Genomic DNA, 70,583 nt, shown 5'->3' on the forward strand with positions numbered 1-70,583 from the left:
GGAGAACTCACCATAAAATGGGGTGCATATGCCAGTCGCCCAGGACAGTGTAAGAGCCGCACAAGATAGAGGATATGAAACCGTTCCGTAAGGTTTACACTGGGCAGAGTTTTTTAAAAGTGCAGATTGTGAGCCCTCAGAAATCAGTTTTGCAGATCATGGATCGTGACCAAGATTTAAAAGGTATGAACAGGAAGAGAATTGAAAGGAAAATATCAGAATGTACATAAGGCTAGGTATTGTTTTGTGAAGTTGTTGCCTCGGATACCTATACTTAAGTGCGTGTGTGAGAGTGGGAAACGTTTTTCTAAACCGTGGCTCGTGATCAAAAAAGGTCTGCACAATTCTATGTAAAGTGTAAGCAACAGGCGTAAATGCAGGTTTTCCTGCCCTCTGAAAGAAGTGTTCTTTCTGGAAACTTCCATAAGCAGAAAGGACGTAGAGTGACGACGGTTTCATTTCATCATTAATTTATATGGAGAGTGCTTTCAGTGTTCCCAGACCCAGAAAGTAACCTGTCCTGGGCTTTTCTGCTACGTTAGGACACACCCTGCTAACACACGAACAAGGGGAGGCAGAGCGCTGATGTTCCCCGACAGCCCATAGAGCCGTGGGGGCTGGGATGCCGAGCGCCCCAGGAAGGAGCACGGGCTTCCATCTGCGGCTCGATGCCGAACAGACGCTGAACTAGCTATTTTCATTTTTTGCCTTTTTTTTTCCCCCCAGAACAGCAAAAACCTTGTTGGGATTTGTTTTGGTCCATGAAAACAGGGACTCGCGTAGGTCTTTTGTAAAAGTGAAGCGGCCTAACGACGAGCTTTCGCAAGTGGGGAGATCTGCCTGCAGTTAGAGCACCGCCCTTCACACGCAGAGAAGGAATGGCACCGGCATTTGGCACCGGCATTTGCCTGTGTCAGTCCCCTCGACTGCATCACAGCCTCTTTTCGGAGGAGTTGGTGCCCTCCTCCCTCACCGCACGTGTTCGAACAAACTCAGGAGAGGCCTGGCTTTGACTTTCCCCAGAAGGGAAAAGGGGGTTCCAGGGTGCAGAGACTTGCCCACACCAGCCGGGACCTCCGGGCGCCTGCCCAGCAGTACCCCACACACTCCCACTTTCCCCGGGGCTCGGCCCCTGGGCCCTGGCCCAGCAACCCCTCCAGTCCTGGCTCTGCCCTCTGGGTCGTCACAATCACCCGCAGGCTTTTTCTCCTCCTCCTCCAGGTACTAGTTACAATTTAACTGGCTTTCCGCAGAGGTGTTATCAAATCCTAAAAGTGATTGTGTCTAATCTTCCTGGGCCCCGCCCTTGGAGACTGATTCAGTGGGGCCTCAAACCCACATTTTAAACTGGCAGAAACACGGCCTTCAGGAAAAAAACCCAGAGAAGGGAAGGCGCAGGAGACCAGGTTGCTTTCCTCTTCCCTTCCCCAGGGGTATGAGCAGGAGTGTAAGGGGCTTTCACGCAGGGCAGAGGCTGCTTTGCTCACCATGTGGCCTGGTTCACAGTGGCACAGGGTGACACAAGCCACTGTTGGCCGTACCCATCTGGGCCACCCCACCCAATTTCTCGTCCCCCCCCCCCGCCCACCTCTGCCTTGGCATAGCCGCCTACATCTGCAGTGCCCCTTCTTTATTCAAGGCCTAGGCGTCACCTCGGTGAGGACAGTGACTCGAACAATGAGCTATCCCAGCATCCAAAAAGTGCTCAGCAAGTGCAGAGTGAACCAGAGCCATCCCCAGGATGCTCATTCCGGACCGGGAGCTGCCGACAGCAACAACAGAGGGTGTGTGCTTGCCGATGGAAGAGTCTGGGCTCTGCCTTCTCTGCTGCAGACATCCCCGGCCCAGCAGCATTACGGCTCCCCTGCGGGAAGGGGCTGGGGCACAGGGGCTCAGAGCTGAGGGGCTCTAGAGGCTACCATTCCAAGGGACACCTGTGAAAATGAGGCCGTGTCTGCGTTTCTCGATGGGCTTGAGGGCACCCTCAGGTGACCTGGTTGATCGTCCCTCCCCCAGCCCAGGGAACCATCCCTCTTCTGGATGAGAAGGAGCCAGCGGAGAAAAGCAGAGAAGAAACAGATTTTACAGATTTATTTTTAAAAAAACAAAAACAAAAGGTTAAAAAAGTCCTTCATTTCCAACCCTGCCTGGGGGTGTGAGTGGGGAATAGAACAAGCTGAGAACGGTGCCCCCCCCCCTTCCTGGGGAGAGCCCTGCTCTTCCCCCAGGAGCCTCCGAGGACAGGGCAAGTCAGAGGCAGGCCCTCGCCCTTCCTGCCCTGCCTCCTCCGCAGGTAGCTCAAACTGCTAGCAAGTTCAAGAGGCAAAGAAGTGTGGAAGCGGGAGGCCCAAGGCTGCCTTCTTCAAGGGAACGTCACCCCAGCTCTTCTCTGCCCTCAGACGTTCTCTGGGCCCCCACTCTGGGGCTCCCAGGGCGGCGGGCGGGTGGGCAGGCAGGCCAGGAGGCCCAGCCCGCAGCAGCTCCCATAATGCCATCGGTGGCACAGCAGGCCAGTCGGGGGGACTTCACAGTGTGGGAAGGACTTCGGAGACAGCATGCCCACTCTGGAAAGGAAAACCTCCTGATCTTCGTCGCTTTCTGATCTCGCCTCTCTGCACAGAGGCTGCCCTTCTTTTCTATTCCCCATCCTGAGGCTGAGTGGAGTCCAGGACAAAGCACTAAGTGGCTGTTTGCTACAGAACACCTGGAGATGCCAGAGGGTGGCTCTGGGCCCATCTGCCAGTCCAGGCTCCTACACAGTCATCCAGTCACACACACAGCGTTAAGGCGTCTGTGCCAGCAGGCGTGGCCAAACCGGGCCCAGCTTCTCTCTCTCCACCTGTGGAGGGTGAAGGGGGAGAACCCCTGGCTGCTTCAGAAACGGGCTGAAGGGGGAGAAGCCGGCAACGGAAGAGTTAGCCAGGCCCGGAGAGAGAAGTGGGAGAAAGGCAGGCAAGGGCTTGCAAGGCCTCGATCCAGGCCTGACAGCTGCCCTTGAAAGTAACCCAACTCAGGTTGGGAGCCCTGACCATATACCCCCTGGAAAATGGGGGACAGAGAGAGGGGAAGAGAGCGGGGCTAGAGTATTGGGACTTTGGAGGAAGCCAGTGCTATCAATATTTACAAGCATAAAGCCCCATCTTCCATGCCACCTACCTCTCTGCCCCTCCCACAGAAAGAAAGGCCCCTGAGAGCCATTGAGGGGGGGCCAAGACCTCCTCACCAGCCACGCCCCATAGGGAGAGCCCTTCCCTCCGACTGGCCCCATTTCTGGGCCCCTCAGGAATGTCTGTCTGGCTCTGCTCAGTCGGGAGGAGGAGCCCCGGGCCAGAACCCTGGCTGCACCGGCGGGCCCTAGGAGTCCTTGAGCATGCTGATGCGGGCGTAGATCTTCAGGGCAGGCCCCAGCTTGATGTTCATAGCGCTCATCAGGTGGTCCTCCTTGAGCAGCAGCAGGGCCTGCCCATCGATCTCCTGGGCACGGAACTCCTCTGCTATCTCCTGGCAGCCTGAGGGGAACACCAGCACAGACAGCGTCAGTCAGAGCTACTGCTGTTCACACTTGGCACTCGCGCGTTTGAGACACAGGATCTCCTCGAACCCTCCTAACCATGCCCTGAGGAAGGTTGTCTCATTTGATAGCTCGAGACAAGCTAAGTGACTTACCCAAGTGATCTGCACCTCTTAGTCACTCATATCCTGGTCAGAGCCCCACTTAATGAACAGGCCCGACCTGGCAAAGCAACGAGGTGCTGCGGGAGTGACAGCTTGTGATCTCTGAGGCCCAGGTTGCAAAGGGCATGGCAGCTGCCACCTTGCTCTTCCGGGGAGTTTACTTTGGAGGAAGCCAGTGACTATGTCATGAGGACACTCAAGCAGCACTCAGAAGAGTCCCACATGGAGAGGAACGGAGGCCGCTTGGCACTCTGTGCCACCTGAATGGGGCACCCCGGAACTGGGTCCTCTGCTCCAAACCTTCAGAAAACCCCAATTCTGGCTGCCGTCTTGACTGAGATCTCATGAGATCCCAAGCCAGCGCTGCACAGCTAAGCAGCGTTTCTGACCCACAGAACCTGAGGTAAAGCCACGACACTCTAGGGTGACAAGTGCAGATTCTGGTTTCTGGAAGAGGGGCGCTGCCGTGGCCTGGGGAGCGGCAGTGGGCAGGAGCTGGAAGGACCCTGAGGAGAGTGTCAGTGACGTGTCTGAGATACTCTGAGGGACTGGATAGAAGTCTGATGGCCTGTGAGGAGACTGGGTGAGGCTTCAGGAAAAACAAACTATTTCTGGAAATTGGGAGAAATGGATCCTTGCTGGGAAACGGAGAAAATGTCACGACCCCGCTGCAGGTGTAACACAGCTAGTGTAATGTGCCTCACAGATGGCACGATCTAGCAGAGGACGTTTCTAGCAGAACAGTGACGGTGGCGCCTGGCTTCTGACTGCTGCTCGCAGGAAAACGAGGACAGATGACGTAAAGGCGAAACTGTTAGACGTCAAGGAGCCAGGATTTGCTCAACTGAAAATCCTTGGCCTCTCCAGATAGCAAATGATGTCAAAACTAAGAAGTCATTTCTAGACAAAGATCAAATCCAGGACACAGATGAGAAAACATGGCCTAGAGAAGGAACTGAGGGGAGGACAGATCTTGCACCAAGACCTTAGAAGCTCGAAGGTGCTGCCTCAGAGAACTCTAAGGATTTTATGGGTGTGCCTCACAGATCCTGGCCACCTGACAGTAGACCTTCAAAGACATTAAGGGCATGTCCCTCAGCTTCAGAAGAAACCAACATAGAGAAGGGCTTCTCCTGGAGCAATTCTGGGTATGGTTTTTGTTTAATGGAGTAAACCCCACAAGAAGCATTGGAAGCCCACGGCAATTTTAAGACAATTGTACTGTCATAAACGCTGCTTGAACCGAAAGAGTCTGAGGTCACAGAAAATGAAGAGCAGCAGGACCAGGCTGAGAAAACTGGTCCTCTCAAAGCTCAGGTTACCTTTCATGGGAAAAAGAGGAGGACTCAGAGGCTGGAAGAAGAAAAGATGATCACTCCCAGGCATGGAGTCCTGATCAGGGAAACACCAACACGTGCCCGACTAGATTTCAGAACGGGGATGATGGGTAACTCCTGTATCCTCCTGCACTGTTCTCCCCTTTTTGAAGAGCATGCCTACCACAGTGATCCTACACCCATCCCACATCTTGGGTTTGTGGATGGAATGGGTAATGTCTCTAGTTCTCAGGTGTTCAGATCGAGAGGAATGCGGCTTGAGTTGCTCATCCACGCCCGGACCAGAGTGCGCTGGTGAGATCCCAGGCTTTGAATTACTGCTGCAAGGGGCCGAGACTTGTGGGGGCTATGGCAGGGGGTGAGGGTGGTCTGCTCGAGGGAGAAACATGAATCATGGGAGCCAGTGCCTGGTGAACTATGGTAACCAGCTCCAAATAAACCCGGCTTCCCTTTCATGTCCCTGTGGGCATGACCTGTGTGATACAGTGACACCATGTAGTTTCTGTGTTTAGATCAAAAGGACCACAGTGACTTCCACCATGTTCTCCTGGATCGCCCCCCTGTGGGGACAAGTGCCCACCATATCCTAAGAACATGCAAACACAAGTGTCCTGAAGAGGCCCGTAGGGGGAGGAAGGGAGGTCTCCCGTGGGCAGCCATGCCCTCCTTGAGAATCAGGGGCATGGGGCACCTTACAATAGGATCCTACAGCCCCAGGGAAGCCCTGGGCCACATCTTCATCAAAACCTCATAAGAGACCCTGTGGCAGAAATGTCCAGCCAAGCCACTCCCACATTCCTGAACAACCGTTAACTGTGTGGTGATTAATTCCAGAACGCGGCAAGAGATGACTAACACCCTGAAGTGAGGGGCAGAGCCAGGATGTGAGCCCAGTTTTGTCAGACAGAGCTCTTGACCTCTGCTCCTACTCTGGTCTGAGTAACAGTTGTGCGCTGCCGTCCACACCCGACGTGGCCAGCAGCACGGGGCCACTGGCAGAAACAAGAGCCGAGAAGCTCTGGGATCCCCCGAGAGCACCTGTGAATGGTGGGAGGTAGGTCTTTCAAGGTTCACTTCTAAATTCTAGGCCTCAGAACCATGTGCGCCCCCTGGCAGGGTCTGTGCGGTTCCCTCCATTGCGTCCTTCCACATTGGTGAGCCTCCGCTCCAGCCTCTCCGGGGGGTTGTGTCTCCGACTGGCCGAGCCCTGCCTGCCTTACCTTTCCCAACTCTGACGTCCTCCTTGACCACTTCCCTACACTCCCACCAGACTCCTCTGGCACCCCGTCCCAGGAGAGTGACAGGCCGGGCACACGGTCACCCCTGCAGCTCACGCAGACCCCCGCTGTGCCAGGAATGGCCATGCATCACGGCCATGGGTATTTTTTACAGCTGCGTCCTGTAGCAGCACATATGCTCTTGCAGGCAGGGATCTCACTGAGTCATGTCTGCATGGCTGTTCCCAAACCCGAGTCACTAACTGAGTCATTTCCTGGTGGTGGCAGGGTGGGCTCTCCCTCTGTCCCGGGTGGAGGTCGCTCTCCCAGTCTGGCACGGGACCCCCGGGGCCTTACCTGGCAGGGAGCGGATGAATTCGTAGACGTCTTCCACATTCCACTTGGTGGGCTCACTTGGCAGGAAGTGGTGTCCCATGCCCACCAGGTCCCGCACGTGCATGTCTGGGAGCTCCAGGTCCCGCTGGCCTTGTCGCCGGCGGGAAGTGGACGAGCTGGCTGAGATGGGCGACAAGGGCTCCTCGTAGCTTGAGTTATCGGAACATCGGCTGGAGTCCTCCTGGCTGTGCGTCAGCTGCAGTGCAGCTGTGACTGAGAGGGGCACGGCGCCCGTCGGCTGCGAGCAGAGAGAAACCGCTGGCTTCAGGAGGAGGAATAAACCCACCAGGTCTCCAGCAGGAAGATGGGCAAAGGCAGGTAGTCTCCCCCTCCTACCTGGTCTACGACCACCTACCTCTGAATGCTTAGATCAAAACACGCCCTCTGGGCTCTCCCCTCTGGCGTGATGCAGAGCCAGCCCCTCCCAGCACCCACGCAAGCCCTGTACCATTCTGATCTGATTCGATCTACGCCTATTGTTTCTCCTACATGTGGGGTTTTACACCAGGACTCTGGAGGTTTCAGGTTTAGGTGCTATGAAACAGCACGTAAAATTTCTGTGCACGTACGTGCTGGGTCTCAGCCTTGGTCAGATTCTTAAAGAGCTTTACAACCCAGGTGATGACAAGCAGCCAAAGCCATCAGGCTCTGACACGTCCCACGAGACTGTGGGTTCCCACCGCGCAACTTAGAGCCAGTACAGCATCTGTAAGGACCGCCCGTGTTTCCGGGAGAGGCTGCAAGAACTCGGTGCTCAGGATTCCAGGAGGCAGCGGGGAGCAGGGCTTCTGAAGGGGGTGGGCTGCCTCCTCACCTGGCACTCCGTGTAAGACCCAAGGGAACGGGGACAGTCTGTCTCTTCACGGGACTGGGCGGCAGAGGTCCCATTTCCACGGCCCCAGAAGGACGGAGGCAAACCGGGAAGGGGAGAGGTGAGGAAGGGCAAGGTCACTGATGCAGACAATCACCTCACAGGCATCCGTGGGTCTGAATGCAGGGGCCTACTGTGGGGCCTGGGAAGGGCTTGTGAGAAATGAGAACACAACGGAGCAGACTTAAGTCAGCCACGGAAAAGGAATGTGGGTATCCCCGGTCTGTTAGGGAGGGAAGCCGGTGGGGACTTGTGACAACGGCGCTTCGGGCCCTGCCAGCCGCTCACCTGCTTCTTGGTGTCCTTTGTAAGTGTCGGCAGGCCGGCTTTGCTGGCCCGACGGCGGTTGTGGGTCGTGGCTCCTGCCTTCTGCAGCTTGCTCCGGTCCGAGTGGAAAAGCCCCACTCGCTTGGTGCACCCCACGTTGTACCTGCCAGGGTCAGGGAGACGGGGGAGTCAGAACAGTCACGGGGTGTGCGGCCAGCAACAGCGGAGTCCGTCCGCAAGCTCTGCTCCCAGGTCCATCAGTGACTACTAGCTCGGTGACTTTGGGCAAGCCACTGGACCTCTGAGCCTCAGTTTCCTCATCTGGAGCTGGGGATGACGCAGCTCACTTTCCAAACCTGGTCTGACAAGTGTATGAGCTAATGTGTGGAGAGTGCTGGACACAAGGACTTGGGAGCACGTAAGAACTCACGGCTGACATGTTCTACACTGAACATGACCTGTGCCAGAAAACAACTGTCCTGCTGGCAAGGACAGGTGCACCTCAGAGACACCGTGGGTTTCGTTCCAGGTCAAAGCCAGTCAGATGACTGTTTCCCAGTTCACATAAAAGTAATGTTTACGTGACACTGCAGCTCATTAAGACGACAGTGGGGGTGCCTGGGTGGCTCAGTCCGTTAGGCTCTGACTCTCGATTTCAGCTCAGGTCACGATCTCAGGGTCATGGGATTGAACTCTGTAGCAAGGTCCGCGCTCAGTGGGGAGTCCGCTTCTCTCCCTCCCCTTTTGCCTCTCCCCTGCTTGTGTGAACACCCATGTGCGCTCTCTCTCAATAAATAAATCTTTTTAAAAAAATTATAAGAAAGGGGCGCCTGGGTGGCTCAGTGGGTTGGGCCGCTGCCTTCGGCTCGGGTCGTGATCTCGGGGTCCTGGGATCGAGTCCCGCGTCGGGCTCTCTGCTCAGCGGGGAGCCTGCTTCCCTTCCTCTCTCTCTTGCCTCTCTGCCTACTTGTGATCTCTGTCTGTCAAATAAATAAATAAAATCTTTAAAAAAAAATTATAAGAAAAAAAGACAATGAAGTTTGCTGCTCGATGGGCTCTTCTTTTAAGGAAGGATTTCTCTGAAGCCTGTGATGCCGTTTGATAGCATTGTGCCCACAGGAGAACTTCTTTCAAGACTGGAGTCAATTCTCTCAAGCTCTGCTTCATCAGCTCAGTTCATTTGATTTCTAAATCCTTCACTGTCATTTCAACAGTCTTCACAGCATCTTCACCAGGAGGAGACGCGTCCTTAAGAAACCACCTGTCGGGGCGCCTGGGTGGACAGTGGGTTGGGCCGCTGCTTTTGGCTCGGGTCACGGTCTCGGGGTCCTGGGGTCGGGTCCCGAGTCAGGCTCTCTGCTCAGCAGGGAGCCTGCTTCCCTCTCTCTCTGCCTACTTGTGATCTCTGTCAAATAAATAAAATCTTAAAAAAGAAAAAAAAAAAAGAAACCACATGTCTTGCTCATTCCTAAGAAGAAACCGCTCATCCATTCCGGTTTTATCAAGAGACTGCAGCCGTTCAGTCACACCTTCAGGCTCCACTTCTAATTCCAGCTCTCAGGCTGTTTCCACCGCATCTGCAGCCACTCCCTGCCCCACCCCCGCTAAAGTCTTGAACCCCTCACAATCATCAACTTCTTCCAAACTCCTACTAATGCTGGCATTTTGAGCACTCTCCCTGAATCCTGAATGTTCCTAATGGCATCTAGAATGGTGAAGCCTTTCTAGAAAGTTTTTAATGGATTCAGAACCATGTGCTCCCCTGGCAGGGTCTGTGCGGTTCCCTCCAACACGTCCTTCCACATCAGTCTGCACAGATCCACCAGTGGAATCTCTATTTACGGCAACGTTACAAATAGCATTTTTTGAAAAAGACTCGAAAGTCAAAACTACTCTTTGATCCATGGGCTGCACAATGGATGACATATTAGCAGCACGAACGCAGCATGACTGTCATCGAGCGTCTCCACCAGAGCTCGTGGGTGGCCAGGTGCACGGTCAGTGAGCAGTAATATTCTGAAAGAAAGCTTTTTTTCCTGAGCAGTAGGTCTCAACACTGGACATAAAATACTTACTAAACCATGTTATAATGGCTGTGCAGTCACCCAGGCTTCCACTGTCAGAGCACAGGCAGAGCAGACTTTGCACAATTCTTAAGGGCCCTAGGATTTTCAGAACAGTAGATGAGCACTGGCTTCAACCTGAGTCACCAGCTGCGCCAGCCCCTAAACAGAGCGTCAGTCTGTACTCCGAAGCCAGGTACTGACTTCTCCTCTCTGGCTAGGAAAGTCCTGGATGGCATCTTCTTTCTAGAAGGCTGTTTCGTCTGCACTAAAAATCTGTTGCTTAGCGTAGCCACCTTTGTCAGTGATCTGAGCCGGATGTTCTGGAAGGGCTCCCTGCGGCCTCTCCATCAGCCCCTGCTGCTTCCCCTTCCGCTTTCACACTATGGACACGGCTTCTTTCCTTAAACCTCATGGATCCACCACTGCTGGCTTCACTCTTCTTCCAGCAGCTTCCTCCCCTCTCTCCGCATTCAAAGAACTGAAGAGAGTTAGGTCTTGCTCTGGACTGGGCTTTGGCTTAAGGGAATGTCGTGGCCGGCTGGATCGCCGATCCAGACCAAACTCCCTCTATATCGACAATGAGGCTGTTTTTGCTTTCTTACCACTGCTGTGTTTGCTGGAGTAGCAGTTTTTATTTCCTTCAAGAACTTTTCCTCTGCAGTCACAACTTGGCTGTTTGGTGCAAGAGGCCTCGCTTTCAGGCTGTCTCGGCTTTCAATGAGTGTTCCTCACGAAGCCTCATCATTTCTAGCTTTTGATTTAAAGTGAGAGGCGTACCACACTTTCACTTGCAACACTCAGAGGTCACCGTAGGGTTATTAATGGGCTGAATTTCAATCCTCTTGTGTCTCCAGGAACCAGGAGGCCGGAGGAGAGGGAGAGAGATGGGGGAAAGAGTCCGTTGGTGGAGCCGTCAGGACACAGATGACATTTACTGATGAAATTCACTATCTTATGTGGGTGTAGTTCGTGGCACCCAAAACACTTACTATAGCAACATCAAAGACCACTGATCACAGATCACATAATATAGTAATAATGAAAAAGTCTGAAATGTTATGAGAGAATGACCAAAATGTGACACAGAGACACAAAATGAGCCATTGCCTTTGGGGAATGGGGGCCAACAGACTCGCCTGACACCTTTGATCTGTAAAAACAGCACCATCTGCGAAGCCCAGTAACATGAGGGCCGCCCGGAGCTCGGCAAAGCTTCAGAGGCACCGATGCCCTCCAGCACAGGGCTGAGAGGGGCTCGATTCCGGCCAAGGCAGAGCACCTCTGTGTGGGGCTCGAGAGGCTGATATTCTCCTGAGGGCTCAGGGCTTTGGCGTCCATGCCTCTTCACCTTGGTACGAAGAGCACTCAGGGCTTTACAGTCCCATGAGTCTAACTCCCCAACCCTATGACGCTGGGCACAGTTACCTACCCATTGTGCCTCAGTTTCCCAGTGGGTGTGAAGGGGCTGGTGGTAATCCCTGCCTCGTGGTTACCCTGAAGACTAGAGGACACCAGGCATACCCTCTCCCTGGTGTAGAGCCTGGCATGCGGCAGGCACTGAGGACCTGATGCTGCGCCTGACCTGGGCCTCTGGCCTACGCTGGGTGCAAGCTCACAGACGGGACATCTGTACCTAGAGCAGGGGCTCTGGACAAAGGGGCAGTAGCTGCCAAGGGCAGGACCAGACTACGGGGTCAGTGGGTGGGGCCCAGGAGGGACAGCCACACTAAAGCCTGCTTCCCTTCCTGCTCCCTTGAGTTCTGGGTACCAGGACCAGGCGGATTAGGGACACAGTGCGGCTTCCAGGCAGGTGGAGGGGACTGGAACGCTGCTAAGCTACACCTGGGCGCTCCTGGGATGGACTGTCACCAAAGGGGGTAGGACCCGAGGTGCAATCCTGACGAGAGGGAGGGGCTGGCAGAGCCATGGGGCTGAGGCCACTTACCTCTTGGCACATGCCATGGAACAGAAGCGCTTGGAACGCTTGAACTTGTAGGCAAAGTCCACCCGGCCACAGAGCTCACACTTGAGCTTGAGGGGAGTACCCTCCTCTTTGGATTCTGGAAAGTATGGAAATTAGAGGAAGTGTAAAGAGAAGAAATTTCCACGAGACCCTGGACAGCCCCCCATGAGGCCTGTCTTCTCTGCTCACATCCCCGTAGCTGTGGCCCGCAGTGGCGGACGAGCTTGGAAAATGACCACCCGCTTTTGCCACTGGCTTGGGAAGGGCCGTTTCCCCCGCCCTAGAAAGTACCCAGGGATGTCTGCTGGTGACCCCTGGACACCTGACAGGACTTTTTCCCCAAGCGCTAAGAGCCCGAGGCAAATGCAGGTGGTCAAGAATCAGCAGCCCTCTTTATGACCCTGGGAGGCTCACAGGGAACACTCCGGGTACGCTCACATCTGGTTTGGAATACCTTGATCTGTCTAGTGGGCTGAGGACCTGGATCCCAGAACCCAGGAGCTCTGTACCCTCCGCAGCGACCACTGGTCAGTGGCTCAGGCTGCAAGCGCCGTCCTGGCCTGGTCACTGTGCTGCCCGGGAGCTGGGCCCTCAGGCAGCGAGAGGACCACACCCTTGCCTGCGTCACTCCCACCTCTTACTAATGACTCCCACAGGAGAAGTGACTCTTGGGATCCAGTGGCTGGCTGGCGTAGGGCTGGAGGAGAGGCCGGGGACGAACAGCTCCCCAAAGGAAGCGACCTTCCCCCTTCCCTGTTTCCTAGGGATAGTGGCTGAGATGGGACCTGGAGAAACGTTTAGCAGATGGACATGCTCCTCCATGGACATCGAGAGAGGAAGGGTGTGCGGCCAGCCTGCATAGCCCCGGCTCCTCCCTGGTCAGGTGCAGCCATGCAGGCGGCCTCGGCGCTCGGGCTGGGGCATGCCTACCCTGCAGATAGGGCTCCTCCATCTCAGAGTCAGTGGTGGTGGTATGATCCTGCTGGGGAAGTTTCTCAGGCAAGAACCCCTGTGCATACTTCTTCTTGAGATTCCCCACCAGCAGGGACGAGCGTCCCACCTAGAGGACAAAGTGACATGGAGGCCGTGAGGGTTAGGTGGGGGATGCTTCCTTGTTCTCCAGCCTCATCAAAATCACACATACAACGCAGCGAGGTACAGATGCCAGCCTCTACATTGTCATCCCAAGCGTGTCTTACTCAAGGCCCTATCTTGCCCTGTAGCTCATGAGGCAAGATGCCGAATGTCACCGAAGTGCAGCAATGGCTTCAACCCAGGACCACTGGGCGGCTTAGGAAGTTAGGAAAATAGCTACTCTTTCAAGTGACTAAGGGGCAGAGATGGAGGCCGCAATCAGGTCTCCCACTGGACCAGAAGGACAGCCAGGGCCCGGGGCTCACGCACCACCAGCAGGAATACAGCTGAGGCCCCGTGGGAGGAAGGAGACTCAGCAGCCATATGTGATTTCCTATTGTCCTCCACTGTATCGATGCTCTACCCAAGCCAGAGGGGCAGAGAGCCCTGGAGGAGCGCAGGAAAACGGACTCCGGGCCACAGAGCAAATGTCCTCCGAGGTTGCCAGGACCCTAGACTGGCTTATTCACTCTTCTGGTCCTTCCTTTGCTGCCTCTGCTCAGGCGGCTGGTGGCTAGTTCTCTAGGGTGATGTGGGGGCGGTTACTCAGTCTGCAGCCACCCTGTGGGAGGGGGCGGTTTCTGGTATTGCTCTAGGAGGCCACGAGGAAGACCCAGTCTGAGGAGGGAGGGGATGCGGCCGGGCGGGAGCTACGTCTAGCTTAGGGGCTCTGGAGAGGATTCCTCTGCCATGGGTCCTGAACCACCTTCAGAGGGCAAGTGGACAAGAACCTATTTGTGTCCTGGCATTCTGGAAAGGCAGTTCACCCGGCTTGGCTCATCAAGCTTAGAGTCTGCCACTGAGTAGTCAAACCGCTCACGGACCCAAAGAGTGAGCAAAAGGCAGATGGTGTCCCACGAAGATGGTTTCTCTCACAGATGATTTCATCACGAGAGGCCAGTGTGCCCCTGGCTTTGGGCTCCTCCCAGCCACAGAGCAGCGCCCCCTGTCCTCACCAACTCACACTGCATGGGATCAGCTTGGAGTGCTTTGTTCTAACAAGCTATTTTCTTGATTCTTTTATATTTCTCTTTGGTCTTGCACTTTCCCTGGAGACATCTGATTGTGCCCTTTCTAAAGAGCCCCTCACCGTCATTCACTCTTTTCAAGGCTCTGATCCCAGAAAAGCAGCTCAAGCTACAACCTTGTTCTCTTATCTTCATTTCAGACACATCTTGAAAATTCTACTCTACACACTTCCCTTTTGTTCTCTAACTGGTTAAAGTTTTGCCACTCAGAGGTTCTGGCATTCAAAACTGAACAAGGTCTCATTTCCCAAAACCCATTGTCTTGCCCCAAACACCCAATGTGAACTCTCTTCTAACTAAGGCGGTGGGGAGGGGTCACACAATACAGGGACACAGCTGAGTCTGTGTGTGGACCCTTCTAACCAAGGGGCCTTGCCAATTACTCCTACTAATCACTGGTCCTTTCTGGACAATAGGAAGACACTCGATCCTAGAAAGAAAATGGCTCTGACATTCTTTTGGGAGGAAAATTAGCACGGAAAGAGCAAACTTTACATTTTTTGGAAATTTTACATGGAAATGTAAAAATATTCTAATACACATCCAAAATATACTTCAAAAAAAAAAAAAAAAGAAAGAAAGAAAAAAAGAGGGGAAAAGAAGTAGTCCGTACCGGGAAAGGCTCCGCCCCCTCCTGGATCACAAACCCTTCGATAACATGCGTCAGGATTTGGGGTTTCACAATGGCCTGTGGTGGTTTATTCTCACCATTCTGGGGGGCAGTGCCGGTGATGCTGGAGGCAGAATTTCCGTTCCCTGAGGTCATGCCGGGGCTGCTGAGGTCGGTCAGTGCATGAACAATGCCCTGCCCTGTCTCTGCACAAGGGAGAGTAGGAAAACACAAGCAGGGGAGGTCAGAACCGGGGCGGGACCAGCAGCAGAAAGAGGGCGGGGACTCAGCACGTGCCTGGTTTTTTCCGTGGAGCCAAGAGACAATGCAAACCAAGCAGTTCCCTCCCTCAATGACCTATTTAAAAGTGGTGGGGTGGACGGACACGCCAGCAAGGGTAACTATAATCAGCTCTGCAGCGAGGCAGCCCATCAGCTAGCAGTATTTCTTAATTTCCCAACCGTGCTAAGAACAGTATGACCAAGTTCGACAGACAAGAATTCTCTTTGGGGAGTTAAGACCTTGGTCAATACTGATCTGGACAAACAAGGTCACCTTCAGTTCAAGGGAGAAAACGTATTTAAGGCGGTATCTACAACCAGATGAAAAGGGGCACTAGGTATAGGGGCTTGGGGTGTGATAGGGTTTTGAGGGGGGAGATATTACACCATCTATGAAGGTCCATGGAGAATGCTTTGATTTTAAGCATCCTGTGAAATGTCAAAGTACTGAAACCCAGAGATGAATCCAAAGGGAACAAGAGGGCTGGGCCCCAAGTGAACACAGCGCTTTCCGGAGGCTGGTTATCTGGGGTCAACCGCTGCGATAAACCCGAGTTCAATTTCTCCCCCAAAAGAGTCGCCAAAGGCTGTGGGGCAGCTGCTGCTGCTGGCCCCGTGCTCTTGATCAGGCCCCTTATTCTGTTCTCAGCTCCATACAATCTGGTCCTCAGCCAACCATGGAGTCCTTGCCTCTGTGGACAACCCTTCCTGAGGTCTCCCCGCCTCTGTGGGCCTGCTGGCCTTCCTCTGAAGGACCCGAAGAGAGTGCTCTAGAAAGTGTGCTAAGGGGTGCCTGGGTGGCTCAGTCGGCTGAGTGTGCGACTCTTGATTTTAGCTCAGGTCATGATCTTGGGGTCGTGGGATCAAGCCCAGACTGGGCTCCACACTTGGCAGGGAGTCTCCTTGAGATAGTCTCCCTCTCCCTCTGCTCCTCCCCCAACTCACGTGTGTTCTCTCTCTCTCAAATAAACAAACAAACAAACCAAAAAAACAAAAAACCAAAAACCCAGGTATGCTGAGGTGCTCAGCACAGGGAACCTCCTCTTCTCCACTTGGCCGGCCCCTCTCCTGAGCTGCTCCAGGCTTTAGAGGTACAAAACTTTACCTCACTTTTGCCACCCCCTCCCTGCCCCCTTCCAGGACCATTCTCTACCACCACCAACTGTGGGAGCGAGGTTACCTGTAACCTGGAACTTCCTAAAAAAGAAAAAAGAGAAAGAAAAAGCCATTTCTTTATTGCAACAAGCCTATTAATATTAAGCATAACCCTGTGTGTGTTACATATTTGAAAAGTGATTTCAGTACATGTGTTAAGTGATTTTTGCACAAGACTTCTTATGTCGATGCTCCTATTTTCCTGTTAAAAACTGAAAATGTGGGGCGCCTGGGTGGCTCAGTGGGTTAAAGCCTCTGCCTTCGGCTCGGGTCATGATCCCAGGGTCCTGGGATCGAGCCCCGCATCGGGCTCTCTGCTCAGCAGGGAGCCTGCTTCCTCCTCTCTCTGACTGCCTCTCTGCCTACTTGTGATCTCTGTCTGTCAAATAAATAAATAAAATCTTTAAAAAAAAAAAAAAAAAACTGAAAATGTGGGGAGACTGGGTGGCTCAGTGGGTTAAGCCTCTCTGCCTTCGGCTCAGGTCATGATCTCAGGGTGCTGGGATCGAGCCCCATGTCAGGCTCTCAGCTCAGCAGGGAGCCTGCTTCCCCCTCCCTCTCTCTGCCTGCCTCTCTGCCTACTTGTGATCGCTGTCAAATAAATAAATAAACTCTTAAAAAAAAAAAAACCCACACAAAAAAACTCCCCCAAAAAACACTTTCTTAAAAAACAAAACAAAACTGAAAATCCCACCAAGGAACAGGAATTCAGTGTCTGATATGGAGCATGGAGAAATAACAATAAATTAATTTTAGAAAAGGTTATAACTGGCTTGTTTTCTTACTAGTGGATCCTAATGCTTGATAAACCAGAATAAATCTGGTTTGATGAAAAAGAATGTACGGTGACCCATGCCGTCACTCCTCAGACTTCCGTAATCCAATGGTAACTTCAGAGCTGAGCAGCAGGGGAGTCAGCCAAGAGACACGAATGATGAGATTGCTTTAAATTAGTTTTTGTTTGAGACAGAGTCACACCGGTAAGTTAGAAAGATTCCCTTCAGTGTTCATAATAATTTGGAAAAAAATTTTTGACAGCTTTGACTTTACTGTAGAGATGGAAATTTTCCCCTTTGGAATTAGTCTTTCTAAACTATAAAGGTGTTTGGCAACAACAACAAAAAAATCTTTCCTTAACTGTTCATGAATAACTAGCAGGACTGAGTCAATCAAACTGAATCAATCAAGTTAAATTTCCCTGCTTTTAAATGTTAAACATTTAAGACTGCATTTTCATGGTTACATTTTCTTTAATATTTTAACTATGCAAAGAAATACATATATTACTTAAAATGATAAGTAAATGTTAAAAAACAAAACTGAATATATAAGTTAACATTTTATTTTTAGGTGGTGCTTATTTTCTTCTGGTAAAATATCCCCTGATTTTTCTAATGAACTATAGATTACAGAATCACAAGACTGGAAAGCCTGGTTCAGTCCCTTACCAATGCTTGAACCTTCTCTATAATAATCCCCCCGAGTGATTTCGGGGCATTTGTTTGAATGCCTGCAATGACAAAGGAACTTACTACCTCTTGAGTAGCTCCCTCTGTGGACAGTTCAATTAAAAAGTTCTTATTTATTAAGGGCCAAAATCCTATCTCCTGTTCATTTCTGCCCACCCATCCCAGTCCTGTTCCTTAAGACCACGCAGAACAAGGCTAATCATATTTGTATAATGGGCAAAAGCACGGGCTTAGACCTGGCTTAAGAGACTCCTCTTTATCACTCAAGTGAATTAGGGGCAAGTCCTAGACTCTCTCTGAGCCTCGGTTTTACTAGCTGTGAAATAAGGACGATTCCAATACCTCCCCTACGGTGCTGGGTCCCTCTGCGGACCACAAGACAGAATCACCAGCACAGCAGTGCTAGCACACCGGGAAATGCTCAAGAAACGCTCTTGGTGCCAGAAAGCACAATGCTCCCGACCGGCCTCTGGGCCAAGCTCCCTCTGCTGCTTCAACTATTGCTTGCACAAAAGGCTCCAAGTTCCTCATCAACCTACGTGTCCTGTTTACGTCTTTTCAAGTCAGGGACCTGGTCGTTAACGAACAGAAAAATCAAGTGCATTGATCTAAGAGACTGTGTTGGTAAGATTTTGGTTTTGTTTCCTTTAAACGCTGTAGCGTTCCTCTAAGTGACTCCCTTGTGTCAGTATAAGTACCTCGGTGGAATTAATCCATTCTCCTTGAATTCTGGGATCACTCCCACCTCCGGCTTTTCATGGATATTCATCACCAAACTGCTTCTGATATCTTGTCTCCTTTTATGGGATCTCTGCATCCTGGCTTGACTCCCCCCCCCCCTTCCCTCCTGTCTCAGAGCGGTGTCTATTATGTGCACTGGGGCACTGCAAGACAGGGCGGCGCGGGCATAACTCTTGAGGTCAGATTCTTTCCTTGTGCCAAATATAGGAGTGAACAGATAGATTCAGTAGCTCAGAGCTGACAGAGTTGACGCTTAACTCTGGGAAGCAAGACTTTGGAATCTAAGTTTTTCAAAAAGGATCTTATTAAGCAGGAGAACAAACAAATCAATCCTTTCACCCGAACATTAGAAATGATCACTCTCCATTCTAACTCTGGGGCAGGCTGCAGAAGAGACAGAAGCCAGGGGACAGGAGGGCATTTTATGAATATACAAAGGTTTGCAGTCCTCTTGGAGGCCAAGGCCCCCTCATCTGCTTTAAGAACAAAGGAGTTTGGGCTATTTCTGGAAGGACCAAACACAATCTCACCCCCTGCTAAGCCCAGCATGCTGAGATTAATTTAATCTACTTCCCCCGCTCTACCAGACTGCTCCGCAGCCTGCTTGAGGGAAAGCAGCTTAACAGGGGAACTTGCACAAACCTGTCCTGCCGGCTCTGAGGCCAGATAAAAGATAAAGACTCTGTCTTCGGAATTCTTCCTTTCTGAATTCTCTCGACCAGTCCCTGAGGCTGGCGCGGCTGCTGGAGATTCCCACAGATCTCAGAAGCCGTTACACACAGCTAGGTACTGGAATCTGAACGCTGGAGGCCAGGATGCCGGGAGCACGAGGGGCTGTGGGAGGGAAGGCAGGCCAAGCTTCGGTGGTGGTGGAGGTGCGGGGAAGGAGAATTTAGTCCTTCATGAAGCTGCCCACAAGGGGCCCAGGATTCAGATAGGAATGAACAGGACAGTATGTTCTGGGGAAGCTGTTATACTATATATGTCTCAGGCTCTAGGCTGCTTCTCAATTCTGGTCTCATTCATTGGCTCTGGCAGCAACAGCCCTTGTAGGGGCTGGGTAAAACACGAAGAACCACCCAGCAGCCTGTTTGTGAGATGATCTGCTTCAGGGTAGGGTCCCTTCCGCTAGGCCGAGCAAGTTTCTTTAGACAAGGGTTATGTTCTGTCACCTCTGTATCCTCAGAGGCTAAACCCCATGTCCCCTACAGGATACGTACTTAATGTCTGTTGAACTGGATGGTCTAGAACCCACGGTCTCCATCTGTGCAGGTTTCCTTGGTCTCAAACAGGGAACCTGGCACCATCTGAGGTTTGTAAATTACCTACCGAGGCTGTAATGATTAGAGAGCAGTCGGGCCAGCGCCTTCTACAGCACTGGCATTTCTGAGCACCTAGTTATAAAGAACAAGACCTATTCCTTGGCCGAGCATTAAGTTGCCCTGCAGGCTGGAGTTCTGGATTCCCTGGCCCCTTTGAAATATGTGTGCGGACTCCAGGCATCAAAAAAGGCATGATGACTGCTAGAGTCAGAGGCTGGGAGACTCCTACATACGGCCTCGCCCGCAGGACCAGCCACTAGGTGTCCAGAGAGGCTGAGCTCTCCTGCCCGTTTAAGAGAGAGGCCTGGCTGGCTACATCTCTGCAAAATCTGGGCCATTTTAGAACCAGTTCTCATGTTCTTTACATGAGCAGACAGAAAATCAGGGAAAAAAAAAAAGTAAAGAGAATAGTAAAAACAAAACAAAAACATCAGTTATGCTGGAATCCCGTTCAGGACGAACACTTATGATGGTGTTTCAGATGGCCTGGCCAGTCACTGTGTCTGCTCCTAAAACAAGTCTTCCTGAAGCCCTTAGAGCAAACGGAGCCGCTTCTAGCCCCTCAGCCTGTGCCACAGCTTTCTTCTGTATTTTCACCAGGCGAGGAGCATTTTAATTTACAAGACTTCTAACCACCCTTCCTTGACTGTAGTGGGAGTGAGACAGAGCTAATGAAGTTAATCAAGAATTTAAGGAAGCAAAGTAGGTGATAACACGGGTCATTTGCCTGCAGCGAATCCAAATGGCAGGACAAGGCTGCTTTACCCAACACAGGGCATTCTCCCCAGGCCCCCGGCTCTGCAATCGTGCTCTGTGCGCCTCAGAGCGCGCCTCGGCTTAGCAGGTCCAGTCATGGGGCCAGGAGGGGGGCCAGCAGGACTCCCACAGAACCGTGTGCTCTAGAGGGAGCCCATGGGGAGCACATGCAGTGTGCCAGCCGCTGCTGGGAAACCATGCTGGGGAGGCGGAGAGCAGCAGGCCTGTGGGGGGAGCAGAGAGAGCGGAGGGCCAGGAGGCTGCCGGCGCTCTTACACTCTCCTGGTTATATTTGGGCGCCTGAAGAAATCGGTGCCATTCTGGAAGTGAGGGAGGTAAGATATGTCATCAACGCCCATTTGTTGGCGTCCCTCCACCGCCCCAGGGGGAGGTGGGACAGTGAAGGGGTGGTAGCGAGGAGAGAGAAAGGGGTGGGTAGAAATAGGTAGAGGAGGGACAGGGGCGAGGTAGCGAGGGAAGGAAGAGCGGAGGCTCTATCCTGGAACCCTGACTGAGTCCATCCATCAAAGAGAATCATTTGGTTAACAACCTTCTTTAAAATGCAAATAGACACCTGCGGTTGGTCGTTCACACCTGGCTGTGAACCACCCGACAGAGAAGCAGATAGCTTTCCTTCCAATCTGGGGACATCAGGCTTGGTGGGAGGGGTGGGAGGGGAGAGTGATTATTCTGGATCACAGGCACGAGGGCACACAGGGCCGGAGTCTAGCAATTTTCCAGATGAGGAAAAGGGTGCATTTTAGAACCAAGGCAAGAGTAGATGCCAAATATTTGGAAGGCAGGACCTTCTAAAACACGCGCAGAAGGAGCTCTTAGTCGTGGGGAAAGGACACGCCCCTTCCCACCCCGGGGGTGTCCCCTGCGCACCAGAAGGCAGGAGGCACCAATGCCCAATGTTTTAACTTGTTCACTTCTGCTAAGGAGCGAGCTGTCGGACACGGCAGAAATCCTTACCTCAAGGACACACAGCAGGCTATGGCCGTCACCATCCTGCTCCTCAGATGACCTCCCTGGGCGCTGCCCGCAAGAGCAGCCCACTGTGAGCCACCTCTCTCAGGAGGGGAAGAGCTGGCAGCAACAGGAGGGGCCCTCAGGGCACCGGGCTGAGCAGGCACGGAGGGTGAGGTTCCGGGTCCCCGCCTGGGTCCCCGCCTGGGTCCCCGCGGGGAGAGCCGGCCAGCAGAACGGAAGCCAGGCTGAGCCAGGCAGCCGCAGTCCTGCTCGCCGCATGACAGCAAAATGACCTTGTGGAGTCTGGGTTAAGAGGCTTGCAGGGCAGTCGTGCTCCTCGGCTCTCAAGCATCTGGGCCGAGACACTCTGGGGAGGGCTTCTGGGAGGGGGCGCTCCTCCTCCTCCTCCCCAGCAGCCATTACCATACAGCTGACTTCCCTGCCGGCTCTGAGGACACAGGCCGAGAGAGCGGCCCTTCTGACTCACCCACAGGCCCGGCTACAGTGTACATAAGCTGAATTGTAAACAGCTGAATGTTCTCCAAGCTGCCACCCCCAGCTATGAAGGAAGGACTCAATGGAGCGAACAGCCACCCTCCCCCCACGCAGGTCCAGACAGCGGGAGCACTGGGGGATTTCCAAACAGCTGCAGGAACCACTGCCCGCCCCGAAGAGGGACTGGGTCCTCCACAGACAGGGCCCTCGTACAACGGGACCAAGCGCAGTAGCAGCACCTGCGGGACCAAGGGGTGACTGCCCATGGGGACAGGTCGAGGCACCAGGGAACAGCGGCTAACTCTGACTACTGGGAGTCAGGGAGGGGTTCCAGACTTCTACTTGGATGGAGCCAGGCCCGTGGGATCCGCTGCTGAGGTCAGGGGCTCCCAGATATTCTCCCACCATAGTTCTCTAGCAGGTGCTGGGACTTCAAAAGACAACGCGTCTGGGAACTTGCAGGAGACACCCTACACCCGAGACCTCGAGATCACAGAAGATGGAAGTCAGAGCGGCAGAGTGGAAGGAGTGCTGGCTCTGGGTTGGGGCCAGTGCCTCTGGGTTCATATTCTGCGTTCTGGTTCCACCTTTGATTTATCTGTGCTCTGAGCCTTAGTCTCCCCATCTGTAAAAATGAGGATCATACTGCCTATGCTGCAAGGTTATGGTGAATATTAGAATTTTTATATGGAAGATGTCCGGCACTGATCTCATTTAGAAGCTGAAGCAACGTGGCCGTTAGGACTCTGGGACCAGAAAGACCTGAGGCTTAAATCCCAGTTTGTAATCGTGGATAAGTTACCCGAGGCCTAAGACTCCTTAGCTGTAAAACGGATACTTAGACCTGTCTCACTTGGTCACAGTAAGGATTAAGTAAGATAATGTAGGAATGGCACAGCAGAATAGGCTGGACTTGGCCCTAGGAGGGCTAACATCACAGAAACCTGAAATATTTGGAAGCCTGCCTTAATCTCTCAGTCTCACTCTCACAGAGCCTGGCTTCTTGTGGCTCCAGGGCAGAGCAATCCTTCCATCTGCCCAAACTCAGGTACCAAGTCTGCTTCTCAGACACCCTGGTCTACTCAGGGTGTTCTATTCTCGTCCTCTCCAGGTCAGGCTTCAGGAAGAAATGCTCCTTCCACTTTGACCACGGCAGCGGCGACACAGGAGAAATGCACCTGCCTCCAGGGCACACCGAATGTCTCAATTCACCTTCAACACTCATTAATCAAAACGATGAGGCAACCACCACACTCCCTTTCTAGACAGTTCTTTCGTCAAGAGTCTCAGGGTGCCACACAGTGCAGAACCCAGCAGCCAGACAAGGTGACGTGGAGCAACTTCAGATCCACTTTACCCGCAGAGCAGTACACTCATGGAACCTGCCCAGCCAGGAAGCAGTGCAGCCCATGAAAAGGACAGTTTAAAAGGCTGAAGATAAAATCATGGAAGATGGGTTTCTAACAGTTAAGAAAGTTAAGAAAAAAAAAAAGACAACTAGAAATGTTCAGTAAATTCTGTAATTCTTTTCAGGTTGATGATAAGGAAAGGCCATTACAACAGGGTTGCCTGATAGGCCGCCTTGTTTTTTTGTTTTTTTTATCAACTGCAGGAGTACTGATATTCTCAGATAAATGGGAGGGAAGGGGAGAGGGAAGGGGAGGGAGACAGAGAAAGTGGGGGAAAAGCTAAGCCTCAGCTGTCTCAACCATATAATGGGACAGATGATACCTATCTGGCAAACCAATCCTCCCGACCATTTCTGCTTCCAGCAAAGATTACCTTCCTCCTTCCTAAAACCATTGTCTAAGTCTGCGATGATTCTGCTACCAATCAGCTGATAGAACAGATTAATACTGACTACTCAAGGCCTGAAAACACAAACTTCACTAATTTTTGTAGAAACAGTATGTGACTGGCATTAAAATTGTTTCAATTTAAAGTGTCCTTTGCTTTGATCGTTTAGATGTGTCTTACCATATAGACGGCATAAATACAGATTAAGATACATTTGGATTGTATGGATTTAGGCCCCATATGGATGGCTGCAAATGTCTGAAGACATCAGTAACTAGGGGTAATTATATGCTATTTGAGACATAACAGCCATACAAGCAAAGCCTTAACAATAACCCCCAGTGGTCAAGAGCTCTCACTTTCTTGCCAATGGTCTCAAGCCTGGTCCTCCTAACCTACTGGAGAAGAGCTACCTATGACATAGCATCTGACAGGCATCTCCTTTTAAGAGATAAATTTCACTGCTGAGAAGAAAATCACCCAGGAACCAGGTATTTGCTTTAAAGGCAGCCTTAAGGGGCGACAGGGTGGCCCAGTGGGTTAATGCTTCTGCCTTTGGCTCAGGTCATGATTCCAGGGTCCTGGGATGGAGCCCTGCATTGGGCTCTCTGCTAAGTGGGGAGCCTGCTTCCTCCTCTCTCTCTCTGCCTGCCTACTTGTGATCTCTGTCAAATAAATAAATAAAATCTTAAAAAAAATAAATAAATGAAGGCAGCTTTAATAGCAACCCGGGACTGTCTTCAGCATCTGGATTTATCTCAAAACTGGAAATGCCTGTTTAATAATCCTTTCTTTGATGAGTCGAAAGAAGGTGCTCTTCTTTTGGACTTATCTAAACTAAAAAAAAAAAAAAAACATTTGGAAATTGAAAGAAAAGGAAAGCACATCCTTTTTCACTAACTATAAATAATCTGGAAGGGGAAGGAAAAAAAAAAACCCTATTAAGTTTATCATGCTGGCTGAGATGGGTCTTACGATGAATCACACAACAACAATTTACCAAATTATGCGCTGTTTCTTACTACACTTTTTCCAAAAACTAACATTCTTAACTGTGTAACTCTAGATTAACTATAAAACAGGCCATTTCTTGACTATGTCGATCACATTCTACTTTGTTATTGACAGGAAAAAGTTCAGAATCTGTAAGATTTTTGTCTTGGTTAAACAAATGGTTGATTATTTTCCTAACAATTCCCCAAGTGTCATAAAGTTGAACTAGGGGTGCCCTCCCTCTGGGTTTCTCGAATCAGTGGTCTGAGGCAGCTGGTAATTCAAACTGAAATTCTGAACTAAGTTAATGCTCAAAATGAAACCTACATCTATCTGAGATTAAGTACTCTTAAACAGGCACACTTCTTTTTTAAGAGAAAACATACTCAGAATCAATCTTTAAGTGGTGACTCACATTAGAGTTTAAACCATTCCATAAAAACGTTTAAAATACCAATCTGCATATGTTCATACATCTACCTTGAGGCGTAGGCCAGCTTTGCTTTCCACCAAACAAGGTGCCAAGTCACTGCAGGGAGTGTCATTCCTGTTACTGGTACAAAGGCCTCCTGGGGGCAGATTGCATAAGGCAGCAGTCCTCACCCTGCTTTTCCAGGGAGGGGGTGTGTGTGGAAAACACAACAGCATCTACAACCACTTTGGTGAGATTCCTCCCGACCACACAAAGTCATCATCTTCATCTTCTAGTTGCAAAATGGCACAAAACGAGGGGGATAAATGAGAAAATATCACTTATGAAGACTCCTTATTCTCATTACCCTACTCTCCTCTCTAGATGTATCTTTTCAGGAGAATCCTTTTGAGGACGGGACCACATCCGCCTGGAGATTACAATGATACTGAACAGCGGGGAGAACTTTACTATAAACTTGGAATAACACAAGAAGGGTGGGTGGGGGGGGGAAATATCATACTAATGTGGAACAGTATTACCAGAACTGGAACCATCATCCCAGTCCCTAGTTTTTGTAATTTAAATTTTATTTTGGCTTACTGATCCACCCTAGCTGAAAGTGAAGGACTGTGATAGGAAGTGGCTGAACTTTATTCTGCAAATGGTTACCAAATGCCTCGCATGAGGTCCACAGCCCAAAGGGACAGAGACTTAGAGGAAGAGTTTAAGACTCTAAATTATCCTCTTTACACATTCATAACAGGAAAAAAAAAAAAAAAAGACAAAAAGACATGGACTCACAGGTGGAAGTTCTTAATTCTGAGACAGTCATCATTTCTCTTTCTCTTAAACAAAAAAACCTAGGGAGGGGACAGCCTGTGTAAGAGCGAGAAAGAACACTTCAATTTTGTAAGATCATCTATCCACTTACTCCTCTTCTCTTAGTTTATTCTCTTCCCCTTGGAAAGATCAGAATTAAAGGATCCAAAGTATCTGAGACAGGAAATGAGTAAGGCAGGAAAAAGGATGTGGTCTGAAAAAGAGTGGATTCTGGGGCTGAGCCAGAGCAAGTTAACAGGCACAGGGTCACAGATGGGGGAGGGGGCCTGGTGGCAGGAAGAGAAGTCTCAGGATCAATCAGCTTAGACTAGTAAGTCAGTGACAGAGGAGACAGGTCTGGAGAAGCGTAACAACACCTTCCTAAAAGCTTATCCTCCACTGAAATGGAGAGAGACAATGGCTGACGAGTTCTACAGCTAAGAGAATCAGTACTGGGACAGAAAGAAGAGCCAGAGTTTCCGCCTTACTTTGAGGGAAGTGGAAGTAATAATATACATTGAGTATGCCTGACAAAGGTAAATTAGAAATTCAGTCAGGACGTGGAAGAGAGGTGGAAAAGGCTGGGAGGTGAGAACATGACAGAACACCAATATTCTTCAAGCATCTATGTGCCGCATCTCAGTAAAACAACAGCTTTAAAAACAAACGAGGAGTGGTAACAGGAGAGACTGCTCAAGAGAACACAGTTGGGTAACAGAAACCAACCAAGAACAACAGAAATGTACACCAAGAAACTACCTACTTTCTCAAGATCAAGGCTGGAGAAAAAAGGCCATCTATTCTTCTAGTGCGTACAGACAAGCCGGGAAACAGATCCTGGGTGGGCAGGGCACACGTGATGATGCGGAGCGCCTGGAAAGGGCAGGTGCCAAGAGAGCACCATTACCCATCTGCTGGACCCTCTGTAAAACAAGCCAGCCCCTGTGAATGAGCCAAACCAGAAACTCTGGTTCCTGCCCTGCAGGGACTGGAATTCAGGTACAGAAATAGTGGGAAACACAGTTTATCAGCTGACTCAAAGGTGTGGGTACTTCCAAATACAGATCTCCAGATGTTGGGGGCTATGTGGGAAAAGCACTTTTATAGTCTCCACAATGCCTAGCGCAGTGCTTTATATGAAGCAGGAGCCTAATAAAAGTGTGTTGATGCCAAAGTGTGTGAGACCAAAACTACTTCGCTGTGCAGGTACCTTAAGATTTCCAAACAGAAATCTCCTGCCCTATAACCAACATGGTAAGTTACTTTCTTCCTATTTTACAGGCGAAATGATACGAAGCCCTACCTCCCTGTGACCTAAACCTAAGCCCTAATCATCAGACACTGCCACAGGTCTGCTGCCCTGCACTAGAATAAACGATGGGGAGGGCAGGAGCAGGAGAGAAATATAGGAGCAAGAAGGCATTTTCTTGCTTCATTAGCCTGTGATTTTCAGACTCACCTAGAAATTCTGGCAGTTCAACATTTGGGTGGACTCAGGAGGGGAAGAAAAATCCCAGGTGAATGATAATTGGATTACCCAGTTATGCCCCAGAGCCAAATGGCTGGAAAAGGCCAGGACAGCGGGGTCTGATACACTTAAAGAGACATTATATTCTAAACCAAAAATCAAGACACTCAGGCGGACAGACAATGGGATGGAATATTTCAAATTGGGGCTGTCCTAGAAAAACCGGGGACATATGGCGGATTTAGGTCCGTTGCTTATTTCACAACAAGGGATCCTCTGGGCCCAATATGCTAATGGAGGGGATTAGAGCCCTAGGATGGGAGATGTCTGAGGGGAAAGCTGTCACTGATCTGTAAACCAGGAAAAAAAATAGGAGACTCTGTCTGTAGACCACACTAGAAGAAGGGGAACATTCTGGGTATGGAATAGGGAGGAAAGGAAAGTTGATCAGAACTGAAAGTATGTCAGTGAAATCTGTTTAGGTATTGTAGGCAGGGGTGGGGAAAGGACGGAGAGGGTTGGGATGGTGGGGGTATGGCTGGTACAGACTGGTGGTATCCAGGCATACAGGAGTCAGGGGCCAGGAGTTCAGACTGTGGCTTCACCATTAGTTTGCAACCTGACCTTGGGGAAATTATTTCCATCTCTGCGGGCTTCAATTTAAACAGAAATCTCACAAATCCCGATTTTTATGTAAGGAATCCGCATTTCAGCATACCTTCATTTGGCATGGGAAAGAGAGAAAATGCTCTTCTAAAAATGGAAGACAGGACAGACACAGAACAGCTTGTCCTTTCCATCCAATTAAAAACCTCGTGAGACTGAACTAGATTAAAAAACAAAACTCTCGGGCGAAGCCGCAGGCCCTCCAAGCTAGGTAGTCCCCTACCAACAGAGCGCAGCGGATGCCAGCAGCCCTGCCCCTAAACGGCCCGTCCATCCCCCGGTAAACCGCCGTCCCGGGAGGACGGGGGTGGGGTGGGGGTGGGGTTGCGGGGACCGGGGGCAAGGGCTCGGACACACACGGAAGCGTCTGGCACGCCGAGGTTGACACAGCGGCTTCCGGGGGAGTACGGGGCAGACAGGGTCCCCGACGAGGGGGGGGAGGCGCAGACACCTCCCAGACGCCGAGAGGCCGAGAGTCGCGGGCTGGCACGGCCTGGCAGCCGAGCAGGCCGGGGCCGGGAGTGGCACCGGAGGGCGGTGCCCGGCTTCGCGTGCGACGAGCGCCGGCCGCGGGCCCCCTCCTGGCGAGAACCCCTCCCCCGCCACGGGCACTGACCTGTCCAGGGCCCGGCTGGGCCTGGCCGGGCGGGGCCTACGCAGCCCCTCGGCCGGGCGCCGCCTCGCGCGGGGTCCCGGGCCCGGGCGGGCCGCCTCCTCTCCGCCGGGAGCCTCCGAGCCGGGGCCCGGGGCTGCCGCGGCGCATCCGACCGCACCGGCCTGGCCGGCGTCAACAAAGGGCGGCGGGGGCGCGAGGCCGGGGCGGGGGCGCGGGCGGCGGCCGGATTGCGCGCGCGCGGCGGGCGCTCGAGGGCTGCAGCCGCCGCGGAGACAATGCGGCGCGTCCCGGCAGGGCTCCCGCGGCCGCCTCCGCCGGGGGCGGGGCGCGGGCCGGGGCGGGGCCTGGCCGCGCGGGGCGGGGCCTCCGGGAGGCGGGGCGCCGGCGCGGAAGCCGGTCCGCGGGCTTCCTTTGTGCGGCCGCACCGGCTCCGCCCCTCGCCCTCCGGAAGGCGCCCAGAACTGGGCGGTGGGTTAGAGACGTAAGTTTAGGGAGGCGGGCGCCGAGCGGCGAGACCATCTGCCCGCCGCCGGTCAGAAGTCCCCAGTGGCGTGGCGGACTGTTGACTCCCGCCCGGCCAATTCGGAGGCAATAATAATGACTAGCGGTAATCGAGTGCTTAGTATGTGTCAAGCCCTCCGCGCACGCATTCCCACTTAGGCTTCACAATAACCCTACAAGTAGTCATTATTCTCCCCACTGGGAACTGAGGATCAGAGAAGTTAAGTAATGACCAAAGTGACCCAGTTACACCTCCATAAACCGGGATAATGCCTACTCTTTAGGCTTACTGTGAAGGTTAACCGAGGACATTTACACAAATTGCCTGCAGTGCCTGGCACACAGTTGGAGCCCAATAAATGCAACTTCTCTTCCTAAACCACACTGATTTAAACTGAATTGTCATGGCGAAGCACACTCATTCACTAGATATGCTAGGAGCTGTGGGAGATAGAAGAGATGTGCAAGGTGACTCACCCATCTCACCGCCCCACCCCCCAGCTATACCAGGAATAGACGGCATGGACTTCTCCCTTCATGCGTGATGTCTCCCTTTTTCCAAATATTTTCCAATTTTCTTGCCTTTTTAAGCATTCGTATTCTCCCTCCGCCCCCACCCCTCCGCTTTTCCCCTTCAGGTCTCATCCCTTCTTCTTTGTTTCTGCGTCTTACATTTATTTTATATGCCGATTGTTTACTTCCCTCCCTCTTCTCCCTATTCCTCTTCCCTCCCCTCTATCTTTCGAATTTTCGAAATTTTCAAAGTCTTCGTTAACATTCCCATTTCCTTTGGGAAACATGGCATTTCTTATACTTACAAACAAAGATAACATGGGATAGAACACTCAACTTCTCTATTTCCCAAACAGGCCCACACTTTCCTGCCTCCCTACCTTTACTTCTTTTAGTCCCTCCTAGAGTGACTTTTCCCCAACTCTGCATGTCTAGGTCCTACTTATCCTTCAAGTTCTAGTCTCAGGAACAGTGGTCGGCAAACTTTTTCTGTAAGGAACCAGATAGCATATATTTTAGAGTTTGCAGCAGAAAGTATATCCAGGGCTTGACACTTACTATTCAGCTCTGCTATGGTAGCTAGACAGCAGTCACAAGCAATACACACATGAATAAGTGTGGCTGTGTTCCAATAAAACTTCATTTATGGACACTGAAATTTAGATTTCACATAATTTTCACGTATCATGAAGTATTCTTTTGATTCTTAAAAGAATTTTTTAACGTAAAAACCATTATTTAATAGTTTTCAAAAACTGGCAATGTGATGGATTTGGCCCTTGGGATGTAGTTTCCCAGCCCCTGCCCTCGACAATGCCACTTCCTCTCGGCAATCTATCCTGAAAATCTCTACTTGGTGCTAACTCTTCCCTCTTAGCTTTTAAAGCACTTACCTATAATCCTTCTATGGCATTTATGACATTTTGGGTTTTTTTATTGTGTTTGCTTCCTGTGCATTTCTTGTCTTTCCCAGCGGACCTTAAGCTCCTGGAAGGTAGGGCACGGACCTTATTTCTCTATGTCTATTACCTCCCAGCCCACAGTGCTTTGCATGGAGCAGGTATTTGAACATGGACAGAATGGATAATATTTAAGTCTTGGGTGGCTCACAGTTGTTTCCACTGTGCAAAGCTTACTTCTCTCATTAGATAGTACCTCAGGAACAGGATGCTTGTTGTAAGTATAGATTTCAGAAAGAGATTTTTGAGAGCTTTAGAGAGAAGACAGAGAAAGGCGAGTGTCAGTTCAGTAGGAGTCACTGGATAACAAGTACTCAAACAAGGAATGTATATTACCACCAATCTGCAGACAAAGCATGTGTCCTCACTCGGGTCCTATTCAACATTTCTATCAGCACGTTGGTTAAAGACAAAGAGAACATGCTATATGATTTACAGACGGCAAGGTCAAGCAGAGGAGCTAATAGAAAGAATCACGAAATCCAGATCAAAACCATTTCTGTCCCCTCACTGATTCTCTCTGTGTCTCTGTTCTCCTATCTTTAAAATGGGGATGATAAAAGCCCTTCCTACCTCATAGGATCACTGTCAGGACTAAATGAGGAGATACACATAAAGCCTCCGCAGAGAGGGCTTAGTAAGTATCAGCTATTAACTATGTTCTTGCTGGGCAGGAACTACAGGCTGAATTCACAAGATAACATTTAATAGACATAATTAACTATATTTTGGCTCAAGATACAAATTGTACAAGTTTGAGACTGTGGAGACCTGGAATGATAGCAGTCTGCGTAAAAAGAAACCTTAAAAACAAAATAAAAAATAAACCCCCAAACCCAGCCCTCTGGGATTCAGGTGACACAGTGCATTCCCCTGGGTGGGAGGAGCTACTGCGCGCTGACGCAGGAAGGTGAGGACGTTATGCTTCCAGCCACTCAGGACTCTGCCCTTTCATAGCAGTGTGACCTGGACCCTCTACAGGCTTTTATTTCCTCCTCCAAATCATGGGGACAATAATATTTATCTCTCAGGGTTAACATGAGTGAGGGAAGGAAAACTTAGAACAGTACTTGGCACCTAGTGGATGTGCAAACAAATCTCAGTTCCTCCTTACCATACCATGCAGATCTGCGAAACAGTCCTGCCCCTCGAAGTGCATAGAAAGCTAGGACCAGGTGCCAACGAATGGTGGCTAGTGGCTTCTTCTATTTGGAATTACTGTGCTTCATTCGGGGACTCACACTTTGGGAGAATTAATGCAAAGGTGGAATGTGGCTAAACAAGAATGACCAGATGGTGGTGGGAATGGGAGGTCTTAACATGGGATGGTCTGGGGAAAAAAAAAAAAAAAAGGTCTCAGATATGCAGTCTGGAGATTATCCCTTTTTTTAATGGGAAGGAGAGGAAAGAGACATGGTAACTGTCTACAAACACTGCAGGAGATGGACCCTATTACAATTCACAAGACATTCACGGCCAGTGGTGGAAGTTCCAGGAGATCTGGTTTTGGCTTAATTTGAAGAGCAACTTTCTGACAATTAGAGAAACTCCACAATGGAGTGGGCTGCTTTTCAAACTGGTGAACCCCTTATTATTGTAAGTGTGCCAAGAGAATGGATGGCCTCCTTCCTGTCTTTTAATTTTCCTGATGTTCTTTCTCCACATTCTTTTGCTTTCCTTTTCCTTGATCCCATCTCTATTCCTTACAGGACACTGATAGCCCTTGCCGCTAGTTTGTCCCCAAGTGCTTTTCTTCTCATTTCTCCTTCTTGAGTTTCCAAACACTTTGTCTCTTGGCTGTCCCCACACTGACTGCCAGCACACACGAAGTCCGATGACTGGAACTGCCTCCTTGAGTTGTAGGTGGCCTTTGAATGTCAGAGAATGTCAAAATGTCACAGATCTGGGCCAAGATTGCACACCAGCAGAGAAGGGACCCAGAGGTCATGCTGTGACTCTCCCATCAGGGTAGAGGGATCCAGCAGAGTGTCCTGAAGCCCAGGCATGGAGAAGGCCATTTGTCACTGGGCACTCACAGAGAGATGGGATCCTGGAGCTGAGCAGTTCTTTCCAAGAGGCTTTGCATGAGCTGAACTCATTCTAAATCCCCTTCTGGCTCTCCCTAGGCATTTGCCATATCTTTGTTCTATGGTAGCCATTTGTTATATTTCCAATTTCAAAAACTCCTTCTCAGAGCAAGTGAAGCATAGAATTGAGACAACTGGAAACCTGTCTGAACTTTCAACTTGCCATATGGATATGCAGATACACCTGATAGCAAAGACATGTAGGCCTCAGAGTCTGGATCTAGAACCTTCGACTCTCCTTTGCTTTCTGTCTCCTTTTATATCTTCTGAGTCCCCTTTCTTACCTTTTGGTTCGTCTTCCCATCTCTCCCCACCCCCTCTGTTTCCACCCATCCAGCTTCCTTGTTGCCTTGCGGGCTGGCAGTGGTTTACCCGCCCAGGCTAGATGCCCAAGTGAAATGTGCCAGGGGGTGGCCAGGAAGGCCAACTCGCTTCCCTCCCTCCAGGGCCCCACTGCACTTCATACCGTGAGCTGGGGACTGCTGGATGTTAGGGCTCTTGGGGACGGGCAGGCCTCCAGGCATGGCGGTGACGATGGCCTGTTGATGGGGCGATGGGCCAGACTGAGTCTCGGGCACACTCTTCTCCCCGGGTACTGCTTCCTTCCAGTCATCCGTGGCGCATTGCTGGGGCTGTGAAGGGACACGACAGAGATCATCTGCTCACACATGGCCTCTACATCCTCAGATACTTCCCCTGTTTCCAAGGAGTTTGGAGAGCAGGCAAGGATGTTAAGGTTCAACCAGCCCCCAATTAGGGAGGGGTCCCGGGCTTTCTTGGACCACCCAGAGGGGACTTTGAGAAAAACACATGCATGTGGGTGCTGTGGCATTGCCTGAGATGCGTCCTCCCGCCTGTTCCCGGGATGCTGGCACTGGCTCACTCACCACTGGTGAAGCAGGCTGCAGTTGTAAGATGACAGCTGAAGCATGCTGGAACCTGCGTTGAGGGGTGTGGGCCAGGCCCTCAGGGTATCCGTTGTGAGGCCCAGCGTCCGGCGTGGGAGGGTGACACTGCTGGGTGCCGCCAGCCTTGTGCAGATTGGTCGTGGGGCACTGGAGAGGCAGGGCGGGAGTAACTGGGCCTAGTGGCCGGGCGTGGGCTTCGGGGCTGGGCTGCAGGGTCAGGCTGGGAGGGACAGAGGCGAGCTGGGGGTGGGACTGGGCTTGGAGTGCTGGCCGGGACTGCTGTGGCGGTGGCGGTGCTGGCTGCTGGGGCTGCGGCTGGAGCACAAACTGGGGCTGCAGGTGCTTTGAGGGCGGCTGCGAGAGGAGCTGGTGCGGTTGTAGCTGAGCATAAGCTGAAGGGGGGACAGACCAGGTCAGGGGGCACAGCTCGACCTCATCTTCTGCCAAGGCTCCCACTCTGCCCCTCCCACCTCAACAACACAACAGCTTTCCAGACTCAAGGTCTCGGCCTTTGATCTCTTTCGGCTTTCACTTTAACTTTCTCTGTTTCCTTGCCTTCCTCCTGTGCTGAAGTCTTGTTCCCTCAGGCAGCCCGTCAGAGCCCAGTGCAAAACTCACCTCTTCTGAGAAGCCTTCTTGGACCAGGCCAGCTGATCGGAGGAGCCCTGGATTCAACAGTGTGCCATGTTCTCTGTCCCCTCCTTGCCCTTCCCTTGCTTTTCTCTGAGCCTGCAATCGCTGTGGCCTTCCATTGCCCAATCCAACCCTAGCTCTGCTCAGGCTGGCCTCCTCCAGAAGAGAGGCTTGCGCTCGGGGTCCTGGACTCTGTTACATACACAGGGGCCTTGGGCTAGCTGCTCAACCTCTCTAGCCTCCGCTTCCTCTTCCGAAAGTCAGAAATAAAACCAGTTCCCGCCCAGAAAGTTGTTGTAGGGATGAGATGAGAAAAAACTTTGTGAATAAAATGAGGAAAAAAAAAAAAAAAAAGAAAGACACAATGTGCATAGCACAGTGCCTGGCAGACAGTCATGCTCGATCATTTCTAGCTATAATTAAAGTGATGATTTCAGTGTTGGTTTAGGTTCTCAAAGTATGCTGGACTTAGGTCTACCATAAGAACGTGTATCACAGTGCACTCTAATTGTTTCTTAGCTGCCTGCCCTTCAAGATCATGAACCCGTTGTCGTCAGAAACTATCCTGGATCTCTTTTCCAGAATCTGGCCTAACGCCTGATGTCAGATGGGGGCTGCTAAAGAAATAAACTTCTTGTCCTGAACTGGAATTAATTTGTTGCTATGTGCCGCTAGCCTTTTCTTCTCCCATTTTAACCAGACTCTTTGAGTTGGGGATTCTTACACTTTTTTAGTAATCCATTCAGTGTCTAGCTCATTTCTTATATATAATAGGGATTCAGAGAGTCAGCTCAGAGACTGATTGTCCTTACTCCTCACCCTGCTTAGTAGCCTCCAGGCTAGCTTAGCCTGAGGGCAGGTCCTCCGAATCTGTCTCGCCTGACAGAGGCCCTCCACCAAGATTCCCCCAGCTGGGGAGCCACTGCAAGAGACACTGTACCTTGCAAATGCAGAGAGGGTCACAGCAGGAAGCACACAAGCGGATTTTTACAACCAAAGCTGCCCAGCCAATAGTATAAAGGCATATTTTGGATCCTGAGCTAACATTTTAAAAGAATCCTGTGATCCTGACAGGTGGAAAGCAGATTTCAAACTGAATTGGGGACAGGGGCTTCTTTCTTAAATTTTGTCTGTCGACACAAAACGTTTCCAACAATCTCGTCACAGCCCAATACAGAGTTCCAAGCAAAAGGCCCATCGGAGTGGAAAGGAACGGAAAGAAAGGAAAGAAGAGGTGTGAAGGGGAAACAACGTGGCCCCTGGTGACTGACCGCTGTAGGAAGAGACAGGGCACAGGGGTTTTAGAGAAATGCGCCGGGTTTGAGGTGATTGGTGGCACATAAAAATGGAAATGGCCAGTAGGCATTTGGTGATTATAAATTGCCCTGGCCTCCAATGGAAGCCTTGCCTCCCAGTTCCACATTAAAGAGCTCAGAACCTCAGTAGGCAAAGACTGTTAATCAGGCAATATAGACAATCAAGACTTTCTTTCTTTCTTTTTTTTTTTTTTAAAGATTTTATTTATTTATTTGACAGAGATCACAAGTAGGCAGAGAGGCAGGCAGAGAAAGAGAGAGGAAGGGAAGCAGGCTCCCTGCTGAGCAGAGAGCCCGACGTGGGGCTTGATCCCAGGGCCCTGGGATCATGACCCGAGCTGAAGGCAGAGGCTTTAACCCACTGAGCCACCCAGGCGCCCCCAATCAGGACTTTCTGAGATGACTGTTGATAAGGCATCCGGGAGGTCCCACAGATGCCACGCAGGGCCCCATTAGGCTTGAGCGGCCACAAAGACCTGCAGGATGGGCGCCATCCCTGAGAACTCAGGCAAACCTTTCTGCCTCTCAGTACAGAGTCACTAAGTCCTGCCCTGGGACCAGTCTCCGCTGCAGGGGCTGCCCGTCTGAGGCAAGCATGGGTGCGGGTGCAGGGCAGGGAGCAGAGCGTCCGAGGAATGTCCTGCCACTCCCCGGCTCTGTGGGACCCACAGAGGCGGGTCCTCCTCCTTCTCAGGGATTCAGAGTTTTCTCTGAAGTGGAGGTTTGGGTGAGGTGAGCACAGGAGTTGCTCCCAGCTCTAATCTGATGGGGGTGGCTATCATAGAAAGGTAGTTTTAAAATTCAGGATGTATAAGGTGGTGAAAAGAAGGTTAGAGAGGAAAAGGGTTCTAAATGTCCAGCGCACAGAGTACAGTTAGGAATAATACACGCTTGGTTGCCAAGATTGGGAAAGCAACCGCTGGCCCGCTCTCCCAGGGCATCCCCGTCTATCCCACTAGCCCACTCTCTCCCCTCTATGCTGCTCATGGAAAAACAGAGGCATTGTTTCAGAAGAGATGATGCTAGTGTATGCCATGCTAGAAACAAAGCTCCTGAAGATTTAGGTAAGTTCATAGATCAAAGACTCAAGGTATTTGGGGGTGGGGGCAGGGGGAGTATACACCCGTAACCTTTTGAGGTTAATAAAAAGCAAAGACCATGATTCAACTCCGGCATTATCCTGGGTCAAAAGTTCTTTTATTTAAAATATTGCAATAACTTTCTAGTTGGTCTTTTCTAATTCCAGTTTCTTCTCTCTATAATCCATCTTATAGACTACAAATTAATCTTTCTTTTGCAAGTTAATCTTCCCAGCGCACAGATCTGACCCCTGATAAAAAGCCATCAGGGATCCTCCTCTGTCTGCTGTCTAAAGCCCCTGGCATTCAAGATCTCTTTACAACCCTTTAATTTTTATTATTTCTTTGATCCAAGCAATCTCCGCTCACTGTCCCCTGTACAGATTTATGCCTTGTCTCATCCTGCCCCGAGTGCCACACAAATCAAATCCTTTCTCTGCCCTTAGGGCCAAGGACACTCTTCCCCTTGAGCTACACCAAGGTATCTCTGCTTTGAGCGGCCCTCAGAGATGCAGTGTGTCCTGTGGTCAAGTGTAAGCTCCAGAGTCAAAGTGCTTCATGCTTAGCTCTGCCACTTACCAGCAGTGTGGTGCTGGGCAATATATGACCTCTCTGTACTTCTGTCATCATCTTTAAAAGGGGTAAAGATGATACCTATTTCATGTTATTTCAGTAAAAGACTTATCTCCTTCAGGAGGCAGAATTTATGGGATTCATTTATTTCATCCAAAGAACCTTGAATTTAGTGGATCCTCAGTCAGTACTGGGGAATGAATGAATGAATGACAACATGGTGGGACTCCAGCTTGTTTGTCCCACCAAAGCTTTGCGCTTTAGAGCCAGAATGAAGATGAGAAGGATATAAGCCCACAGGTCATTTTGGATTAACCAGCATTCTGGTTTATGGAAGGCCCTCCTCCCGTTCACCCCCTGTTCACTACCTTCCTGCACTCACTTTCAACCCACCCCAACCGCTCTACTCGCTGTGCATAAAACATCATATCCCATTGTGCCTGTCTGGCTTTGATTTCGGTGCTTCCATTTTCTGGAATGCCCTCCTTCTGCTTCAGTGATCTGAGGCTTAAGCTGCTTTGGCTCAGGCTCAGCTCCTGTTGTCTCCCTCTTTGCCTTAACTCTCAATTATGGGTTTTCCCGCAGAATTCCTGAAGGTTTCTGTTTGTTTGATTTATTTGTGATTTAACATGTGCTATCTTGTATACAGATTTCACAGATTCTTAAAAACTGATTCTTATTCTCCCCCAACCCCCGTTTTAATGTAACATCCTCTGAATGGGCATGTACATCCCAGTTGCTGTCAGTTCAAGGGGTGGTGCTCGTCCTCCTTAGATTTTAATAAAATATGGTGTCCTAGATGAACTCAAACGGGGATATTTTTGTTCTTGTGCACGTTTCCTATCTACCCAGCTAACCTTTTTCAGTCAAAGGCATGTTCTGTGTTGCTTTTTATTTTTTTCGTAATTTAAAAGATATGCTTTAATTTAGCTGGAAGGTTTTTATGTCTCACCTTCCGCATTGTCCAACAGGATACTCTACATGCTTGCAGATGCTTAGTAAATGTCTGCTGCTGATCATGGTGAGATCCAAGAATGCTTCTCCCCCTGCCATGCCCTCCAGCTCAGTTTCGGGTGCTAAAGAGTATTTCTGAAGGCAGCCATGATACCAGAGCAGGCCATGTCTCTCTTCCCCACAGGTGGAATGGGGCATATCCATCTATACAATGTTAATGCACAGAAATCTCTTTTTTCTTTTTCTTAGTTTTTTTTTTTTCTAATGCCCAGTAGCTTCATTTTTTTCCCCCACACCCACTTTGGCTCCCCCATCCCCTCCTGCTGTAGAGTCCATTGCTTCTACAGAACAGAGGGTTGCCTCTGTGGGATCTCAGCCACAACTCGCAAGGCTCCATCATGATGCCCTTTCTGTTATGGAGCAGGGGAGGGGCAGGCCCAGGACCTCCATGAATTAGAGCCTAGAAAGGAAGAGAGACTCTAGGCAATGCTCATCTTCCTCTCTGGTGCTCTAACCTTGAACGGCCTCCTTAGAATCTCAAGAGGCCAATCCACAGCTCCCAAACCAGTGGGTCCTTAGCAACAAGAGGATTAAGGTCCCCTAGGCAGAAGGGATTACCTGCTTGCCCCCTTCATTGCATCCACTGTCAGAACTTATCAATAATTAATCTCTATTGATCTCAAGGCTTCAAGGATGCAGGAAACAGCTCACTGCCCCAGACGGGCTGGGACTCTTGTCCCAAAATACATTGGGTTGCCAGCATCTCCTTAATGGCTCCAGGCTTGCTCGTACACTTATTTTTCTAGACTCTGCTACAGTGGACTAGTTTTCTGGTCTCCGGGTGAGGAGGGATGTCTGTGAGAGAGAATGGCGTAACTGCCCACTAGTCTTCAAGGTTTAGAAAGTGAAGAGATGCTTTGAACCACTCATTCACTCAACAAACATTAGCAAGCACTCACTATAAACCAAGTACTATGTCTGGTGCTGGCTGAAACATGATGCCTAGGACAGATTATAGTCCAACAAAGGAGACATTTATTCTTGGCCTATCTCGGTAAACGTTGCAATAGGAGATAAGCCCCAAACACGGAGAACTCAGAAAAGGGGATTGATTCAGCTTGAGGAGAGCAGAGAAGGCTTCCCGGAGGAAGCGTTTAACAGGACACAGAGTTAGGAGGATGACAGAAGGAACAGTGCATGGGAGGACCGGAGACATGAAATGCCAAGGTGCATTCAGAAAGCTGTAGGGCACCCGGTGCAGCCGAACCCGGTGTGTCTGTAGCAGAGCACACAGTTTTAGGAAGGGTCTAAATTACGCTAGCATCCACAAGAGGCTGCTCTTCTTGGAAGAGGGCTCATGGGATCTGGCCTTGGGACTGACTGAGATTGAGGCTGACTAGATGAATCAGCCCCCCCCCCCGCCCCCCGCGCACACACACAAATAGATAGGGAAGGACCTTCTGGAAAAACCTAAAGCAATAGCCACATGAATTTTCCATGAGGCAGTTCCTCTGTGCTGAGGGCTAAGGGTTTGAGGGGGAAGAGGAGCTAAGGGAGGTTTCCCTGCGACAAGACACTAGGTCATAACAACAGGCTTGTAACGGCAGGGGCACGCCATGGCGTTCTGTCCCTGTCTTCGTGTCTTGAGGCCTGCGCTGCAGCCATCTGGCAAAACTAGCCAACCTCCTCTGTGAGGCAGAATTCCTCATAAGGCAGCCTGGAGCATTAAAAAAAGAAACTGGCTTCTGCGTCTCTGCTGCCTCCCCACCTTGGCAGAGAGACGGTGGTGCAGCGTAAGTGGCCTAAAGCATAGGGTTCAGAGCCGGATCTGGGTTTGGAGCTTGGTTCTGCCACCGATAGACTGTGCAACCTTAGACAAACTGCTTACTCTCCCTGAATCTTGATTTCCTGTTCTAGAAATGGTAATATGCCCCACATAGGGTAGCCGATAGCATCCCAGGGAATATTGAGTTTTCAATCATGAAAAGGTTCACTGCCTTTGCTCATAACTAGATGCTCAGCAAAGGGAGCTCTTCTTAAAATACTATCAGCTATTTGCATGTGGCTTTGAACTTCTCAAAGCATTTTTATAATGTGAATCTCATTTATGCACAACAATAAGCCGATGAGGCAAATGGGCGGCGCTCCCATTTTTATAAGCAGGAGCTGGGCAGAGTTTCCGATTCTTGGGACAAGGCGGCGCTAAAGGAAGGTCGGCTTTGCTTGACAGATGAAACATAGTGCCTTGCACATCACAAACCCTCAAAAAATACTGATGGACGGGTGCCTGGGTGGCTCAGTTGGTTAAGCCTCTGCCTTCGGCTCAGGTCATGATCTCAGGGTCCTGGGATCGAGTCCCGCATCGGGCTCTCTGCTCGGCGGGGAGCCTGCTTCCCTCCCCCCCCCACCCGCCTGCCTCTCTGCCTACTTGTGATCTCTGTCTGTCAAATAAATAAATAAAATCTTAAAAAAAAAATGCTGATGGACAAGTGACTAATACAAGCCAGTAAACACAAAGTAAAATGGCAAGCCTTGGAATAGGAGCTGGGGGCTGCTCAGACCTTTGCTGGTCATCTCAGAGCGAAGGCCAATGAGGAGTGAGCACTTTGCCAGAAGGCAGGGAGGTAAAAGGTATGTGACAGGTCAAGTAAGTCACAAAGGGATGGGGGTGTGGGGGTGTGGGTGGGCAGAAGATTGGGCAATTCCAGTGGCTCAGTGGGCAATCTGGGGAGGGTCTTGAAGGCCCCCCAAGGAGTCAGAGTCATTCTTACCAGAAGTCATGAACATGCTATTTATTGAAACCCTCCTACAGGCTAGGCATTGCAGCCGGTAAAGTAGGAAATAAAGACACAGTGATGGTTTCTAAACAAGAAAGAAATCACAGTCTCTGAGGAAGAGGGTTCCAGCAGCTGTGAATGGGAATTCCTGGCCATCAGTTAAGCCTCTTACAGTCAGCAGGCCTGGAGGAAAGGCAAAGAGCCAACACAGAGGGCGTTTCATCGGAGCCTGGCGATGAGCTGGGGGGTGGTGGAAGGTGGGACTCAGGAGGGAAAGGGAGCTGGTAGCTGTCGCGAGCCTACTGTGTGCCGGTCGCCTCTGCAGGCCACCGCGCTCATCTTTACAGCCTGTGGGAAGTACAAATATCTGAGTTTTATAGGTGAGGAAATTGAGGTTTACAGAGATTAAGTAACTTGATGATGGTCATAAAACTAGTAAGTAGGGAAGCTGGGGTCTGAAACCAGATCTAACTCTGAAGCCCATGCTTTTCCCATTATAACACTGCCTCTGTGGGAAAGGAAAATGAAGTCAGAATAACACTGAGACTGAGAGCCTGCGCTATAAGAGTAGCTCACGACTGTGGACAGTGGCCAGGAAACTGGGAACGGGGATTCTTCTGTAGAGGAACACAGCCAGATTTTTGTTTTTATTTTATGAATTCTGTAAATTTTAAAGATGTGTATACAGGGCGCCTGGGTGGCTCAGTCGGTTAAGCATCTGCCTTCAGCTCAGATCATGCTTTCAGGGTCCTGGGATGGAGCCCTGTGTCAGGCTCCCTGCTCAGCAGGGAGTCTGCTTCTCCTTCTCCCTCTGACCTTCCCTCCTACTGGTGCTCTCGGTGGCTCTCTTGCTCTCTCAAGTGAATAAATAAAAAATCTTAAAAAAAAAATCTTTAAAAAGTGTGTATAGCAGATGGGGTGATATCCAAGGCAGAAAATATCCTGTAGACAGGAAATGTCTAGGGAAGGGGAATGAAGACAGGGATGGACACATATTGAGAACTCTTCTGCTGACAGGTGGTAGGTGTCTGAAATGTAAGAACAGATAAGCTCCTTTAGGGGTGAGTGTTGGAGTACAATGCCAGAAGGACAGGACTGAGTCTTTTGGGAGTCCCATAGCTAATGGCAGTGGGGTGAGGGGAAAGGAGGGGGGAGCAGGTCCCACCTACATGCACAGATGGTCACAAGCACACATGGCCATTCTGGGCGTCGGTACTTCCCAGTGCCAGCTGAGATCATCCTCCTTCTGTTCTGTTCTCGAAACTTACTCATTTTTCAGGCACAACTCCGATTTCCTCAACCCCAATTAGAATTTAAACTCTTGTTCATCTCTGTTACTCCCATATGGTTAGCGTTATGTTTGGCACATAATAATAGGTGCTAAATGAGTATTTATTGAGCTGAACTAAACAATTAAAGAGACAGAGAAAAACTATTTGGGGACGACAGTTAATTAGTCTTTCTGAGTCATATCTTCTTCATTTGGGGGAATGGAATAATCATTGTTAGTGTTAAATGAGATATGTAGGTAAGATATGTGGGTATTTAGTACAGTGCCTGGGACATGTTTGTACGGTGACTGGATTGTTCATTAACTGGTAATTATTATTATTAGCTGGCAATAACCCATGGAGGTAATGTAATAGGAGCCTAGGGGGAAGGATTTCAGGAAAGAAGGCTCAACAGTTCCATGGCCCTCTGTGTATCACAGTTGTACCCTCTTCCTCTGTCTCTGTCATACACACACACACACACACACACACACACACACACACACACGTACACACCCATGATGTGTTAAGCAAAATATATAATGCCTCCACTGATATCCCCTAGACCTTTTCCCCCTGCTATAAAGAGGAACTTCTTAGTAATCTAAATTCGGTCCTACAGTGGATAGTTGAAATGACCTTCATGGCTGGTTGCACGAAGCTAACATCAGAATTGTTGGGCATTTTGACTCCAGCGAGATAACGAGCCCACTTGTATGTTTTGTTTTTATTGGATTCTCTAAGTAAAAGCATCTATCTCACAGCTTGGAAGCTGCTCTGGGAGAGAAATGTGGTACCCGAGAGTCCTAGAATCAGCCAGTACCACGTTGTCAGGCCTATCACAGACAGAAATCACTATTCCCCTGACACAAACCCCTCTCTGTGATAAAACAAAGCTGCTATGTGGCAGGCCTTTCCAGCAGTTTTCGCTCCTCTGATGAGACCTGAGGAGGGATGAGGAGACAGAACAAAGACTTGGCATCTGGAGCACAATTGTGTGGAAAGGCCTAGAATTTTCAATGACCTGACAGTTTCCTTTTTTCACAGCATCAACTTCCTGGTCAGCAACTTGCTGCTCACCTTTGGGCCTGAGTGTGCAGCCAAGGCCCTGAGTTTATCCCCTAGAATGAGGACTCCAAGAACTAAGCCTGTGCGGAGCTGTGGCCCAGCTCCCTTTAAGGACTCGGTTTCCCTGCAGGCGGGGCCCATGGGACCTTGCTGCCCGCTCCTCTTAAGCCCTCCCTTGTTCTGTCCTCGAATTTCTGAGAAGCCCAACCTCTTAGGCTCTCCTCTCCGCCCCTTACTCCCCTCCCCCACCTACCAACCCACCCCTTTTCAGGGCATAAGGGACCTTTTCTATTTGCAGATCTTAAAGAAGCTGGTTGCCAAGGTGACAGGAGCAGGAACAGCAGGGAGCTCGCCATGGGGGAGGGGCTTTGCCCCCAAACAGCTGTCAGCGGGAGCAGTCCCAGCTGGGACTACAGCATTTGCCTGTTCTGGGAGTACATAGCCCCCAGGGGGACACATTCCTCTCCACTATGATCCCCCACTGCCCCCCACCGCAGGTCTCTACTGGTTACTCTCCCTGGAGGCAACCAGCCAGCCAGCTCGAAAATGCTCCAATAACCAACAAAACCCGCCACCCCCGCTTCTCCCTCCCTCCCTCCCTCACTCTCTCCCTCCCTCTCTCTCTCTCTCTCTATCTCTCTCTCTCTCTCTCTCTCTCACACACACACACACACACACACACACACACTCTCCCGTGCGCATGCCCACATGCTCTGATTCCTCTGTTCATTCGAAGTGGGTTGGCTGGGCAGGAGGCCAGAAACTACCTCTGCCTGAGGACCCCGAGCCCAGCGCCAGGTGCTGTTCCAGGCCGCCCCCACCAGGACTTAAGGATTATTTCCCTCTTTTTTTGTTCCAGAGGTCTGAGAGGATCTGCAGCATCATAACCCTCCCACGGCATTCCATCTGGGAGGTAGGGGTGGGGGAGTGGAACCACTGCCTTACAGAGAGGAAGGGGGAGAAGAAGGAAGGAAGAATGGGAGAGGATGGTAGAAGGCAGCAACCATGCAAAGCCCACTGATTTGTATGATCTAGATGAGGCTCACAGCTGCTCCACAGAAAGTTCTGGAGAGCCACTGGTCTCTGTATTGTATATAGCCACAAATTACTAGTCCCAGGCCATGCCTGGGCCCCAGGCCTCAGCCTGTAACTCACTACTGTCCACCTTTATAAGATTCAAGAGAAGAGAGCCCTCCGCTGGATTCCGTAAGCTGCAGAACTTAGAACCATCAGGCTCTTTGACTTTTTCGGTCATGAACAGGAAAAGCCTAGGAAAGACCCAAATTACTGCAAGAAATGGGAGAGGCAAATACAGCTGAAGGACTAAGAATACAGAATCTGACTCGGCCAGGCACAGAACTGGTTTCCAGTTTTGCCGCTTAGGACTTATGTGACCTTGAGCAACATATGTAGTAAGTTCTTGGATAACCTCTCTGAGCTTTCATCCTCTCGTCTGCAAAATGGATAAACACATCTACCTTACAGGTTCTTTCGAAGGTTAAACAGGGTGGTGTGCATAAAGCTGCCTAGCGTATCATCTAGGTCACAGGAGATGTGTTCTCAGCACCCAGTTTTCTCGAGACTCCAGGGTTCCCTTGCACATTTAGAAAGAACTCGAGAACTGGTCTTTCTGTGGAAGGGTCCTTAGAATCTGGGGGGCTGGCCTCAATCTAGGCAGAGGCTATATTTTGGCTTGGATGGAAATGGTTCTCAGGAAGTAGGGCTTGTAGGGTTTGTAGCTTGAATGAGAAGGTAGAAGTGCTAATTTGGGGTCTCACTCTCATCCAAGCTGCTGTCAACCCGCTGTAAGATGCCCAGCCTTGACCCTTTTGAGCCTAGTCAGGAAGAGGCTGGACTAGTGTCTGATGAAAGCAATGCCAGCCGGTGAGAAACATCTGGAACCACAGGGCAGTGAGGCGTGTGTCGGGAGCTGGCTGCCTTCCTTAGCTCAGCAGTGACCGTCCAAAGGCAGAGAATCACCAACCCTTTGCCCTTGAAACCTAAGGAGAGTAAATGAAGGACTGGAGTGTAGATCCTTCTTGCTCGCTATCATGACACTTGACTTGTGCTTTCCCCTGTCTTGACTATCTTCCCCTGCTTTGTCTGGTGGGGAAACTACTCATGCTTTAAGACTCACAGGCCATTTCCTCTGAGGGACAGTATCTCTGACCCATCATCCTGGCACTGAGTTGGCGGCCTGTGCCCACACTTACCTTGGACTTACTCCTATAATAAGATCTTTGAAGTTGAATGGATTTGCTTATATATCTGGCCCCCTCTTTTGGACTGCACATTATTTAGGTAAGGTGTTGTATTCTGGCCCTCTTGGTTAATCTAGTAACTGGCATACATAGGCTCTCAAGAAAAAAAAAATGCAGGTTAGATTGGCTGGTAAAATGGTCTGGATGAAGACAGAGGGTCAGTGGTGGTCTCAGGTATGTGACCAGGGTGATGATCTCTTTCATGTTAGGCCATATTGTCTATAGCTATGCCGCTTCCAGCCGGCGACAGGAGAAGAATTAGGCACAAACAAGTCAGCTGCAAGAGATTGGGAGCAGGGGACAGCAGTCGAAAAGCACTGCTGCCCCGAGCAACTCCACAGTCTCACTTTTATTAGATAGAAACAATAGCCAACAGAAGGACCGATGAAGGTCAAACGTTAGTCACGTCTTGCGGACTAGCGAGGAGGAGGATAAAGTTTATAGTTAACCAAGCACATTCAAAGGACTCACCTAACTAACAACTGGAGCTTCTGGGAAGAGAAAGGAGCGATCACGGAAAAGGGAAGCAGGCGGTTTTCGTTCCACCCTGAGCTGACCGGGCGTTCCCGGGTGCTCGGCTTCCCTGAAGCAGGCGGCGTTTCGCCCTCGTAGGGCCGGGCGTTCCCGGCTGCCCGGCTTCACGGTCGTACATCGTCCTTCTCCCCAGAGACCTGTTGCCAGTATATGTATTTCTTAAGGCCATATCTACATGTGCTTGGCAACTAGTAAAATCCTCCAAGGGTTACAGTTTAAGTAACAAATTGTTCCAAGGGGCAGCAGCATAGCTCTATTTATTTGGGTGGTCTAACAGTGTGGTCTCATTCCCTAGACCGATAAGCTGGCTTCTAGGGTTGTTTTTTCTTTTAAGATTTATTTATTTGTCAGAGAGAGGGATGGCAAGAGAGAAAGCAAGCAGGGGGAGTGGCAGGCAGAGAGCGACGTGGGACTCAATCCCAGGACCCTGGGGTCATTACAGGAGCTGAAGGCAGATGCTTAACTGACTGAGTCACCCAGGCCCTCCTTCTGAGACTTTTCTAAGGAAAGACTGACTGCCTACAACAGGCGGTGCTGGGACAATGCTAGCAGGCAGGGAAAGAGGTCCAGCCTCAGGGGATGCTGAGTCAGTCCCCTCCCAGAACCTGCCTCACAGATAATCTGGGTATTATTATTATTTTTTAATCCGCTAGATTTTTTTTCTCAAGTGTCACCCTCCTTGGCAAGGCTTTCTGGCTCTCCTCCCCAGAGCTAGACAGCTCCCCGGTGTCCCTGCAGTGCCCAGAGCTCACATTTATGAGTATCACAAGTACCTCACTGTACTTGTCTATCTATCTCCCTAGACAGTGCCCTCCCCGGAGGGCAGAGCCCAAGTCTCACTTATCTCTGCGCTTCCGGAACTGGCACCATAACTGGCATACATTTGTCAACAAATGTCTGTTGCATGATGAGAAAATCAACTTCCCGCTTCCTCATCTGCCTGTGTGGTTCTTGTGTGCATCGGGCTCGTCCCTATCCCTCTTGCTGACCCTTAGAGCGTTTCAAAATAGCCCAACTGCCAGCCTCCACTCTCTCAGGGCTAGGAGCTCTGAGTGTGTACTCCGAGATTCACCATTGCGCCCGTGGCTAAGGACTCCTTTATTCCAGATGATATGGCTTCCTCCTCTAAAGCTAGATGGAGACATGGTACAGAACAAGGAGCTGATGAACGCCTCAAGATTGGAAGAGGGAAGAGGAGAGATGCAGGGCTGGGATCTTAGCATGTCCATGGGAAAAAGGAAAGTTTGAAAGTTTCCCCTTCCCTTATAGTCCTCCTGGGTTTTTCTGGGATAAGACCCTTGTCCCTGGAGCCCTTACCTGGTGCGACGAGGGGGTGGGTGGCCACAGCGGTGGCCATCCGGCTGAGCCCAGCCCGGCCCTCCATGCTCGCCGGTGCGCTGCTGTTACCATCTCCTTTCTTGAGTGGCTCCAACACGCTGTCAGCTATGCCAGGCTTGGCACCTGCGGGGGAACCCTGAGCGGTGTTTCTGCCCTGTGATGGGGTAGGCAGAGGCTGGTTACCACCTGGCGTGGGTTTCAGGGCCAAGCTGGGCAGGACAGGCTGGGTGGGGGTAGGGCCCGAGGCTGCTGCAGTTGGTGGTTGCTGTGTTCGAAGGGTCAAGTTCTGTACCTGGAAAAGAGGGGTCTATAGGAGTCCCGAGAATGCGGGTAGCAGCAGTGTTAACACACAGCTAAGACAGGGAAGGAGGTAGGGATGGACCTAGGAATGGCTAACTGGGACAGCAGGTTGTAAAATCCAGAGAGAAAAGAGAGAAAATGAGTTAGGGGCCGAAAGAGGAACCAGGAGCAGGTAGAGTTTCTAAAGGGGACAAGAAAGAATGCTAGTGCTTGGCTCCGTCAGCAGAAGAAACTGAATACTGAGAAGGGATGCCCACCCAGACTGGGGCGGGCTCTCTCTCCCTTCCAGTTACCTCCTCTCCTCCCCCAAACTATCAGGATGGGATGCATTCCGTTTAGAAAGAATTCCCAGCTACAGCGGGGCCCAGGGCTTCCCACACTCAAAAGGGCCAGGGCAAAAGTGAAAGTTAATTGACCAGCGTGGCCACCAGGCAAAGGATCTTTTGTTTTTGTTTTTGTTTTTGTTTTTTTTGTCCTCAGGATCTCAGGATGAGGTTTACACCAGGATCAGCGTGCTTACTCAACCTGGCCCCTGGTGCCCTCTGCTGGACGCGCAGAGGCTGTGCCCGACTCGCTTCTGACCAATCTACTTTCTCTCGCTCCCAAGTGCTCTCCCGGACTGTAGCTGGGGTGAGGAGGGAGTTGGGGAGGGGGGGTGTTGCCCCGCTGCCCTTAGAATCTTTACAGCCACAGCGGTATCCGTGTACTCCCAGCAGAAGGTGGGGACGCAGGACTGACCTTGCTCCCTCTTCCGTGCCATTTTTCCTGAACTAGAGGGGCTAGTGTGTGTAGCCAGAGTGGGATTTTTCCACTTGAAAAGCAACACAGAAGTTATACTGGGAAAAAGCTAGTAATGGCCACCCATTATTGGCAACAGCGTTTACCCCAGCCTGTTGCTCTCTGACTCCTGATCTACGTTTGAGGGAATGGAGCGGAGTCAAGAGTGGCTGAGGTCTTCTCAACGGGGGAATTAATTAAGGAGTCAGTCTGGGAGCAGTGGGATGTCCTGTCTCCCCCCGGCTTTCCTAGAAGATCCCAACCTTTCAAGAGAGTCAAAGAGCCTCCAGGCCTGTGCCCATACCCGGTATCAGTACCCCTCTACGGAAGTGCCCACCCCCCTGCCCTCCCAGCAGCATGGAATCCTCACCTGGGCGGGGGTGGGGGGCCGGGCGGGGGAGCCAGTGCCGAGCTCAGGCTGCACAGTAGCGACGGTGGCCGTGGGCGTGAAGATGAGCTGAGGGGACAAAGGAACAGTGCCGCCTAGGCTCCTAGCTACCTGCACCAGGTTACCTGGCTGGGCCTGGAATCACAGGAAACGAGGCGCCTTTTACCTGCCCAATGTGGGCTCAGCCACAGGACAGGCCAGTTCAGCCAAGGAGCAGATATGGGGAAAGAGGGAGGCAAGAGAGGGAAAGAGTCCAGGGGGACTACCTGAAAGTCTCAAGAGGCTTGTAGCGTCCTGATCCAGGCTGGCTAGTGAAGGGGATGGCGGGGGAGAGCGCATCTGGGGATGCATGTTGGGTTTACTTCAGAAGCCTCTGTGAGGAGCTCATCCCAGAGGGCCAAACTTCCTGGGACACCCTGAAGTCACTCTCTCCACAGCACCCCAGGGAGCAGGGACCTTGGGTTCAGACAGATGTCATAGGACCTCTTTCCAGGTCTAATCCACTCCTGACTCCAGGTCTGGGCCAGAATGGGACTCCCCTGCACAAGGGATCCAAGTAGATGTATTCTTTTTTCGGTTCTTAGTCAAATTTAGATTCAGGTGGGAGGGGGGTGCAGAGACAATGGTGGCAGAAGACCCGGGTTCCTGGAGCCATACTCGGGCCTGCCTCTCCTTCGGTGGGCACCAGCTACATGCAGGTCTGTGCGTGACACTTCCAACCCTACGAGCCTCGTTTGGTGCCCCGTGGGTGTGCAGATATCTCATAGGCAGCTTTCCCCAAACTCTGAGGTACACCTATGTCTACTCCTCTGGGCCGGTGTGCCCTGCACTGGGGAGGGAGGCAGACAGGCTGAAGGACCCCGACTGGGGCAGCTGAGTAGGACAAGGGAACGAGTAAACCAAAGACAAAGGCAAGTTTGGGCAGGGTCACGCTGTGGCCTCCCGTTCCCTAGGGAAGTGCAAGTCTATTCCATACTGTGTGTCCCAGAGGCTATTCCCAGGGAATGGAACACTACAAACAACGAACTCAGAGTCAAGAAAGGAAGTGCTGGAGCAAGACCGGAAAATCCCCAAGTGTCAAGTTCTGGCCACAGAAGCAAAGGGAGGGTAGGACTGTATTGTCTTCAGGACAGCGTGTCAAGGAGCCAGAGGGAGACATCTTCAGGAGGGGAGACACGAGATCAGACTCAGTGAGCTGAGCCTGACAGAGAGCTACACGTTATTTGCCTCCTGGGAAGTATGCTGCTGTTTTCCCTGGAAATTCTTCTAAATCTTAAGGACCCAGACCTCAGGACCTTTGCATCCCTTAGGGGCAGGTGTAGAGGAGAGATTCTAGGTAAGCAGGTCTGGGGCTGATCCCATCCTGAGCACATTTGGCACATTCAAATAAGCTGAATTAACAGGTGACAGAGTGACCCTGATTTGGATGGGGACCCAGTTGGGAGAGCAGTGGAGACAGCAGTGTGTCGTGAAATGGAATGTCACCTTTACCCCCTGGGCTGGAATTCTCCTTTGGCCCTGGAACTAGTGGTGGCTGGTCCCTGTAAGGCCTGCCACAGGGGGTTAAGACCCCATTTTTGTAAAGTACATGGATGTCTGTGTGTTTGCTTAAGTATCTGCGTATACTGACCATCTGGGCATGGGCCCCTCCATTTTCTACCCTAATGAATTCGGGGGAGTGGTTTCTGATAAGAAGAGGACTATTAGGAAAGGAAAGGAGGCCTCATCAGCAACCTTCTCCATTTCAGCTGGGAACCCCACGTGTCCTTGGGTCACTGAGCCTGTACCCAAGCTCCCATTCAACCTTCCAGATGCCCTCTTCTTTATGCCACCCCTTACCTCTTGCCGCCTGTCCCTGGGTGCTCCTCCCCACCACTTCTCTAATCCCTACCCTCTTTAACCTCCCAGCCCCAACCTGTCTGTCTTTGTCCTCCTCCCAGGCCTTCTGAGCTGCGGCGCAGGCTGGGTACTCACCATCTGTGCCCTTAGATACATCTGTGCTTGGCTTGCCGTCAGGGCCGGAGATGACGTGTTGCCCAAGAGCACAGCCTGCTGGGCGATGCCTGAGGCTGTCGCCGAGTTGACGCTCTGCGCCCGGTTGATGAGCTGGGCTGCTGCTGGGGAGGCTGCCAGATTGATCTGATGAGAGAGAAACATGCAGTAGGAAGCAGGAGGTTCTGTTGGTTAACTCTGTGCTCCCCCATCCACTTCTTTCTCTCTCCCTCCTCTGTTCCTTGGTGGATTCAGCCTTCTTTAGGACCATCTCTGACACATGGGTCTCGGAGCGTCCCTCAGCCCTGCCCCATCTCTGGCCCATCTCTGGCCTATGTGTGGAGCTGCAGGGAGGGTTCAGTGGCAGAGAGAACTGAACTCTACACAGAGAGTCTGGCTGTTGGAGTGAAGGGTGACAGGGAGTTACTAAAGTAAGGGTTAGAAAGAGCCAATTTTTTTCCCCCTCCCCTGGCAAGAGTGATAGATTCCAGCCATGAGCAGGGCTAAGGATTCCCTGCCTGGGCCTGGGAGCCCGCGAGCATCTGGGACAAGGAGGGAGGAGCTGGACCCAGAGCCGTGGGTCCTTCTTGCTGCTCTCCAACCTACTCACCGAGGATGACTGGGCTGGGGCCTGTGCAGACACGTTGCTGCCTGACGTGCTCCCTTGTCTGTTGGCCACCAGGCTTGCCTAGAAAAGAACAATGCTTGTCACAAGGGCCCCAGATCTCCTCCAGCTAGCTGTTCCCCAAGCTCTCTAAGGAAGCGCTAGAGGACAATGGTTAGGAGTCCAAAGCCTACAGTCAAACCCTCTTTCTGCTTCATCTGTGTGGCCTCAAGCACGTGCTTCAGTTTCCTCTTTATAAAAAACAGAACCCACCTTGTAGCATCGCGGAAAGGAAGAAGCAAGGCAAAGCATCTACACGTAAGAGCTCAGAGGATTAGTGATGATTACTACCTATCTTTCCGGGTCTCTGTAGCCCCCGCCACCGTGCTCTGTCACATTGGGCTCACAGACCCCATGAGAGATTTTGCACAGGCTGTCTGGCCTGTTCTGTCTGCCTGCCTTCCCATGGCCAGCTTCTTCCCATACTTCACGTGTCAGTGCCATGTCCCTCCAGCAGACAGACGGTCCCCGGCTGCCCAACCCAGACAACCCACTTGTCTCTCAGGCCAAGCGAACTTTCTCTTTCAGACTGCTTACAGCAACTTAGAGATTTAGATATTTCGCTTCCTCGTCTATCTGGGTTTCTGTTTGCTCGCTCTCACCTCATCTAAGCTCTGCGAAGGCAGGGTCCACAGCGGACTCAGTGTCTGACATGCCCTGTGGCACAGTGGGTGCACGGGACTTTTGGTGAATGAAGGAACGCATGAGGTCTTCTCAGCCACGGAGGACAGACAGGAAGCTAGGTGGGCAATGGCCTTCTCTTGAGGTTACTCCCTCTGGCCCCCCTCAACGGCCTTCTTTTGAGGTCACTCCCTCCGGGGCCCCCCCTAGTGTGGTGTGGTGCCCTGGGGAGGAGGGGTTCCCCCGGCCCTTCTTCCTGGGGCCAGCTGGGCAGAGAGTTCCACCACTCCACTCACGGGGCTGTGTGAACTTGGGCCCCGGGCCGAACTTCCCACACACTCTTTCCTCATCTGGCAAAGGACCATGACCTTCGTGCCCCCGCCCAGGGATTCTGTGAGGGCACCCCCCCGCCCCTGTGCCCCTACCCCCTTGCCCCCAGCGGCACCGCGCATACAAGGCCTGCTCCTCCCTCCTCCCCCCTCCCCTGCCCTGCCCCTCTCACCTGCTGCACGGCAGCCAGGCTCTGGAGCTGGGCGCCACTGAGGTGCTGCTGCTGGAGCGCGGCCGTCTGCAGCATGAGGTGCTGCTGCTGGGCCGCGTACATCTGCTGCAGGTACTGGGCCGCCGTGCTGGGCTGCCTGTGCAGCGCCTGCTGGATCACCTAGGGGGCCGGCGGGGGACAGGGGGAGGCAGCGCTGTCACCCGGCTGGCGGGGACCCGCCTCTTCTTCCCCAACGCCTGGGCAGCCCCATCTCCCCTTAACTGCTCAGGGCACCCCAGGCCAGCGACCACCCCTACAATGGGTCACCATGCCCTAGGGAGGCCTGCGGCCGGCGCCGTTTCACCCTGCCTACTTCTCTGCCCTCGTCTGCCCCTGCAGAGCTTCAGCTCCTGGGCTCCTCTCCTCCCCAACTGCATCAGCTCTGGGGGCGGCCGCCCGCGTGGTGTGGGGAAAGTCAGAGCAGGACACCGCTGCTCTGAGCGGCTCTGGGCAGCGGGGAGGCTCAGGGCGACAGACAGCTGATAGCGGGGAGAAAGCCTCCAGGGACACTGTGTCCCCTGCCAGGCTTGTTCGCCACTCCCACTCTGTGCTCAGATTGGGGGACCGGAGCACTGGACAGTGAGGGCAGGGGGACTGAGGCCCAATAAGGTGGAGAGAAGGAAAGGGGTAGGAGAGAGAGGCAGGTCCGAAGGGGGGCCTAGTCCAGCCTGAGCAGCACAGCCAGCAGCCGCAACTTACCCAAGGGCCACACCCTCCAGGCTGGGGCTGCTTCCCAGAATCTGCCCCCAGCTGCTAGAGTTCCATCAGTCCCTTAGAAGAAAGTCCCGTTGGCCTTAGAGAGCAGGCCAGTGCCACAAGGATGATGCCTTTCTCTTGTATTCTTTCTCTCCCCCTCTCCGTCATTCCCTCTTTCTGGCCACCATCACTATCACCAGCCTTACTGCTACTCCTGTTTCCAGACTGGACTGGCTGAGCCATTGCCTCTAGGAAGTGACAAAGGCTTCCTTTGATTCTTTGATCTCCTTCTCCCCAACCTTCACTCCCAATGTCTCAAAACCTCCACTTATCCCCAGGAACAAATAAAAGTGAATGCCTTTCACCCAGCCCTGAGACCTTCTGTCTTCTTCTCCAAGCCCCACAGACATTTCTCCTCCCTTCTCCTTGCCTGGTCACCCTCCTGCCATCTTGCCTCCTGATGCTCCATGCGGGCCCTGGCCAGGCTTTGGCCCACTTGCTACTCTTAGCTCTGCCGCATCCCTGACCATGGGGCTGCTCCCCACCCTGGGTCCTGCCCCCAACAAGCAAGCATCCAGTCTGGCTTTCTCTGCCTTAGCCTGACTTCTAGGGCTGGTGGTTCTTGACCAACACCATCTTTGGGCTCAGATTTGGAGTTCTGCAAAAACAGGCTAATATCTCAGATTCTTCATGGGCTCTGGGGTCTCCGGATTCCCCCACCCCAGCCCAATTCTTCAGATCCCACTCCTCTTCAGTGTTCTCTCTCCTCAAATGGTCCCAGTTTATACAATCACAGTGCTCTTTATTCCTTGTTCTCTCCCAGAATCCCTTCCTCTTACTCCCCTCACCTAGGCCTCTCTATTTTCCTTAGACTCCTGAACGAACATCCCTGCAATCCGGACAGTAGTGGCGGAGATATGGTGGCTCTTCCTCACCAGAGGGCTGGTGCCAACAAGTGGAAATGGCAGGAGCCCTGAACCACTGTGCATTGGTGCGCAATGCAACCGTGGTGGGGGGGGGGTCCATCGCAGCACAGAAAACCCCCAATCCCTTGCATCTAGACTTGTGATGAGGGGTGGGAGGACGGCTCATCCTGACGTGGGCTGCTAGAAGCTGTGCTCAAACCCTCCTGTTCTGAGGGGATGGGAAGAAGCCAGGTGTGGGGGTGGTAAGGATGGGTGCAGGAACCATGGCTTTACTCCACCGGACACAGAGGTAACCTGGAGAGGGAAGACTTCAGAGTACCTGATGGTGTCTTCAGACTCTCTCGCTGTCTACTGTGACCCGTCCTCCACTCCCAAATCTGGGCCAGGGGCCAAAGCAGGACGAGGTCACATGTCTGATACATTTGTGGGGGATTAGCCCAGCTCCCTGGAGCGAACACTTCCTAGGGGCAGTCTATCTGTCTTATCTGGGGACCTCACACAGATACAGGGCTGTGGGGGGCATGAGGTTCAGCCTTTTCTGTCTTCACCTGAATGGCCTGGATGAGTTATTACCTTCTCTGGGCCTCAGTCTTCTCCGTTATGGAAGAAGAATGTAATACCCATTTTCAGCAGGAGGATTAGATAAATCCACAGTGGTTTTCTTTTTTTTTTTTTAAAGATTTTATTTATTTATTTGACAGAGAGAGATCACAAGCAGGCAGAGAGGCAGGCAGAGAGAGAGGAGGAAGCAGGCTCCCTGCTGAGCAGAGAGCCCGATGCGGGGCTCGATCCCAGGACCCTGAGATCATGACCTGAGCCGAAGGCAGCGGCTTAACCCACTGAGCCACCCAGGTGCCCCCGCAGTGGTTTTCGTACCATATGGGGCACAAAGCAGATGGTGAAACATGGGCATGGGTGTGTGGGGGACCGTGTGTCATCACCCGGAAGGCCTCAGGGATGACACTTAGCAGACCACTGCTTTGGGGATCCCTTTTGGTCCTCTAAGAAACTTAGTTTTATTACAGGGCAGTGGTTTTTCAGATAATAGGTCTAGGTGGTGGCTGAGTAGCTCCCTATTGCTTTTTTTCTGCTTATTATTTTTGTTTCCCCTTCACACTTTCACATGCCTGTCCTCCCAAATAGCACTCTGGGATCTGAATCACCAGGTGAGATAGGAATTTTCCAGATCTGCAAAGTATTCTCTCTCTCCCCGAACCTCCCTGATCAGACCCATCTAGCATCACTTCTTCTCTAGCGGTGTCTAAGTATATATCCATGAACACATTCCCTGATGCCCATTCTAGAGTCCGCAGCCCAGTTGCTCCCCAGACCATGCCAACACGTCCTCCTGGCTAGCCCCAACATGATCCAGGACTACGATCTCTAGATCAGCCGGAATCTTACCTGCACAGTCTGCCGGTCAGGAATGCCGCTATACACAGAAATCTGGGGCCCCGTGGGGCGGCCACTCCCACCGCTGCTGCCACTGTTGCAGCCGCTGCTGGTGCTGCTGGATGTATGGGGGACTGGCAGCTCGTTCTCCATGGCCGGTGCACTGGCACAGTCAGGGCACTTGGACGGCAGAAGGGCAGGCAGGTGCTGGGAGCAAAGAGGCAGAAGTGAAATGTCACACAGGTGCTTCCTAGAGAACGCATACATATGTATCAGCTTTCCATCAGCCTGGGGTGGGACCACTTCTGGACTGAGGCCTGAGATGTACTTGTCACGGAAGGACAAGGCCAGGTGTGACTCACAATCAGATCTGCCTGATTTTAAAGTCTAAGACCTGGGGGCACCTGGGTGGCTCAATCAGTGAAGCATCTGCCTTCAGCTCAGATCATAGGGTCTCAGGGTCCTGGGATTGAGTCTCGCATTGGGCTCTCTGCTCGGTGGAGGGCCTGTTTCTCTCTCTGCCACCCCCTCCCCACTCTCGCTCATGCTCTGATAAATTAAAAAAAAAAAATCTTTCTTTAAAAAAGATACTATTTATTTATTTGACAGAAAGAGAGAGCACAAGAAAGGGGAGCAGCAGGCAGAGAGAGAGAAGCAGGCTCCCCACTTAGCAGGGAACCTGACACGGGACTCGATCCCAGGACCTGGAGATCATGACCTGAGCTGAAGGCAGTTGCTTAACCCACTGAGCCACCCAGGTGCCCCATAAATAACCTTAAAAAAATATATATAAAGTCTATGACCTGGCACTCCTTGTTCTGCTGAAGGAGCTAAAAGTAGCAAAGGAGGCAGATTTCCTCCAGTGGCCTTCCTGCCTTCCTGCCAGTGATCTTAGGGGTCAGCTTCCCCCCATTCTCCCCGGTCCCCCCTCACCCCCTACAGTCTACCTCTTTACCTTCGGGATGGAGAAACGGGGCATCAGAGAACTTATTATTTGTCTGAATGTATATAGCTCATTAATGAAAGAGATGGGATTACAAGTCTGGGGAGAACAGAATGAGGGAAAGAGATGAATGAGGCAATAAAATGAGCTGGAGGGTTTATTTGGTTCTGTTGGTCCAGGCCAGAAGAGCTGCCAGCGTGTTTGGAGTCTCTATTTTCTCGAAGAAGTAGTTAGAGAGTGCCCTCTGATCTAACGCTAAGCAGGGTGCTGTGTCAAGCAGTGTGGTTGAAACTGCAGGTTTGGGGTTCCGAAAGACTTGGGTTTGAGTCCTGGCTCTGCCGCTTACAAGCTGGGAAACCTTGGCAAGTCACACTTCCCAAACCTTCTGTCTCAATCTGTCAGATGTGAGAATCCATGAATTGGTGGGAGACGCAAGTCAAATAATGATACAGAGTGCTTAGTAGAGCATCAGGCAAATGCGGAACACTCCAGGCATTGGCTGTTGTTGTGGTTATTAAAATGGTCTCCAGTCCGGTTCCAATAGAGCAATCCTCTTCCAAGGTAGAGCTGGCCCAGCCTCCTGGAACCTTCGATCCCAGTCACTAAAGGGTGCCAGGAATTCCCTCAGGGACCAGCCTATGATCTGGATTCAGAACTGGAAATCACATGTCCCCTTGAGACATGTGTTGGGGAGTGAAGGGGCTGGGAGGGAAGGAAGGGTGGTGAGAAAGGCAGATCCAGGTCTAAGGTCAAGTTCCCCTTTCTTCTTTCATGCTATTCCTAAAATTCTCATTTCTACATATAAGCTTTTCCTTCTACCTATTCTTTCCTATATCTAGAAACGACACTTGTCGTTAACATTGAATTCTCTTTGCACATTATGCCAGTTTAAGAAATGAAAAAAAAATATGATTTTTCATACTGCCAAGAGCATTGGTTAGTACCCAAAACTAAAACAGTCATTAATGTCCTATTGGCTTCTTCCCAAAGCTTCTCGGTGTGGAGGCGCTCAATGTTTCTCGGGCTGCCTTTTTCTGACTGGGTGGGTTTCGCAGTGAGCTGAACAAAGTGGGGGTACAGGCTAAAGGACCGGGACCTGTGAGTCCTGGGTCCTTGAGGAGTGATTGCCCCTAATGTTTGAATGTCTCCTTTTCTGCCACAGGGCAAGGCTCTTGTCATGAGTTCCCTTTGTGCAGAGCTGCGCTCGGTGCCTGCCTCGTGCCTGCCTCCTTATGGCCATCACTTGTCAAAGATTGTTACGATGGTAACGACATAGGAATCAATAAAACCAGCATCAACAAATACTTCCTGTGCTCTCTGCTCTGTTGAAACCTATCTTATCTTAAGTTCTAGGGAGGGACAGGTAGGCTGGGTAGGAAGGCGTACAGGCATAATTCCAATCTTGCAGAGACCGACAAACTAGCTGCAGAGACAAGGCTCAGTTGAAATTTCAAGGATCGCCACCGACAAATCAGAGTTAAGTTCAAACATGGAAAATCCCATAGAATCCCAAAGTCGTCTTTTAGTTAAGTGCCTCGCTCTCCCTTTTGAGCTGGGTGCGGTTTCATTCTGCCCTGGGAAATTTCAGTGCAAGTACTTGTAAACATAAAACATAAAATGGGAAAACGGCAGCAGTCACAGCAAATTAAGGACAGAGTGAGTAATCCACACTTCCTGAATGATGGAGCCTCAGCAGCAGCTCAGGCAGATCTTGTGCACAGTATATACTCTGTCCTTGCTGACAAATAGAGCAGGGCAGAATCCTAAAGAGAGCATGCCACTCCTATATAGAAAACCTGCACAGGCAAGGACAGCAGCTGGCCCTCATGCTAGGGTGGGAGACTTAGCAACACAGGGATAGACATAATGTGTTTCCTGAATTCACTTACCTGCTGGTCTCCTTCCTCCTGCTGCATTCTTGGCTCCTCCCCACCCTCCTCCCCAGCTTTGCCTTGTCTCATTAATTTTTGCTCCCAAACCCTGGTTTTCTGATTTTCCTGTTCTTGTTCCTGTCCCCTTCCCCTGTCCTCAGTCCTACCTGTGCTTCCTTGCCCTGGCCCCATCCTCCTCCAAGGGGAAGATCATACTCACCTTGATGGTGCTTTGGCTCGGGACTCGCTGGCTCTCTGTCTCTCTCTGGAACAGGTGCATGCATCTCTCCCTCTCCCTCCTCTCTCTCTTACCCGGGCCGCATTGGTCCCGAGTGGTTGCTCTAGTTTACAGCAATGAGCTCTCTCTCCCCATTCCTGACCTCTGCTCTGTCCCCACACTATGTCCTAGTCCTGCTTGCCTGCCCTGCCCATAGTGGCCCTCGCTCGGCTGCTGGCTCGCTCTGTGTCTGCTTTCCTTGCCTCCTGTGCTCTAGCTCTCTCTTCTTTCTTGTGCCTGAGGATCTCTCTCCCCCAGTCCTGATCCAGCATACCCTCTCACCTTCACTCGCTCTAGATCGTGCATGCGCCCTCTCCCCGCTGCTCCCCTCTCCCTCCCCCTCCTTCCCTCTCTCTGGCCGGCCCTCCCTGTTCTAGCTCAAGGTTTTGATAGCTACCGCTGTCTCTCAAGTGTACACTCCCTCTTGGGTTCTCTCTCACTCACTCATACAAAGCAGAGGAGGGAAGGACAGACTGCCTAGGAGATTAGGGAACATTTAAAAGGAGAAGTAACATTTGAGCTGCCTGAACCCACACTTTCTCGCTTTCACTGCATAGAGCTGCCCGTCCCATCTTCCATCACTCCTTGCCAGTCACTTCTAGAACCTTTCGCAAGCAGTAAGTTCCTGGTTCCCCCCAGATCTGAACATCTGTTGAGCTTCTGCCACATGCAGGGTATTCTTGCTAAGTACTGGGAATGGACGAGGTAGAAGACATGAAGGCTTATTTGAAGGTTTTCACTTTTGTGGGCCTATCAGAAATGGTGAAACTAAAGTCTTCTGCCCCAGAAAAAAAAATGCACAGAGTCAGACAAAAATGAACTTGTAATTATAGAGGTTAAATCCTTTAAAGCCTGTCTATTACCTCTGGACTAAGAAGCTCTGCTTCCTAGCCAGGTAGAAATTGGGCAGGAAGTACAAATATGAAGATAAAAATATTATTCACTATCATCTGCCAAGTTCCAGATGAATGATTGAGACATTTGCTAGTGTTGAGGAAAGGAAAGTGTGCAATGTGATAGATGGACAGTAGAGGAAGCCCTGATTTATGCTGCTGCTGGGCAAACAGTCACCGCTGTAAGCGGAACAGTGCTCAGCCCCTCCCTCCGGGCATTCTCCAGTGGCTCAATTTTCCTAGGAGAGGCAATGCACTCAAGGAGAAAGAGCATGGGATTAAAAGGTGGGTAGTCCTAGCTTTGGGAACGCCAGTGCAGTGTGGCTGCTGTATGGCCTTGGGCAAGGCAGGCTCTCTCTCTGGGTCTTGGTTCCCTAATCTGCAGTATTGGGTAGTAATAATACCTGCTGGGTGGGCGTGGGCGTGGTGTATGTGCGTGAGGATTCATCTCTGAGCCTCATTCCACTTTCCTAACTGTACACAGGCATGCCTGGAGGGATACTGCGGGTTTGGCTCCAGACCGCCACAACGAACCGGATATCACAATAAAGTGAGGCGGATGAATTTTTCGGGTTTCCCAGTGCGGGTAAAAGTTCTGTTTACACTATATTGGAGTCTATGAAGTATGCAACAGCAGTTTCTATTTCTATTTTTATGTCTATTTTATGTCTAAAAATAGAATGTATATACCTTACTTAAAAAATGCCTTATTGCTAAAAAATGCTCAGCACCATCTGAGCTTTCAATGAGTTGTAAACTTTTTGCTGGAGGAGGGTCTTGCCTGGATGTGGATGGCTGCTGGCTGATCAGGACAGTGGTTGCTGAAGGTCGGGGTGGCTGTGGCAATTTCTTAAGATAAGACAACAGTGAGATTTGCTGCACTGATGGGGTTTTCCTTTCATAAACCATTTCCCTGCAGTGCGGGATGGTGTTTGATAGCATCTTACCCACTGGAGAACTTCTTTCTAAATTGGAGGCACTCCTCTAGAACCCTGCTGCTTGCTGCTTTATCAACTCAATGTCACACTCTAAATCCTTCGTTGTCGTTTCAACCATCTCCAGAGCTTCTTCGACTGGAATAGATTCCATTTCAAGAAACCACTTTCTTTGTTCACCCACCAGAAGCAATTCTTCATCTGTGAAAGTTTTATCATGAGATTGCAGCATTCAAACATAATAAAGAAGTATGAAATATTGCATGGATCACCAAAATGTGACACAGAGACACAAAGGGGGCAGGTGCTGTTGGAAAAATGGCACCAGTAGACTTGCTTGACCCAGGGTTGCCACATACTTTGATTTGTAAGACACCCAGTGTCTGTGAAGTATAACGAAAGAGGCTGTATTCCATGATGTAAGTCTACTGCCCTGGTCTGGTGGTTCTGCTTTCCTTCACCATGTACGACATCCTCATGATTTCTCCTCTTTAATTTTGATGAAGTCCTGTTTACTTATTTTTTTCTTTGGTTGCTGCCATATCTAAGAAACCACTGCCTAATCCAAAGTTATAGAGATATACACCTAAATTTTCTTCAAAGAGTTTTATAGTTATAGTTCTTACATTTTAAGGTTTTCAATTTGTTTTATTTATTTTTAAAGATTTTATTTATTTATTTGTCAGAGAGAGAGAAAGTACAGCAGGGGGAGTGGCAGGCAAAGGGAGAAGCAGGCTCCCTGCTGAGCAAGGAGCCTCCTGTGAGGCTTGATCCCAGGACCCTGGGATCATGACCTGAGCTAAAGGCAGAGGCTTAACCGACCGAGCCACTCGGGTGTCCCTTAAATTTATTTTAATAATCTCTGCATCCAGTGTGGGGTTTGAACTCACAATTCTGAGATCAGGAGTCTCGTGGTCTTCCGACAGAGCCAGCCAGGTGCCTTTGGAGTTCTTACATTTAGGCCTTAGATCCATTTTGAGTTAATTTTTGTGTATGGTGTGAGATAAGGGGACAACATTATTTCATTTCATTTTCATTTTTTAAATTGTGGTGAAAAAATATATAATATAAAATTTGCCACTCACAATGTTGTGAAACCATTACCACTATCTGCTGCTGGAACTTTTTACCACCCCAAACAGAAACTCTATAATCCTTTAGGAGGAACTCCTCTTCTCCCCTTCCTGCTCAGCTCCTGGCAACCTCTAATCTACTTCCTGTCTCTATGAATTTGTCTAGATAACTCATGTAAATGGAATCATACAATATTTGTCCTTTGTGTCTGGCTCTTTCATCTAGCACAATGTTTATAAGGTTCATCCATGTTGCAGCATGTGTCCTTTTTTTGCTGAATTCTATTATAGGTATATGCCACGTTTTGTTTTTCTATTCGTCTGTAGATGGATACTTGGGTTGTTTCTCCATTTTAGCTGTTGTGAATAATGCTATGAACATTGGTGTACAAATATCTGCTTGAGTCCCTGCCTTCGATTCTTTGGAGTATTACCTAGGAGTGGAATTGCTGGATCATATGGTAATTCTATGTTTAGCTTGTTGAGGAACCACCCAACTTCATTCTTTTGCATGTGGATATTGCTCTTATCCCTGAACCATTTGTTGAATAACTTCTGTTCTTGGGCCCACACAATTCCCCTACCAAGTTCTCAGTATGGCGTATCAACCCTCCACGAATTGACCCTCCCTGCCTTCCTGGCCTCATTTCCCATGATTTCTCCACCCTATACTCTCACCCAGCATATTCCAAACAAGCTGAAGTTTTGGATGCCTCGCTGTTCCTCACCTCTGCAATTTCCTGACGTTGTTGTACTCATGCTCTTCCCTTCCCCTAGAATATTTCCCTTCCATTTTTCACCTAACCGACTTGATCTTCAAAACAACTTCAGTCTCTCCTGTGAAACATGTACTCCCCCTGTGAAACATGTGCAACCCCCTCTAACACTTCTCTTGCTTCTGTCAAATTAGCTTCTAACATCTTCTGTCCCCACAACACTTTGTGTGCTTATCTCTTTCCTATCATTCATAATGTAGTAGTGCAAGAAAGTGATTTTCTCATGCGTCTGTCTTTCCCACTGGACTCTGAACTCCTGGAGAAGAGGACAATGTCGTATTTTCCCATATATACCTGGTGCTTCATTCCACAAATGTTTGTTGAACAGAACTGTTGGAAAGGCACCACACTTGGTCCTGCTTCTCATCTGAAAGCTCAGCTTTCTTTCTACATCATCTGACAAATTCTCCTGAACTACTTTAAAACATATACTACTGGTGATTTAATTTTTGTACCTTCCATCAAGAGTGTTTATACTACGAATAATGATTATTTATTGAGCACCTACTACATGTCAGCACTGCAATAGATGCTTTACATGTACTCATAACCTCCCTTATGATGTAGGTTTTATTATTCCAGTTCTGTCAATGAGGAACTTATTTATGGAACTCATCTAAGGTCATCAGTGAAGTAGGGTTCAAAACCAGGTCTGATTCCAAAGCCAGAGCTCTTCGCACCACACCCTCTGAGAATTCACCCATAATCTCACCTTGAGCCATTATTCAGTGACATTGGGTAAAGCCCATGTCAGAGCATACTGGGTTTTCAGAAGTGGAAAGGAACTGAGACCACTGAATTTGATCTCTTTATTATTAATGTCTATTAAATATATTTTTAAAAGATTTTATTTATTTATTTATTTATTTATTATAGTGCGAGTGGGGGGTAGGGACAGAGAGAGAGGGGAAGAGAGAACCCCAAGCAGACTCCATACTGACTGCAGAGCCCAACACAACCTTGATCTCACAACCCTGAGATCATGACTTGAACCAAAATCAAGACACAGATGCTTAATCTATTGAGCCACCCAGACACCCTAATGTCTATTAAATATTTTATACTTACTAATCTCTCTATATATAATATATACATAAAAGATAATATACATGAGTACCCACTGACCAGTTTAAGAAATCCAACATCACCATAATCTCCCTCGTTTTTCCTGTGTAGAAATTGAGGACCAGTTTTTGGGGAAGCAGCTCACTCAAGGAAATATGGCTCCTTTGACTCTCCTCCAGTATCATGGACATGGAAGGCACCCCAGTAAAACCTACTGGACTCATCGTGGTGGGGATTTACTCAACCAAAAGGTTGAGTTTGCCCTGAGGTGAGCCCAGAAGCTAGGGTCCTGCCATATGGCACTTTCTCGATGGTCTCCCAGTAGAAGGGAGCTTGGGATGGAGAAAAACAGAATTAGAAACCATGAAAAAAAAAAAAAAAAAAAGAAACCATGGAATGGTATGGTAGCACTCAAATTTTTCTGCTATAGTTCCTCTCTTTGAACCCAAGCTTTCAGTGTTTACCCACTCCTGATTTCTTTTGCCCCAAAGCTCTGGTCTTTAGGATGCAAAGTAGGTGTTCTGGAGTCTCGGTAAGAGATCTGTGGACTCTCCTCATATTAGAAAATCCAGACCTTTAAACTTTCATAGCATCGAGGCTTCCAGCACGTTCTATGCCCCTATTCAATTTCCTTTTAATTCCTGCTCTTATGTCCTCCCTTCTCCTCCTAACTAGTTCCTTGTTCCTTCCCCAGGCCACCTATCCCTGTGGACTCCCAATGTGAACCACAGCCAAATCTGATTAACAGCCACCATCCGGAACTGGGAGCATGTTTTTCTCCGCGTTCCAGCTCACTTTGTGGCTCTGTGCGGCCAGCCCAGGCTCTGAAGGCTGTGATTCCCACTTTAGTTAATTCTCCTTTCCCAACTGCAAGGGGCCGCTTTGAATGACATGCCCACTATACTCTGCTGGGATAGTGATCTTATTACAGGTCCCTGCTGCCCACAGGGCCTGAGACCAGCGGCCAAAGAAATGCTGAGGTTCTGCCCTCCCAGGAGCCACCAAGTCTAGGGAACACTAGGCCTTTGTCCCCGGGGGTCAGGAAAATCCATTTGCTGCGGATTACAGCCATGGCAGAGGTTCTAGGGAAGCGGAGGGGAAAGATACTAACTAAAAACAGAGCTCTCCAAATCCTGAGCCTAAAGCCCTTGGGGTAAAGTGGGGTGGAGCCTTTCCTAATGGAATCGGAGACTGACAGGAAATGAGAGGTCTCGTCTGCCCCACAAAGGCTGCTGGTATTATCATTCCTATAGGGGCTTGTGCCTGGAGAGTCTGAAAGGCGGGGTGATGGGGTGACTGTGTTCCTTTGCTCTGGCTCTGCCTCTCTTTGGTTGCTTCTCTGTCGGAGGTGTAAGTCAATAACAGCAAAGCGTTCAGGCTCTCTAGATGTAGGGGACCTGAGGGAGCGCGCCTTACACCTCTGAGCTGCTGCATTACCATAAATATTCTGATTTACAGCAGCCTCATTATGCCTCTGGCAGCTGTCTCACGCTACTGATACGTTGGAAGCAATCCAAATGGATTCAGCTCAAATCGCTTCAAAAAGTTCCCTCTCTCTCCCCAGTCCTCTGCGTGATGCCTCCTTCAGAGTCTCTAGAAACCCAAGGAAATAAATGCAGGGTAACAAAGACAGAAATGAAGGATGAGAAAATAAAACGGGACCCATAGCCCTAGCCATCAAAATAAAAAAGGATTTCGTTGGTAAAGAGAACCACATAATTTAAATAAACTTTTTTGAAACCTCATTGTTTTCTTCATATATTCTAGAAAGGAGACTTTAGAAAATGCTTTTCCAACAGGCGGGTGCTCCTTGGCTGAAGCACGTGAAGGGGAAAAGGAAGGATTTGATCTCTTTTGGAAGGCACGTGTGGGTAAGCCACATTATGCAGATGGGACTGAGGTACAAGCATGAGTGTGTCTGGCCCCAGGCGGCTTTGGCCCATTGCTCGAAGGCAGGGCAATCTCACAGCCCGCACCTCCGCACCTCCAGAAGGCAGGGGTTGGCACTTCTGTAAAGGGCCGGATAGCAAGTATTTTTGGCTTCGCAGGCCTATGGTTTTTGCCATGACAACTCAACTCTGCTATGCAAAAGAAGCCTTAGACAAGTCATAAGCGGTGTGTGGCTGTGTTCCAACAAACCGTTAGTCACCAGGAAAGGTGGTGGGCCACATTTGGGATGCAGGCTATAGTTTACAGGACCCCTGTTCTGTGGCAAACTCATTTTTATCCACCAGCCACGTGGCTGGCAAGGTGCCTGTGGCATACTGGTTAACAGCACAGGCTTTTGTGTTCGTAAGACCTGGGTTCGAATTCCAACCCGGCCACACACCAGCTGTGTATCCTTGAGCAAGTTGGGTCATCTTTTGGGCCTCAATTTCCTCAGCAGTAAAATGAGATCAGATGTCCCTATGGGACTGTTACATGGATTACGTGAAGTGTCCGTACGGTCCTGAGGACAATACTTAGAGAATAGGAAGCATGTGATACACGGCAAGGGTGCGAACCCGACTTGGAATTTGGAAGCAATTCCTTTCACCTCAGATAGTGAAGATCCCATAAGTTATTTCTCACCATTGGTCACAGGTCAGAGTTACACTTAAAAATCTCTTTATAAAGAACCATGGTCCATTTTACCCGTCTAAATCTTTGTCTCTCTTTTTTTTTTTAGAGCTTTTTTTTTTTTTGAAGATTTTATTTATTTATTTGACAGAGAGGGATCATAAGTAGGCAGAGAGGCAGGCAGAGAGAGAGGGAGAGACAGGCTCCCCACCGAGCAGAGAGCCCGATGCAGGGCTCGATCCCAGGACCTTGGGATCATGACCCGAGTCTAAGGCAGAGGCTCCAACCCACTGAGCCACCCAGGCACCCCTCTTTGTTTCTTTTTTAAAGGGTAGATTTTCCAGAAGGCTCTTGAGGAACATAAGATGTAAAGAAAGTCAGTCTCTATATTGTGTCTCAAAATGTATGCCCTAGAACTTCAGCTTCCTAGTTGTGTGACTGAGCAAGTTATGGGACCTCAGGCTTCAGTCTCAACCATAAATTGGGACAATAAGACCATCCTGAGGGGCGCCTGGGTGGCTCAGTTGGTTAAGCATCTGCCTTTGGCTCAGGTCATGGTCCCAGGGTCCTGTGATCAGCCCCAGGTCAGGTGCCCTGATCAGCAGGGAGTCTGCTTCCCTCTCTCCCTCTAACTGCTGCTCCCTTTGTTTATGTTCTCTCTCTGTCAAATAAATGAATAAAATCTTTAAAAAAAAAAAAATCCATCCCGGAGGGCTGTTGTATTAGATGAGCTAATCCATATAAAGCAGTTAGAACCATGTCTGGCACTTAGCAACACTTAATAAATGTGAGCTGTGATTATCATCCTCGTTATTATTGATATTTTTATTATGATTGACACTGCTTAAGGTTCTTCAGAAAAAACTTTTATTCCAGGGCCAAACAGAAATGCTATTCTACTGGCTGCCCAAAAGACGAACACGTACACAAACCTGGATCCCGTCATTCTGTTCACTTGGCACCTAGCTTTAAGACATTCATCTCTTTAATTTCCTATGTAGCCGTGACACACAGGGTCCATGTTCTTTTGCCTCCAACTTAAATACTGCTTGTTACACTGAACCATGTCTCCTCAGAAAGCTAAGTCAGAGTTCTAACATCCTGTGTGTCCGAATATGAGCTCACTTGCAAAGAGGGTCGCTGTAGATGTGAGTGAGGTCAGAGTGGAGTAGAGAGGGCCCCTGCACCAACGTGACAGGTGTCCTTAGATGAAAATGACATGCAAAGAGACAGACATACACGGGGAATAGACAGCCATGTGAAGACGGGGGCAGAGACTGGAGTTAGGCTTTCTCAAGCCAAAGAAGGTCTTCAGAGGGGGCGTGGGCCTATGCACTCTGTGATCTCAGACTTCTGATCTCAACAGCTATGAGACAATACATTTCTGTAATTTCAAGCCACCCACTTTATGGCATGGGCTGGAAAGAGAGTAGGTTGGGGTAGGACTGAAGACTTTATTTCCAAAGGAAAAGATACTTTTATTTCCATCAATAACCTCAAAGTTCAATTTTTTTTGGGAGGGGGGTATCTGGTGACAGTGTAAATTCTTCTTTAGTAAATTCTTCCTTGTTTTTTCTTTTTAAGATTTTATTTATTTGACAGACAGAGATCACAAGCAGGCAGAGAGAGGGAAGCAGGCTCCCCGATGAGCAGAAAGCCCAATGCGGGGCTTGATCCCAGGACCCTGGGATCATGACCTGAGCCGAAGGCAGAGGCTTTAACCCACTGAGCCACCCAGGTGCCCCTCTTCCTTGTTTTTTCTTAGTAGAGCTATGGATGCCTGGGATTTGTGCACAGAATCTCAGGAGCCAAGGCTATAAAAGAAGACCTCTACAAAAATCTCTTCAAAGTTACAAACTTCTAGTTACAAAATAAATAAGATCTGGGGATACACCTCACAGCATGGTGACTACGGTTTATAATACTACACTGCCTATTTGAAAGTTGATAAGAGAGCGGACCTTAACATTTCTCACCACAAGAAAAAGAATTCTGTAACTCTGTGCGATGATGGGTGTTAACTAGATTTCCTGTGATCATTTCAAGGTAGACATAAATATCGAATCACTCTGCTGTACACCTGAAACTAATATAATGATGTTAATTATACCTCGGTAAGAACAAAACCTCTCCATCCTAAGCCTCTCCACAAAGCAGGCCTGAGTGTACGCACGCACGTGCGCGCACGCACACACACACACACCCCTTCCCTTTCTAGGACTCGCCATTCTCTGCCTTCCGTCTTAGCCTTGAACTGGCTTGCTGTTGGGGTAAGCCAGCATAGGCCAGTCTTTCTGCCACTGCTACAAGCACAACTAAGTCAGGACAGGGATTATGGACAGCAGCCAGGCTTTCAAAATCATTGTTCAAGGGCATGGACGTTTGTCTATAAATCCTTAACTAGGCTTCTTTTCTCTTTCTCTTCTTGTTCTGCTCCTCCAACCTGGGACATGGCTAAGACCTATGGGGGCAGGTAGGTCTCACTTTATCAGTGGGGTGGGGTCCTTGGGGTTGGGAGTTTGCTCATTGTTAGGAACACCTGCTGAGAGCTCCTTGGAAAAGTAGGGACTGCCCAGTTTTCCTGCTTCTACCTGGGTATGCTCCTCCCAGAACTTATTCCAAGAGTGTAGGCTTCTTCCTTAGAGTTTCCCTTTATATGCTCTATAAGGGTTTTGGGAATGGGGTTTTATAGACTTTGAGAGATTATAAAGAGATAGACTGCCTGAGATAAAAGTCTTCTGTTACAAATACTTTTGTCCTATTTGTAAGTGATCTTTTACCACTAGGAGGCTAGTGGTCTCTGGCCTGGTTCTGGGAAAAAATTCTTGCCATGTATTGCTTAGGGCCAAGGGCTTTGTCTCATGTAGTCCTCACAACAACCCTAGAACACAGGGATTATTTCCTCATTTTTTTCCCACAAGAAAAAACTGAGGTTCAGAAGGGTCCAGTAACTTATCTGAGGCCACAGACCTAGCAAATGGCAGGTGTAGGAAACCAGGGCTGCGAGTCCCTGCATAAGAGGCAGAATTACTTGTGTTCACTCCGGTCTAGGCCCAGCTGGGCCAGAGTTCTTATGAAGTTAACTTGGCTCCTGTTGCCTTGTGTCAGACAGACGGTCTCACCAGAGCCTCTCAAGCAGGGAGGTCAGTCCATGGCAAACCTGTCAACTCGGACTCTCCCGGGGCCTGTCCTGTCCCCTGGCAATCACACGTGGAGCAGTCACTGGGGCGTGTCTCATATCTGTAGGCCTTTCCTTTCAGAGGTATTTTCAGGTATCTTACCTTCATATACGGCTGGTTCTGTCAGCAGTGTTTATAAAATCATCCTCAAGTGTTTAATTGAAAAGTAATACCAAAGAAAAAGAAACACCCCACAGTCCTTTGGAGAGAAGGGGCGAAGGACGCCCAACTTTCCTGAGCACCCCCCTTGTGCTGGGTGCAGTGTCAGGGAGGCGGCAGGATGTAGAAGAAGGAGTAGGGCTTTGTAATCAGAGAAGGCTGTTTTGATTCCCGACTCTGCCCCCGTTGGGAGGATCTCAGGGAGGTTACTTTGCCTCCCTGGGCCTCAGTTTCCTCATTTGTAAACAGTGCCAGGGACATAGATTTCTAAGAGTTATTGGGGAAAGCAAATAAGTGTGCAGCACAGACTAGGCCTTTTAAGAATGATCAGCCTCTCTGAGCCTGCTTGCAGTGCTGTTTTAAAGGAGTGATGACTGCAGGGAAGCGGGCTCTGAGCTGTAATCTGTCCAAGACCGAGTCCCAGTAACCGGGGAGTGCTGTGCAAGTGAAGCAGGGAAGACAAAAAATTGGGGCTTTGAATCCTTTGCAATTACACAATAAACTCTTAGCCCAGGCTCGATTGGAAGCTTTTCTCCTGAGTCCAAAAAGCCCAGTTCTCAAATCTCAGGAAGTTTCTTCTTAAGAAAAGAAAAATAAGAAAAAAAAAAAAAAAGCCCACCTATAGGTGAATCTGAAGGAAGCGATAACCAGAGCAGACGCAGCCTTGCGGTGTACATGCGTGTGTGAGAGGGGTGTTCACACGTGTGTGCACTTGGGTACGTATCAGGGGGAGGGAGGGAGGGGAAAGCGAGACCTATTAGCAGATTGAGCTCCTCTCACAACACCAGGCTCTGTGCAGTAAAAGTGCTTTAGAAATCTAGAGAGTAAACGATCACTAAACATTGTTCTTGGAGCTGTTTTTCACACAATGATTGATTTACCGGTTCTCGAGGTGTTTGGACCAACTACATTACACTGTCCACTGGCATACATCTTGAGATTTAAGCTTCCTTTCTCCACTCCCTCCTCCCACCCTCCTGTCCTCTCTTGGGGACAGTTCCCTCCTTGGGCCCTCACTGCTTTGGCCCAGCCCACCATTTAGAAGACTCGGCCATTCCTAAGAGGCTTTCCCTTGCTCGCCTTCTGCCCTAGCAACTCGGCCTTGCAGCTGCTTCAGAGCTCTGGAATTACAAAGCAATTCCCGAGTCCCGCAGGCCCAGCTCTGGGGCCTTCTTTCCCTCATTTGTCCCAAATAATGGCCTCTAATTGCTATTAACATTCCTCTCTAGCAGAAACATACTGCACGTCTGTGGTC

At 50.3% G+C, this 70,583-nt stretch overlaps 1 protein-coding gene across 6 annotated transcripts; it reads right to left on the minus strand.

Moving 5' to 3' along the window:
* Positions 1 to 2,076: 2,076 nt before the first annotated feature.
* LOC111142791 (polyhomeotic homolog 2) lies at positions 2,077 to 55,766 on the minus strand. 6 transcript variants are annotated; one of them, XM_022496094.1, is made up of 14 exons: positions 55,611 to 55,766; positions 52,546 to 52,704; positions 51,369 to 51,446; positions 50,741 to 50,905; positions 48,749 to 48,901; positions 47,281 to 47,593; positions 33,477 to 33,889; positions 33,056 to 33,221; positions 14,568 to 14,770; positions 12,723 to 12,852; positions 11,775 to 11,889; positions 7,785 to 7,926; positions 6,587 to 6,863; positions 2,077 to 3,509 (listed from the first exon to the last, which is right to left on the minus strand). In XM_022496094.1, the coding sequence occupies exons 1-14, from the start codon at positions 55,749 to 55,751 to the stop codon at positions 3,355 to 3,357; spliced, it is 2,610 nt and encodes an 869-aa protein (XP_022351802.1). In that variant the 5' UTR covers positions 55,752 to 55,766; the 3' UTR covers positions 2,077 to 3,354. The 6 variants fall into 6 exon arrangements, with proteins under 6 accessions (XP_022351802.1, XP_022351805.1, XP_022351804.1 ...); XM_022496097.1 differs by having other exon boundaries at positions 33,480 to 33,889; positions 48,749 to 48,835; positions 55,611 to 55,751; XM_022496096.1 differs by having other exon boundaries at positions 48,749 to 48,835; positions 55,611 to 55,751.
* Between the last annotated feature and the right edge of the window lie 14,817 nt (positions 55,767 to 70,583).

This window comes from Enhydra lutris, unplaced genomic scaffold, assembly GCF_002288905.1.
Source record: "Enhydra lutris kenyoni isolate GAN:26980312 unplaced genomic scaffold, ASM228890v2 scaffoldscaffold9, whole genome shotgun sequence".
Lineage (NCBI taxonomy): Eukaryota > Metazoa > Chordata > Mammalia > Carnivora > Mustelidae > Enhydra > Enhydra lutris.

Bases quoted from the DNA above. Each gene is read 5' to 3' on its own strand.
- LOC111142791 (XM_022496094.1), bottom strand. From the start codon at position 55,751: ATGGAGAACGAGCTGCCAGTCCCCCATACATCCAGCAGCACCAGCAGC. The intron at 48,902-50,740 runs GTGAGTACCCAG...CTGTGATTCCAG, and splicing joins TGTATCTAAGGGCACAGATG to GCCCAGCCAGGTAACCTGGT. The intron at 7,927-11,774 runs GTAAGTGGCCTC...TGACCCTGGCAG, and splicing joins TCCATGGCATGTGCCAAGAG to GTACAACGTGGGGTGCACCA.